Genomic DNA, 72,089 nt, shown 5'->3' with positions numbered 1-72,089 from the left:
TGGGGTTTGGTTCCTGTATACCCCGTGAATACCAAAATTTGTGGATGCTCACATCTCATTAAATACTATACAATGGCATAGTAAAGTGGTGACTGTTACATAAAGTATCAAGGTCTGCTATTTGGAATTTATACTTTAAAAAAAAGATTTCAATATGGAAACTTTAATTTGTGGATAAAGAATCCATTGATACAGAGGGCTGACTGTAGTTTTATTTTATTATTTTTTTCCTTTCCTCTGTTGGATGGTGCTCAGATACAACTCTGTCCCCAATGCAAATAGTCATTGGCCACATGAGTGTGCTGGGAGAACTTCTTCAACACCTCTACCTGTCTACTTGCCTTTGCATCCATGACAAAATGCATTTCATCTGTGACAAGAAAGAGGGGGAAAGACCATGACAAGAAATCAAGTACCACTAGACAGTCACTGTCAGCTTTATGACACTTTGCTCCATAGAGTCATTTGTTCTGCTGGATGGAGATAAAAACTGAGGAAGAGACAAAAAGTTAGAGAAGAAGAAGGATGTGGGGAAAATAACTCCCTCTGGGAGTATGTTGCAAACATATTGTTCTTGTGAAGCCTGTCATATAACTCCTTACAAAAAATCAAATGTTGACCAGTCAATCAGGGATAATATCTTAATAGAGAACTCCTAGACAAGTCTATTCAGAAATATAGAACCTTTTAAAAAAGATTTTTAAAAGTCTTTTAGAGTACAATGATGCATGTCTACTTGCAAGTAAGTTTTTGAACTCAGCTGAGTTCAGTGGGGTTTGTCCATAAGAGGAGGAGGAGGAGGAGGGAGGGAGGGAGAAGAAGGCGAAAGAAGGAGGGATGAAGAAGGGAGAGGAGGGGAGGAAGAAGGGAGGAAGAAAGGACGAGGAGGAGTTGATTATGGACTATCAAGATCTATAATGTGAGATTCAACATCAATAAGAAAAGAAAACAATTTTGGCTCCAGTGGGTGAGAGGTGCTCTGGGAGCAACTCCAAATAGACTGATAAAACATCTGAATGAAACAACCACAGATATGATCACAATAGCACAACTGTGCCACTGCCTGAAACATGCTTCATTATCCATCAAGACCTCACTGATCCCTAGATTCTTGGCCAGACTCTGACACACTGATGGTCCAAAACGCCAAACAGTACTAGCAATTGCGGTGCTTTGCAACATAACATAAGCCTCAAATCCAGAACTTTGCCCCGAATAATTTATAACCTTCATCTGCCCAAACCTAGGCTGCAGATAGCTGCAATGCAGGCAGGAGGTCAGCCAGTAAGGTTTATCATCCTCTCTATGGAATACTGCACCTGTTGAATTTCTGCCAGCCGTACAGCCATTCAAGCCTCAGGGGGAATCCTGCCAGGAATTTTTGAAAATGTGAGCACACAGAAAGGTCTAGCTCTCAATCTGTAGCTACAGAGAAACTGAAAGAAGTGTACCTTCTAGCCAAGAGCACCTGTCTACAATCCAGTTTCTAAAGCTTCTCTTTGGGGTATGTGTTACCTCCAAGGAGTCATCAGTGTTCACCATCCAACAGTCAGTCCAGGTTGCCGCAATCAGGAAACCAGCCGAGAAGAAGGCAAAGAAGCAGCCCAGATACTGAAGGAGGTGCCTCATTTTCCCTGGACTTGGCGGGGGCACACTTCCAAAGTCCAGGTTCCCACACCTGATGGACACAGCCTCTCTCCCTCACCGTGGGAACTTCTGGCTGCCTTGGGCTAATGATCCTCAGAGGGAACAACAGTTTTGTAGCATGAGCATGGACACACACACACATACACACACCAGCTGGAGTGGATGGAAGGAGAGGAGGGCCTAGAAAGATCTTGTGCTAAGCAACCAAGATGTGGCAGCCAATCCCCGGTATGCAGCTAAATCAATTTGCAGAACTTCCAGAACAGTGATACCTTTATTGGACTAACCAAAATTCACAAAAGACATGTTGCAGGTAGGCTTCTCCTCCCTCTGGCTATGTTGGTACTCCAGGAAATACAATTTTAAGTTTCATTAGCAAGACAAAGATTCTATATATGCAGTGCAGGTTTAGAGTCACAAGAAGGAGGAATGAAGATTTAGAAGGAACATTGACAATTTAAGATATGCAGACAACACAATGCTACTAGAAGAAGCCAACAAGGACCTGGAGTAATTACCAAAAAAGGTTAAGGAGGAAAGCGCCAAGGTAGGCTTAATGCTAAACATTAAGAAAACAAAAATAATGACCACAGAAGATCTACAAGAATTCAAGCTAGATAATGAGAAGACTGATAATGAGAAGAAATAGTCAAAGAGCTCCCATACCTTGGATCAAATACTGAGCAAAATGGAGACTGTAGTTAAGAAATTAGAAGACTAAGAATAGGAAGGGAAGCCATGAAAGAACTAGACAAAATCCTAAATGCAAATATATAACACTGAATGCCAAAGTTAGGATTGTGCAAGCCATCATATTCCCCATCACCATGTACAGATATGAGAACTGGAAATGACAAAAGCTGATAGAAAGAAAATCAACTCATTTGAGATGTGGTGCTGGAAAAGAGTGTAGACTGTAGAGGATACCATGAATGGCCAAAAAGACAAACAAATGGGTCCTTGAACAGATCAAACCTGAAATCTCTCTGGAAGCCAAAATGACTAAATTGAGACTGTTGTACTTTGGCCAAATCATGAGAATGCATGAATCATTAGAAAAGACAGTGATGTTAGGAAAGATGGAAGGCATTAGAAAGTGGTAAAGACCCCATACCAGATGGTTAGACTTGATCTGTGAGGCCATGGGTCTGAACCTGCTGGACCTGAGCAGAGAAGTGGAGGACAGGAGAGCTTGGACATGTCTCATCCATTCAAATCTCCATTCAGCCATGAAACCCACTGGGTGACCTTGGACAAGAGTCACACTCTCTCAGCCTCAGAGGATGACAATAGCAACCCCCTCTGAAGAAACTTGCCAAGAAAACCCTGTGATAAGCCTTATGGTCACCATAAGTCAGAAATAACTTGAAAGCACACAGCAGCAACAAAAAATTACTAGCAATTTAAAGGCAAGTCTATGCTTTTAAAACAACAAACATGGACAACACAGCACATTATTAAAAACACTTTCCACAAATCCGTCAGTTCCCACAGGCCTACCACCCACAAAAACAGTCTTTGCTTGTTACTGGATGGACACCATGAAGGAAATTAGTTTAACTTTTCTAGGAAGGGAATCCCAGCGTTTAGGAGCAGTCACCAAAAAGGCCCTGTCTTTCCAGTTCCCACCAGATGTTTGTGTGACAGTACAAAAGCTGGACAGTTCTCCGCTGGGGATATTCTTGCAGTGGTTCCCAAACCTTGATCCTTCAGATGTTTTGGACTTCAGCTCCCAGAATTTCTGACTTGGATGATCTGGTTGGGTTTTGTGGGAGCTGAAGTCCAAAACACCTGAAAAACCAAAGTTTGGGAATCACTACATCTAGCTGGAAATCCTGCACTGAGCAGAGGATTGGATTAGGTGACACATGATATCTTTCCAACTATGTGGCCTTGTCTGCATGGACCAAAAACCCCTCTCCCCTTCTGGTGTCATCATGTTTAGGCAATGCACATCCCAAACCCCGATTCCGGTGCAAACAGTCTGGATGATGCCCAGCACATTCTGCACCAGAAATGAGGAAAACACACTCAACAGGGGTTTTAAAAAAACCTATCAGTTGAACAGGGGTTCTAAAAAACTTACCCCTTTCCATTCCCACAGCATGATGGCTATCTGCATGGGCATCCCACTAGGCTGCCCCACACATTCACCACCTCCACAGGTCATTTGTTATGAGGTCAGAACAAGGTGCCCAGCATGGGACCATTGTTGGACACCTCATTTTGACTGCAGAAGTGAGTGATCCATGATGGCACCAGGGGATTCAGTGGGATGGCCATGCAGACAGCTGTCATGACGCAAAAATAGAGAGTGAGATAACAGGTCTGGTTAGGGCAGCTGTATCCTATTGGAGTATCCTGGCCACTGCAGACAAGGCAGGGGGTTGAGCTTGATGGCCTTTGAGATCTCATCCACCTCTATGATTCTGTGATTCTATAGATTACCACACTACACTCTTATAGTGCTGCTATTCCACTTTTACTGCTCTGTCTGCCTCCTGTTGCATTCTGAAGCTTGTAGTTCAGTGAGGCCTAAGAGCTCTCTGGCTGAGAATTCTAAATGCCTCTTCTTAAACTGCAAATCCCAGAATGCAACAGGAGCAGAGTAGTTAAAGTGGAATAGCAGCACTATAAGAGTGTAGTGCAGTAATCTATCACTGGCTATGGGCAAAGCCCCCCCCCCCCCAAAAAAAAAGATCTGACTTGCATTCTGAGTATTATCCACAAGGTGGCAGTAGCCTCTTCTTCCTACTTTGCTTCTGGAGTCAACATTTCACTTCAATATTCTAGACATGGACATCCTTCTCATAATTGGACTGTCAGTCATACACGGACCCCAAATATGATCTTCTCCACAGACCCCCATGCAGAAAACACTCATGAGCAATGCCCAACTCCTGGGGTGTCATTAGGAGCATTCAGGGCTGTGGATCACAGTGGGTGACACCTTGGAGGGAGTGTCACCTAGTGGGCTGGTGGAAAGGGATTCCCTGTTCCTGGTCTGTGAGCCCAAGCAGGGAAGAGAGTCTCCTACCTCTACTCTCTGTCCAACAGTTCCACCAGATTTGGAAAGGCAAAGGAACAGAAGCCGCAGCCCACTTTCACCAGTGGAGACTGGTGGATCTGGGCTGTTTCCAGGTCTGATGGTTTTTGATAAAGAGAGTCATTTTCATTTCTGTCTTGCCAGCAGCTCCGCCAGATCTAGAAAATGCTGTTGAAAAAAGGAGATATTAAAAATGAACTGCACCAAGTGTCAAACATACTAGGTACATGGCTGACAACTCCCTCAGCCTTTCTTCCTGTTTTGTTCACCACTCTTCTTATCATCTTCATTCAACCTTCTTTGAACTTGCTCCAACTTGCCTATAGCCTTCTTAAAATGAGGCACTTAGAAGTGAACTCAAGACTCCAGATGAGGACTGATCAGTGCAGTATATGGTGGAACCAGACTTAGAAGCTCTTCTTCTATAAGTGTAGATTAAAATAGCCTTGACCTTTGTTGCTGCGGCATCACACTGCTGGCTCATGTTCAACTTCTGATCAACAACAATCCCAAGGTCTTTCTCACATGTACTGCTGCTAAACCAAGCATCCTTCATTCTGTACTTGTGCATTTGGTTTTTTGTGGCCTACATGCATAATTTGGCATTTGTCTCTGTTGAATTTCATTCTATTTGTTTCAGCCCAATTTTCTAGTTCATTGATCTTCATTTTTCTTCTGGGGAAAAGGAGGGGTTTCCTCAGGGGTGCTGCATTCTGTCACCTTCATTCATGTGTGAAGAACAGAGTAAAAAGAGGCACACCATGCACTTGCAAGCTGGCAAATATGGGGTGCATGGGAGCTCAGTTGTTGGTGCACACCTGAAAGGGTATACCTACAGGTGTGTGTGCGTGCGTGCGTGCACAAAATGAAGACACTGGCCCTAAATAAGGATTTTTCCTCTATTTAAATTTTTTTTCAGTCCCCAGATTTCTAGCATTGAAAAGCTTTCATATCTAGAGTGCTCATACCTGCTATGTTCCCTCTGCAAACATTGTTGTTGTGTTGTTGTTGTGTACCTTCAAGTAATTTATGACTGATGGAGACTCTAAGGCACAACTATCATGGGGTTTTCCTGGCAAGATTTGTTCAGAGGGGGTTTGCCTTTGCCTTCCTCTGAGTTTGAGAGAGTGTGACTTGTCCAAGTCACACAGTAGGTATCAATGGCTGAGCAAGGATTGTACACTGCTCCATGGCTGCCTCTGCACTGTAGAAATAATGCAGCTTGACACTTCTTGCAGTGCTGTAGCTCTGTCCAGTGGAGTAATGGGTTTTGTCATTTTACAAGGTCTTTAGCCTTCTCTGCCAAAGAGTGCTCGTGCCTCACCCAACTACAAATCCTAGGATTCTATAGAATGAACCCATGCCAATTAAAGTGGTGTCAAACTTCATTATTTCTACAGTGTAGATGCACCCCTAGTCCATCATTCAAACCACTACACCACACTGGGTCTCCTGAAAACGTTGAGCATATGTACACTACATAGAGTAATAGAATCAAAAAGGTGGAAGGGTCCCCCAGAGGCCTTGGAGTCCAGTGAAGGATCTCCAGCTAGAGCATCCCTAGGAGGGAGCTGTCCATCCTTTTTTGGAAGACATCCTGAGAAGGAGGCCCCACAACATCTTTAGGCAATTGGTCCCATTGCTGAACTGCTCTTATGAAAAATTTCTTCTAACATTCAATCAAAATCTACCCTCCCATAACTGTAAATCAGAAGATGTCTGGGGTGGCAGAGAATAGCCTTGCAAGCAACCACTTCTCTGTGACAGCCCTTCAGGAATTTAGAGTGCAACTATGTCACCCCTCTGTCTTCTCTTCACAGGCCTGGACAAGCCTAACTTCCTCAATTTTTTCTCATAGGTTTCCCCCCCTCCATATCTCTTATCATCCTCACTGCCCTTCTCTGGACCTGCTCCAACTTGTCTATATACTTCTTAAAGTGAAGAGTGCAGAATTGAATGCAGGACTCCACATGAGGCCAGGTCATTGCAGAATAGAATGGGGCTATTACTTCCCTCAACTTGGAAACTATATTATTAATGCAGGCTAAAATAGCATCTGCCTTCTTTGCTGCAGCTTCACACTGCTGGCTCATGATCAATTTATGATCAACAGTAATCCCAAGGTCCTTTTCACATGTAGGTCTGCTGAGCCATGTATCCCCCATCCTATACCTGGGTATTTCGTTTTGTGGGCCTCGATGTAGAATTTTGCATTTAATGAATTTTGTTTCCTTAATTCCTGCCCAATTTTCTAGTTCATCTAGGTTCATGTGAATCCTGTTCCTATCTTCCATTGTTTTAGTCACTTTAGTCTTAGATTTTGTATTATCTGCAAACCTGATCAGGATTCCCTTATTATATATATATATATATATATATATATATATAATGTTGTTGCCTTACCAAACTACAAATCTCAGGATTCCGTAGGATGGTGCCTTGGTCTCAAACTGCATTATTTCTACAGTGTAGATAAACCTCAGCAGGATTGAGAAGAAGAGGACACTAGACCTTAGGGTGCATCCACCTTATAGAAATTATGCATTTTGACATTAGAGCTAGTGTGGAGTAGTGGTTTGAATATTGGACTACGACTTTGGAGACCAAGGTTCGATTCCCCACTCGGCCATGAAACCCCCTGGGTGGCCTTGGGTGAGTCACATGCTCTCAGCCTCAAAAGGAGGCAAAGGTAAACTTCCTCTGAGCAAATCTTGCCAAGAAAACCCCATGACAGATTTGCTTTAGGGTTGCCATAGGTTGGAAATGACTTGAAGGATACAAATAACAATGAGGAAGATGCCAGTGCCACAGATGTTGGTGAAACATCAAGAATAAATTCTTCTAGAACATGGCCACATAGCCTGAAAAACCCACAAAAAACTATAGGGACCAGCACTCTTTGGCAGAGAAAATGAAAGACTTTGCAAAACTACAAACCCCAGGATGCCAAAGGATGGAGCTACAGCACTTAAAATGGTGTCAAAGTACACTAACATTGTAGATACACCCCCAGTGATGGCTACCTGTGCAAACCCTCCCATGTCTACAATGCTGGCCTCCTCAGGTTATGAGCCATCCGTAGCTTTAATGGCCTTCTGGCTTGAACCAAAAATAATAAAGTCTGGCATTTTTGAATCAAAGAGGGCATAATTTTGGGACAGAGGCAATAATGGTAAGCTGCTCTGGGAGCCTTTAGGGCTGAAGGGCAGGGTATAAATACCATAAATAAATAAATAAATAAATAAATAAATAAATAAATAAATTTATCGCCCAGACGTGTCTTCTGTTTTCCAGCTTTACATCCCCTGATGATGGTTGCAATCCCTTCTGACTGAATTGCAGTTCTGCCTCGAAGCGGCTGTTGTGTTTTGTCTGACTCAGAACAATTTTGTTTCAGCCACCCACTCACCTTAAAGCACTGGAATTAAATGCTGAAAACAAAGCTATGTTTGGTTTCTTACTCATGTTTGCAAGTTTGAACACAGCCTTTGTAGAAACTCAAGTTCCTTCAATTCCCCCCCCCCCTGCCATTTCCCCCCAACAAAATTGTTTTTATGGCTTTGGAGCCTGAATCATTTATCTAAAGATAGCAACACGGATGAAAGAACAATGTTATGGGAGAAGAAGCCTCACCGAATATTCCTCCGCCAATTGCATCTCTGCTCCAAACATGAATGGAATAAATTCACAACTAATAAATGATACACATTGGGTTGTTTTTTTTTATCAGAAAGTTGCTTAACTTTTTGGAAGAGCATCTTATGCAGTTTTCCCTCAGTTTCTCCTTTTCCCCACTGTTGATTTATTTTTGACTATTGTGAACTTCCACCTCCATAATTCCCCATCCAGTTGGGGGATTCTGGGTGGTGCAGTCCAGAAAAATAACATTTTCAAGTTCTGATAATTAAATATACAGGCAAAATCACTTAAAAGACCCATCTTTATGACAGGAATCACAATGCTCAGTGGCCAAACACCCAGAAAAAGACAAATCAGTGTGGAAAACATAGTTATTGGGGTCCAAAGCATAAAATATCACTAAGGAAGTATGCTTTTGGATTTTTCCATTCTGATCAGAGTTTGGAAACATTCGTTTTTGTGGGCTGCAACTTCCAAAACCTCCCAGTGATTATGCTGGCTTGGGGACTCTGGATTTTGTGGACTGAAAAAGAAACTTGTTCCATCCCTGCTTGTACTGTTCACTATGGTGCCCTGGCAGGTTCATTTTCCATAATGGATGTTCTAGGCTGAATCTGCACTGCAGAATTAATGCAGTTTGATACCAGACAAACTGTCATGGCTCAGTGCTATGGAATTCAGGGATTTGTACTTTTGTGAGGTCTTTAGACTTCTCTGTCAGAGAGGTCTGGTGCCACAACAAACTACGTATCACAGGATTCCATAGTATTCGGCCATGGCACCTAAAGCAGTGTCAAACTGCATTGATCTTGCAGTGTAGGTGCAGCCCTAGTTGTACTGTTGTAGAACAAAGGGCCCCTGAAATCCCCAGAAACTCCTCCTCTACCTATCTGCCCTGATTCCACCCTGTGAAATCTTGGGAGCTGCTGTTTAGACAGGAGCACTGAGAATTCTCAGCCAGAGAGCAATAGTGCCTCAGTAAACTACCCATTCCAGGATTCCATAGGATGGAACCATGACATTTAAAGTGGAATAATAGTGCTGTAACTGTGTAGTGTGAAAGGGCCACCCCCCTCCTGGTCATTTAAATGAACAGGTAGTGACTTCTGGTCACATAATTTGCTGACTCTCTTCCTAAGATCCCCAGAAACTTCTCATCTGCCCTGTAATTCCTCTTTGACTGCAATGACTCCATCTATGGATTCCTGGGATTTGTTGCTTGATCTTGAGAGGACAGGACAAACAGGTGTGGTTTGAGATCTGATCTGATCTGTTGTTGGATCTGATTTTAGGATGTAATCTAGAGAATCACCCCTTGATCCCCGTAACCTCAGCTATGACTGTAGCATTCTTTTGTGATGCTGAAGTACCTGTTGAGTATATTCCTCCCTCCCTCCCTCCGACCCACTCACTCCTCTCTCTCTCTCTCTCTTTCACACACACAAAACAAAACAGAGAAAACAGCCTAACAGATCATCAGCAGAACATGTAAGCCATACCGGTGATTAATGTTCATTAAAAGATTAGGAAAAAAAATGGGTTGTTTTTAGCCTAGCACCCACAGGCAGGAGAGATGCATTTTAAGTGAAATGAATGATACAATTTTGGGTAAGAGACCTTGTGGAATGCAAAAACAGCTTTGGAGACTGGATACAACTCACAGAACACACTTTCATCCTCACACCTGATAGCAGTAAGGACATTTTGGGATACCATCACTGAAAAACACACCTGACTGCAGGAGTGTGTGTTTGTCTGTGATCCTGGTGGAGAACCTCTCAGAGACAACAACAGAAGCACCACAGCTAAGCTTCGTCTCCTCGGCCTCCTCCTCCTCCTCCTTTTCCGAGGCTCTGCCTCCTCTTTGAGGCTGGCCAATGGCAGACTGGGGCTGGAAACAGCCCTGCCCCCCGCTGTTCTGCCATTGGCCAGCCAGCCTCAAGGGGACGAGCTCCCTTTTTAGCCCCGTACATGGGCGTGCAAGCAGGGCGAGCGTGAGTTTCTGCCCAGCGCAGTCGTGCGGAAGCGGAGTGTGCAGAGGGGGAGCGCACAGAAGCGGAGGAGGAGGCAGAGGAGGAGGAGGGCAGCACAGCCGCACAGAGGAGGAGGAAGTAGAGGAGGAGGAAGTGGTGGCTGGCCGGCCGGCTGTATGATGGCCGCATGAGTGGGCCTGGCCCGGGGGCTGGGCCCAAAGCCATAAATTGGCGGTAACTGGGCCAGAGCCAGGCCGGTACTGCCAAATACAGGACAGACCCACCTGCAGGCGGGATGTGGAATCCCTAGTTGGAAGGCACTTAACCAGCTAAAGTGGAAAAGCAGAGGATGAATATCACTGTGGATGGGGCTGAAAGGATGTTCAGCTGCTGACTTGAACAGAGGTGAAAGAAAAGTCTGTGGCTGCACAATGCATATAATAGGAACATGGAATTTGGGAAGCATGAATCAGGGAAATCTAGGCCTTGTAAAATGTTGTAAGGAGCCCTGGTGGCACAGTGGTTAAATGCCAGTACTGCAGCAACAAGGTTGTGAGGTTGTGAGTTTGATCCCAGGGCTCTAAGGTTTACTCAGTCTTCCATCCTTTTGTAAGTTAGTAAAATGAAGACCCAGCTTGTTGGGAGCAAGATTGTAAACCAGTTAGAGAGTGCTGAGTTCACTGATAAGCTGTATAGACATGTAAATGCTATTGCTATTGCTATAAACATGAAATGGATATGTGGTGCTGGTGGAGATTTCTGTCGATATCATGGACTTCCCTCAAAAAACAGATGAATGAGTCTGACAGCAAATCAAGCCCAAACTCTCCCTAGGACCCAAAATAATTAGATTGAAGCTGTTGTTTTTTTGGACATATGATGAGGCAACATGACCCATTGGAGAAGACGATAATGGTTGGCAAAGTGGAAGGCAGTCAGAAAAGAAGGAGATTGTACTATAGGTGGATTTACTTGATTGAGGAAGATATAGCTGCCCTGTGTTTGCAAGACCTGAGCAGGACAGTAGATGACTAACTCTCTTGGAGGTCTCTCCAGAAGATCAACATAAGTGAAAGTCAACCTGACAGCAAATATCAACAACTGTGTCTTTAACAAAGTGAGGTCTTGGAAAAGAAGGGTTGGGGGGTCAGGAACAAAACCTGAAATGGGATGATCCTTTGCAAGATCCCAAAGGGCAGCCGCTGGTGATGTCATGTGTGGGACATGAAGCATCACCCACAATTGCTCTAAGCATGTCAGTCAAATAATAAACATCACATCCAACACAAATGAAAAACCAAATTCTCTGGTTAGAAATGGACTTGTCCTGTTGATTAGTTTGTTGTTGTTGCGTGCCTTCAAGTTGTTTTTGACTTATAGTGACCGTATCATGGGATATTCTTGGCATGTTTCTTCAGATGGTGTTTGCTGTTGCCATTCTCTGAGGCTGGGAAAGTGTGGGTTTACATTGCTGAGCCAGGATTTGAACTCTGGTCTCCATGTGCCCTAGTCCAATGCTCAAACCATGATACCATGCTGGTTCTTATTGATTAGTAGTACCAGCCAAAGTAGAACCATTAAAACCTCTGCTAGATAGTGAGTCAACACAGAGATAAATTCCACTGATTCAGTGGTTTTGCTCTAGTTGGGGCTATAGATGGGATTCATGCCAAAATGTCTTTCAAGTCACTACTCTCACCTTAGGACTCCTCCCTTTTGACTCTAGGACTGGGGAAGAGGGACCAGGTGCAGAGTTCTGGTAATCCTGGGGACAAGGCTGAATTGTACAGGAGCAAAAGTGTCTGGGCCATTGAATAGGCATTGCAGCTGCAGTTGCTGTATGACTCTTCAGGGAGTGTACCTGGTTGGGCCAGTTGTTTTCACATTCACCCTGTTTTCAAGTGTATGTCTTAAATCTATGAAAAGCATGAAGTGGTACAGAATGTGTGACTATGTAGGGATATGCGTGTAAGTTTCTACACTGAAGACAAGGGAAGGATAGAAGAAACAATAATTGTCATACCAAATGGCGGAGAGCTTCCCTTCACTGATCTTTAAACAGAGGTTGGATGGCTATTGTGGATTTTCTAGTCTGGCATGGGGTTGGACTAGAATGGGTGACACCTGGCTTGGCAACAATACATGCAAAAGGGTTCTAGGAATCTTAGTAGACCACAAGCTGAACATGAGACAACAATGTGATGCAGCATCTTAAAAAGCCAATATAATCCTAGGCCCCATCAATCAAAGTACAGCATCAAGATTGAGGGAAGTAATAGAACCAATCTATTCTGTTTTGGTCAGGCCTCATTTAGAGTCTTGTGCCACATAGCCCGAAAAACCCACAAAAAACTATAGTCTTGTGTCCGATTCTGGGCACCACAATTCAAGAACATTGTTGACAAGCCGGAGGATGTCCAGAGGAGGGTGACCAAAATGATGAAAGGTCTGGAAACCTCCAAGCCCTATGAGGAGTGATTTAGGTAGCTGGGCATGTTTATTCTGGAGAAGAGAAAGCTAAGGGGTGATAGCCTTGTGATATTTGAAGGTATGTCATACTGAAGATGGAGCAAGTTTGTCTTCTGCAGCTCTGAGAATAGGACCCAGAACAATGGATGCAAGCTACAGGAAAAAGATTCCACCTCAACATTAGGAAGAACTTCCTGACAGTAAAAGCTGTTCCACAGTGGAAGGCACTGCCTCAGAGATCGATGGAGGCTCCTCCTTTGGGAGTTTTAAACAGAGGCTGGATGGCCATCTGTCCCAGGAACTGCTTGGATTGTCTTAATGCATGGCTGAATGGGGTTGGAGTGGATAGCTCTTGGGGTCTCTTTCAACTCCAGGATTCTTTGATTCTACTGTGGATTTTCTGCTCTGATAGAGTTAGGCTGGATAGCCCCTGGTGTTCCTTCTAAAGTTATGAATCTTTATGATTCTAAGCAAAAGGCCATGGCTACTGATCTTAAAGAGTGGGTAGGACCATATAGGTCCTATGTACCTATATGTTTTGTAAGAATTCCCAGAAGGGAGACTGCCTGAGATGCTCCAAAGAGTTTCCTCTGATACCCAAGAAATTGTGGCAGAAGAGTAGAAAAAAACTTTGCAGCGATAAGAAGAGATGACAGTTTCCAGGCTCTAGACCCACATGTCATGTTTTGTTGATGTGTTTTATCATCTTCTCACACTTGCTTAGAAGGAGGGCGGGCACTCATTGGCCCAACTTATCTCATATTTACTGTTCCTTCTCTCCAGACTTTGTTGTTGGACTGGGAAGATGCTGGTTTGGGGGAGACCCCCGACATGACTTTACAGCCACCCAAACATGTCTTGTTAGGATGAGATCAGTGTTTTGGAAAGGCTGTCTGGGTGAGATTAGTTGGAGTGGCCGCCTCACACAGTAATTTGTGGGTTGGATTTAAGAGAAGGGGGGTATTGAGAAAGAGAGAGGCAGCTAAAGAGATAGAAAGGGAAGTGTGCATCTTGTTCCAGGAGAACTGCAGACTATCCTGATGTGTCATCAATAGCAGAAGTGGGGAAAGTGTGTCCCTCCAGATGTGGACTGCATGTCCCAGTATTCCATGCCATTACCTATATTGACTATAATAACAGAGTTGGGAAAGACCCCAAGGGCCATCCACTCCAACCCCCTTCTGCCATGCAAAAATACACAATCAAAGCACTCCCTACAGATGGACATCCAACCTGTGCTTTAAAACCTCAAAAAAAAAGGAGACTCCACCATTCTTCCAGGCAACATCATCCACTGGCAAACAGCTCTTACTCTCAAGAAGTTCTTCCTAAAGTTGAGGTGGAATGTCTTTTCCTGTAATTTGAATCCATTGATCTGTGTCCTAGTCTCTGGAGCAGCAGAAAACAAGTTTTCTCTATCCTCAATAAGGCATCCCTTCAAATATTTAAACAGAGCTACCCTGTTCCCTCTTAACTTTCTCTTTTCCAGGTTAAACAGCACCAGCTCCCTCAGCTACTCCTCATAGGGCTTGGTAAGCAGGGTAAGGACCGGCAGCCACCACTCTTTTATGCATAGCCATGCAGCAGCAACCAAATTGCTGCTCCTTTTTGCGCCATTGTGATATTGGCAGTCTCATTGGGTCTGTGTCACCTCCTCTCCCCCTATTCCCAGAAATCCTGAGTCCCTAAACTTCAGTAGAAGGAACACAACTCCAAAACTATGAAAAAGTAAAAAATAAAATGAAATAATTGAAAGTCATGCTGGGCAGGACATAGGGAAGGGAGGCAGGGTTAAGGGGGAGTTAGGAAGACAGCATAATGGTGGCAGCAGTCCCAGATATGCAATTGCAAGGCATGCAGTAATACTTCCTCTGAAACCAGTATGTGCATAGAATCAAAGAGTTGGAAGAGACCACAAGGTAGGACCATCCAGTCAAACCTCCTGCCATGCAGGAACTCTCAATCAAAAGAACTTCGACAGATGGCCATCCAGCCTCAGTTTAAAGACATCCAAAGAAGGAGAGTCCACTACTCCCTGAGGGAATGGGTTCCATTGTCAAAGAGCTCTTACTGTCAGGAATTTCTTCATAATGTTGAGCTGGAATCTCTTTTCCTGTAGCTTGCATCCATTGTTCCGTGTTGTAGAATCTGGAACAGCAGAAAACAAGCTTGCTCCATCCTCAATGTGACACCCCTTCAAATACTTAAACAGGGCTATCATATCACCTCTTAACTGTCTCTTCTCCAGGATTCCTCTTTTTTTAAAAACAACAACAACAACAACAACAACAACACCTAATGTAATTGCTGTGAGAATGGGGTTTGTGTACTAATATCCTAGATTTTAAAAAGCAATATTTTCAAAGAAGAGAGACAGCATGGTGTAGTGGTTTGACTATTGGACTACGACTCTGGATATCAGAGTTCAATTCCCGGATCAGCCATGAAACCCACTGGTCACCTTGGGCAAGTTGCACACCCTCAGCCTCAGGGGAAGGCAAAGGCAAACCTCATTTGAACAAATCTTGCCAAGAGAACCCCATGATAGGGTTGTCATAAGTCAGAAACAACATAATGGCAAACAACAACATTTTGATGAAGGGGAAACTGAGCAAATGAAGAGGGAGACATTATTGCATGGCATTTGATACTATAGATCACGGCATCCTCTTGGACCGCCTGAAGGGGTTAGGTATCGGGGGCACTGCTTTGCAGTGGTTCCGGTCCTTCCTCTCGGGCAGGTCTCAGAGGGTGCTGCTCGGGGACTGTTGCTCCAGTAAGAGGTACCTCACTTGTGGGGTTCCTCAGGGGGCTATTTTGTCCCCGATGTTATTTAACATCTATATGAAGCCGCTGGGTGAGATAATACGGAGTTATGGTGCTGGGTGTTATCAGTACGCTGATGACACCCAAATCTATTTCTCCGTATCTCGTTCGTCGGCCTCAAATTCCGATGGCATCTCTTCTCTCAATGAATGTCTTCAGGCGGTAATGGGCTGGATGAGGAAAAACAGATTGAAATTGAATCCAGACAAGACGGAGGTGCTCATGGTAGCGGCCCCGAAACCAAGAATTGGGTTGCAACCTCCAGTCCTGGATGGGGTCACACTCTCCTCCAGCGACTGTGTTTGCAGTCTGGGGGTGCTCCTTGACTCGTCGCTCCTGATGACAAATCAGGTAAATGCGACGGTCAGGAGTGCCTGTTATCAGCTTCGGCTGATACGCCAGCTGCGCCCTTTTCTGGAAGTAAGGGATCTCGAGACGGTTGTGCACGCGCTGGTAACCTCACGCCTTGACTTCTGTAATGCACTCTACATGGGGCTACCCCTGTGCTTGACTCGGAAATTACAGCTGGTTCAAAACATGGCAGCCAGGCTTGTGTCAGGTACATCTAGGAGGGACCACATTACTCCGGTTTTGAGTCCCTCCACTGGCTGCCTATCAGCTTCCGGGCCCAGTACAAGGTGTTGGTTATCACCTTTAAAGCCCTAAATGGCTTGGGTCCAAGCTATCTTAGGGACCGCCTCCTCCCGTACAATCCTCCCCGCGCTCTCCGGTCCTCTGGGAGGAACTTACTGCAGCCTCTAAAATCTAGGCTTGCGGCGACCTCCCAGAGGGCGTTCTCTGCTGTCGCCCCCAAACTCTGGAACGACCTGCCGGATAAGATCCGTCAGATAACATCATTAGACAGCTTTAAAAAAGCGGTCAAGACGGATCTCTTCCGGCAGGCCTTTCCAGATTAACCATCCCGGCCCAGGTTCCCAGGTTCCCTGATTCCCTCATTCCTCCCGTGGCCCCATCTTAGTGATGGTTGAGGATCAGCAGAGGGATATCAGGGTTTTTAGTTTTAATTGCTGTTTTTATGCTTGATATTGTGTTTTTAATATGTTATACTATTTAATACTGTCTTAAGGGGGGGAGGGATAAAGGGTTTTGAATTGTCATATTTTATATTTTACTGTTGTTAACCGCCCGGATTGGTTTGCCAGAGGGCGGTATACAAATTATTATTATTATTATTATTATTATTATTATTGTTTATTGCCTTAGTCCTCACTCCTCACATGGCAAAGAAGGGGTGAGGCCTCTACCTGCATCAACCTTTCTTTAAGACCACCTCTAACACTACCTTAAGAAAAATTGTCAGAGAAAGAAAAAGATTTTAATTGTGACTTCCTGCATGGCCAAAGGTAGTTGAACTGGGTGACTATTGAGGGCTCTTCCAAATTTAGGATTCTATGCTGCTATGAATATACAGGCTTGTGACTGATGGATAAAGAAAAGACTGATTCACTCACCTCAAATATGTGGGGAGTCGAAGTTCAGCACTCCACCTTGAGAGTATGCAAAAGAGCTGAAAAGGGAAGGGAATTTGTTACATGGGTGGTTTTTGGACCCTCCCTTCCTAGAGATTTCTTGGGAAGTCGAGTTTTATCCTCCTACATCAAATGGAGCCGTTGACCTTTCATAACAGATGTTTTCCCACATTTCTCAAGCAAGGCTGCCTTTGGAATGAATTCTCCCATCTTCTTACTTTTCTGGAGAAATGGCAAGGAAGTTTTACATTATGAATGCACATGTTTAAACAAATGTATAGAGGGCAGGATGCTGTTGTTGTCATCCTATGCATGAGGAAGCCCTTCAGTGGAAATGTTTGGGCATTTTGGGCCAATGTAGAATGCTTGCTTTCAGTTCAAGGTTGAGGAAGTGGAGTTGTGCCAGTGATGGCATTGTGCATGAATGTGCCTTGTGAACACATGTGCCTTGCGAAGGGACATACATGGTGAGTGCACATTTTGGACTGCACATTCAGCTGCACATTTGAAGTTTGGGTTCAGCCGTGGAACATTATCATTCAATGTCATATCTCAGCCAGACACCTCACACAAACACAGTAATGTGGGATCTTATTGTTTCTTCTGGTATGTTCTGCAACTGGTAAGGAGCGAACCTGTGGATAATTGATGTACTCAGGCCGGGATGTCTTCAGAGCTTGGAAAGTTTCTTTTAAGAAGATTAAAGATCATTGCATCCTGAAGCCACTTGTACTTGAGCAGTGATACAGTAATGACCCAGAACCCAGACTGAACTGACCATGATACTCCATGGCAGCCTGGGTATCCTGGCCCCAGAGGTGCCCCAAACCTCCAGATGTTACCTATCCCTCAATTCCTGTGCTGTGCTGGTTGTCTGCACACACATTCTGCTGAGTTGTCCTGCATGTCCAGCACTGCTACAGTTCACTCATTTCTGAGAGCAGAACAAGATGCTCAGCAATCAGGATAACCAGACATCCTTCTTTTTCAGGACATGCCCTACATTTCAACCTTCTGTCCACTAGGATTTCCAAAATGTCATTCATTCTGAGCATGGCTAAGAAGCCCATTGAGTAGCACCATGTTTACTGTTTCATTTCAAGAAATGCATCTACTTCGCAGCTTGTCCTCACTGGAAATAGGGGGGAGAGGAAGTTCCATTTTCCTAGGAGCATCAACAGACAGGACTCACACCCAGAGCTTGGGATGTATTTGTTTCTCAGTGGGGGAAAAGACAGCAATGGGTTGCTTGAGGATACAGTGTTGGGCAACATGATATTTGAAGATACAGTGCAAATGTTGAAAGGGGTTTCCCCCTTAATTTAAGCACAATACACAAGTGAAAGGTATAATTGAAATGAAGATTCAGTCAAGGATTTGTTGCAACTAAAGTACAATTTTAAACATTTGTCATGCTCAGAATTCTATAAGTCTATTGCAAGCCAACAAGGTACCATCACAATCATCACCATCAGTTCGTAACACATACACAGGTTATGCTGAATAACAGCCTTTCCTATTTTGTGACTTTCTTTTGGAAATAGGAAGGGGGAAAGTTCTTGCTATTGTACAAACTATTTAAATTCTGAATTGCCATTTGTTCCTGAGTTGCTTGAAAATGCTGTTTTCTATTATCAGCTGTTTTCTGATTTTATCATGAAATATTTCAAGTGTGGTTTTTTTCCCTGGAAAAGCAGCAGCAGAATGAAACCAGCATTCTACATAGACAGTGTTGGGTAATTTGAGATGCCGCAAGCAATATTCCAAATTTGATGGAATCTCAGTTCCTGGGAAAGATGTGTCTGGTGAATATCTGCATTTCCTATGGCTGCTAAAGGTAGTTGCAGGTTCATAAAACCATTTGGGATGTACACTCTGATATGACATGCAATGGATTTTGGAAGATGAAACCTTTTGTCTATAACTAGGAAAGGAAAGCTTACAAATGGGAAATTAACAGTGTGCATATGTAAACACGTGATTTTTTTAAAAAAAAAAATCATGCATAATTTCCATGTGCATTTGCAAAATGCAAATCATATCTACAGAATGATCAAATGTTTTTCATATCACTCTTCATCCCTTGAGTGTGAAATATAAAACTGTCAAAATTCTTGTTCGCATTTTTATTTTGGAATGCATCCTGCTCCTTTCCTTGGTCTTTCACCAACTGGAGAGGCATGCAGCTGGCATGATAGGTGGAATGGTAGATCGTTGCTAGACTTTGTTGTTGTTAGCTGTCTCATGGCAGACATGTGGATGAAGCATCTCCAAGACCCTCTGTCCTCCACTGCTCTGCTTAGGCCCTGCAAATAGAGACCCATATCTTCCCTGATTACATCTATCCATCTGGTGTGCATTCTTCCTTCCTTTCTGCTACCTTCTGCTTTTCCTAGCATTATTGTCTTTTCTAGTGAGTCATGCCTTCTCATGATGTGGCCATAGTATGCCAGCCTCAATTTGACCATCTTAGGGCCCAAACAGACAGGCTAAAATAAAGCTGGTTGGGTCACTTTGGAGGTATGCTGTTTAAATGACACTTGCATCTTAAAAGGCCAGAAGCTGCGCCAAAGCTGTGCTCCAGTCCTTAGGACTGGAGTATGGCTTTGGCGTGGCTTTCAGACTCTTAGGACGCATGTATCATTTAAACAGCATACTTCCAAACTGACCCAAAGCAGCTTTATTTTGGCCTGTCTGTTTGGGCCCTTAGCTTCCTGGGAAATTTCAGCCATGATCTGTTCAAGGACTCATTTGCTTGTCTTTTGGCCATCCCCAGTATCCTCAGCATTCTTCTCCAGGACTACATTTCTAATTACTTGATTTTCTTTTTATTCACTTTCTTCACTGTCCAGGTCTTACAGCTGTTCATTGTGATAGGGAATACAATGGGTTGGGCGGTTCTAACTTTAGTATTTTAGTCCTCACTGAGCCATGAAGGTGACCTTGGTCCAGTATCTCTGCCTCTCTCCATCTCTTTTAGCCTGACCTACCTTGCAAGATTGTTTTGAGAATAAAGCTGGTAGAAAGATAGTCATGCACTTCAGCTCACTGAGAGAAAGGAGCTTATTGTATGGACAGAAAACCCGACTGCACCCCAATGGGTCCTAGGCATGCTTCAGAGGCTGCTTTGATAAGTCGGAAAGCTCCTGGCTTTGAAAAGTGGCCTCCGAAACATGTCTGGGACCAGGAATGCAGCCAGGATGCACTTGCCCAGTGGAATCGGTGGTGAATTACATGTGATAATTCCTGCCTGCATCCTGCAACCTGGCTGCATCCCATTGGGGTGCAGTCAGGCTTTTTGTCCATGTGATAAATTCCAAAGGCAGGGTGCAAATGTAACTAATTTAAAATAGAGATGGATGGATTCATCCGTTTAACTTTTCTCCCATGTCTGATCTTGGTAAAGTCTTTCTGGCCTGATGAGGAATAAATGTATTAATTTATCAAGATCGCAGTGACTGTAGAAAGCATTTGACAGTGTTCAGACAGTGTTGTTGTGATATCAAAATGACCCACCAGCCTTTGGCATTCAGATGAACTCATATCCTTTGGGCTTGTTGTCGTTTCATGCTTGTTATGATTTTTGCGGCATTTAAATAGGAAATCTCATAAATTGTTGTCTGTTAAGTATTAATGTTATTTTTGCAAAAATAATTTGGCCTGAAAAGTGGCATGTGTATGGACAACTCAGTTACTTTTAACACTCTGCTTCCAAACTCTGGTTAAAGCCCAGTGAGCCCTGATGGTAACAGTGTGGGTATGTCACATTATGAGAAGCCATGACTCATTGCAAAAGACAATAATGCTGGGAAAGTTGGAGGGAAGAAGAAGTTGGAGGAAAGCAGAAAGAGAAGCAGAAAGCAGAAAGAGAGGAAGACCACAAACCAGATGGATAGACTGAATCAGAGAAGTTCATGGGTCTGAGTTTGATACTGTCTTCCTTCATGGCAGGGGGGTTGGACTGGGTGGCCCTTGGGGTCTCTTCCAGCTCTAAGATTCCATGATTCTAAGACCTGGAAATTAGGAAATGCAAAGTATTGGGTGATAAGAAAACAATTTCAGATACATCTCTGTTTTGAGCCCAGAGGGAAAAAGAAGTCAAGCATATGAGAGAAGTTGACCCTTTTCTATTTATGGAGCCTCTCTTGTTTATTGTTTATTGTGGAACAGAAAGCTGATGTTTTCCTTCTTCTGGGCCCCCGCTGTGGTTGAGCCAGTCTTGATGGCTAATCACCACTTAAGCTCCCATGTTTTGCAAACGGTTCAGAGAAGCCCGGGTGAAATCTCCCAAGTCATCAAAATGAAGCAAGTCCAGGTCAAAACAATCAGCTCCTCACCATTCAGCAGATGAGTTGTTTTTCGGCTGCTGTGGTTTGTTTGTCTTGGCACAGCAGAACAATTGGGGTGGACACGGTCTGAGAATTACCTGGCGGAGGATTAAACGGAGGGATGCAAACACCGCATGTGGGTCTCAGGAGGTGATGAAAAACAAATCAGGTGTTATTTTTCCAATGCATAAAGTGTTTATGCATTTTGAGAAATCTGAGGCTGACACTGGTTCTGAAAGAATTGTATTAGTTGCCACTACATTTCTAGTTTGAATTCAAGGCACTCGTAGAACCATAGATTCTTAGAACTGGACCACAGGGTCTAGTCCAACTCTCTTCTATGCAGAAATACAAAACTAAAGAACTCCTGAAAGTTGCTCATTCAACCTCTTTTTAAAGACCTCCAAAGATAGACCTCCAACACCTTCTTCCACCATTGAACAGTTCTACCTTCAAGAAGCTCTTCCTAGTGTTGAGGTGTAGTTTGAATGCATTCCTGTAGTTTGAATGCATGGTTCTGTGTCCTACTCTGTGGAGTAGCAGAAAACAAGCTTACTCCATCCTCAATAGGGCATCCCTACAACTATTTAAACATGGCTGTCATGTCACCCCTTAAGCTTCTCTTCTCCTGGCTAAACATTCCCAGCTCCCTAAGCCACTTCTCAAAGGGCTTGGTGGTTTCCAGACCTTTCTCCATTTTGGTCCCCCTCCTCTGGACATGCTCCAGCACCCTTCTTGAATTGTGCTGCCCACAGCTGGACACAGTATTCCAGGTGAGGTCTGACCAAAGCAGAATAGAGTGGTTACAGTGGAACCTCGCCCTACATGGGGGATCCATTCCAGACCCTCCCCACATAAGGCAAATTCCACCTATGCTCAAGCCCCATTCAAGTGAATGGGGCTTGTGTGTGTGGCAGTGTGGCAGCGTGGCAGTGCAGCGTTGTGCGTACACTACAGGCGTGTGCCACATTCATTCCAATGGGATGCACCACCCCTTATGCCCCGCTTGCTCCTGTGTGGCTTGAGCGCATATGCTCAAAGCCGCGTATAGTGCGCCCGTGTATAACACAGGTGCCCTGTACTTCCATCTGGCAGTATACTCCTATTGATGCAGCCTAGAATTTCTGATGCAAATGAGAATCTCTACCATTCAGAACTTGTTCTACACAAAATTCACATGTGGATGATTTGCAGACAAAAGAGCATTGTCTTCACAGAAAATGATATTTCTGCACAGAAATATTATTTCCCATACTTTAAAAAGCCATCTTCTATACAGAAAATGCTGTACTCAGGGAGTTGCTCTGCACAAAATTCACACATGGGTGATTTGCATAAAAAACAGGATTTTATGTGCAGGAAATAATTGCTGAAAATCTAAATGATTTTTTATGTACCTGGCTAAGAAACTTGGTTACTGAGTGCAAAGGTGCATAACACGACACCAAAGAGAGTATCCCAGTATCCATTAGTGCACAATGCCCATTGGGATAGATTTAGATGTGCATCAAAACTAATGTGATGCATGTCAGGACTGACACACATCAGTCCCATTGTGCATTAGGCACCAATGCACATCAGAAACTTTGCTATCTGTGCTGTGTAGTAATGTAAAAGCAGTCCTGCCGGATGCAGATGTTTTGCAACTTTGCAACTCTGATTTCCACAGACATACATTTATGTGTCTTCAAGTCCCTGTCACCCCTAGTGACCTCATGAATTTCATAACTACTCCCCTGATTTTAAGCTGCCACAGATCTTATGCCAGCAGGAAGGTGAGATATAAATAAAATAAAATATGGATTGTGAGTAGTTTACAAGAAACAGTGGGAGGGAGGCGTTGTCATTGTTGTGTGCTTTTAAGTCATTTCTGATTTATGGGACCCCAAAATGAACCTGTCATGGGGTTTTCTTGGCAAGATTTGTTCAGAGGTTTGCCATTGCCTACCACTGAGGGTGAGAGAGTGTGACTTGCCCAAAGTCATCCACTGGATTTCATGGCTGAGCTGAGAATCCAACCCAAGTCTCCATGATCGTAGTCCAACACTTAAACCACTACACCACACTGACTCTCAGGAGAACAACTTTAGAATAACTAGAAAAAAAATCATGGATTTAGTTTGGAATAACTAAAAATAATGGACAAGAGCCAGTGTGGTATAGTAGTTTAAGTGTTGGACTGAGGCTATGTCAAAGTACAGAGCACTCTAGGTAGAAAATGTCAGAGATGTGGTTATGGCCTGGAACTGGGACAAAGAAGATTACCAGACCAGTGCTTACTGTGGGGTAACCACTGGTAAACCACTGCTGAAACACTGAGGAAGCATGTGTGTGTGAAAGTCTGGCATGCTTCCTAAACGTCAGGGGATTGTCGAATGCAAAGTTTCTGGTCAGAGGAAATTCCCTCTCCCCGAATGATTCAGTGATGTTGGAGGGGAGCTGACGATTCTCTGATGTTGACGAAGCATGCCAGGCTTTAACACACGCATGCTTCCTCAACGTTTTAGAGGTGGGTTTTTGTGGGTTTTTCAGGCTATGTGGCCATGTTCTAGCAGAGTTTCTTTCTGACGTTTCGCCAGCATCTGTGGCTGGCATCTGAAGATGCCAGGCACAGATGCTGGCAAAACGTCAGAAAGAAAGTCTGCTAGAACATGGCCACATAGCCCGAAAAAACCACAAAAAACTATGGATGCTGGCCATGAAAGCCTTTGACTTTACGTTTTAGAGGTGATTTACCAGTGCTTACCCCACAGTAAGCATTGGTCTGATAATCTTCAAAGGTGACAAGGTGTCACTCCAAGAGCACAAGTGGTTCAGTCCCAGTGCAAGGGACAAAGGTCAGATTTGACTAAAGAACTGACACATAGATGCCCATTACAAACAAAATCTAACATTTCCACCTCTTACTGGGGGCAAATTGTTTGGAGGAAAGTCTCTTGGCTGAGGCTAAGGATAAGAAGAAGGCCTTACCATCTTTTATTTAAAAGATTTTATTTTATTTGTGTGAGTTCAGGTGGCAGACATGATGATTCAACATTTGGAGAGTCCTGAGTCAATGGGGAAGCTGATGACAGAGGGGCAGGGGGTGAAACCAGCAGGCTTGAATTCTGCAGAGTCACAAAGGAGTGGGAAGGACTCAAAACCCTAGGAGGGGAGCTTTATATAGGAGAGTGAGGTGAATGCTCAGTGTGATGATGGTTGTAAACAGGAGTCTGGCGAAGCTCTTTGATAGTCAATTGTACATATCAGAACCAAGATTAAAATCCTCTTTGTGAGTATTCAGCAGTCCAGTGGTTATTTATCTGGCTGGACGCTTCTGCATGGGAAGATTTTTCCTTTGCAGCCTGCGCAGAGCTTCACAGAAGAGACCTTCCAGTGGTGTTCCTGTTCCATGTGAACGTCTTCTGCCTGTTGCATGTTGAATCCTGATTTTACATGCCCCAACAGGCTGCTGCCACACTATAGAAATAATGCGATTTGACCTCACTTTAATGGTCATAGCTCCATCCTATGGAATCTTGGGATTTGCAGTTTGGTGGGGCACCACAGATCTTTGACAGGGAAGGTTAAATATCTCACACAACTATGGTCCCCAAATCCCATAGCATTAGGCCATGGCAATGAAAATGCTGGCACTATTTCTGCAGTGTAGATGTACTCCAGGACAATGCTCCCTTTGAACAAATACTGCCAAGAAAACTCCATGATAGGGTGACCTTAGAATCACCATAAGACAAAATTACTTGAAGGCATGTGTTGTGTGCTTTCAAGTTGCTTCTGACTTATGGTGACCCTAAGGCAAATCTATCATGGGGTTTTCTTGGCAAGATTTGTTCAGATCAGGTTTGCCATTGCTTTCCCCTGAAGCTGAGAGCATGTGACATTCCCAAGGTCGTCCATTGTGTTTCATGGCTGAGCAGGGAATCAAACCCTGGTCTCCAGAGTTGTAGTCCAACACTCAAGCCACTACACCATGCTGGCTCTGACCTAAAGGCACACAACCACAAGAAATTAATAAATAGGAATAAAATAACAGAAACGGGACATGCAGACTCCAAACATGGCACAGCATTTTACAGATTTAAAATGCTAAACCCAACTGAGAAGTTTCTGAGAAACCAAAAAATAATAATGTTTTTTTGCCTAATGTCTGAAACGTGAACATGGGCAGCTTTCATTAAAGAGTTCCTTCTATGTTTCCGGGTGAAGAAATAAAATCCTACTTTGGAACATGAGATCACCCCTGAAACAACATCACAATGAGCAATGGGTTTTTCTGGATATGTGGCAAAGAGTAAAGAGGAAGTTTCATCAGTTATCTTTGAAAATGATGTCTAGCATGAAAGTACTATTGAAATCAGTGGTTGGGCCATTTGATGCTGCTTCTCACCTGCTTTTGCTGTGCCCTGACACAAGAACAGGGTGGATCCCTAAATGGATGTGTCATAAAGCGAGAGAAAACATTATGCGTGCACTTAGGCACAGGAACACAACATGCCGTGATTGACATTACTATAAGCCCACACTGAAGCACCACTTCACACAGGTTAGGAAGCACACTGGCCATAGAAGTTTCCCTCCACTTTTTGCGAAAGCAAATCCTTGGAGTATAGGTTGAGAGGCAACCATCAAACCAATTTAATTTGTGGCTTTCGTGAGCTACAAATTTTCAGTGTGAGTGCATCAGGTGGGCCTGCAAAGTCGAATGAAACCACCAGGGGGTGCTGTTGGGAGTCTGGTTTAAATAGCACTGCAGAGGTGCTCAGGAGGCCAGTTCTTCAGGTCTGCTTCTCTATCCAGCAACAACCTGCTCTGAAATCTCTTGGATTACAAAAGAGGAGAAAAGAGGAGGAGAAGAGTATTTTCCCGGGTTCAGCAAAGCTCAACGCTCAAAGGTCCAGCAAGGCTCCAAGCCATCCTTTGGCAAAAAACCTTTCCCAGAATCTCCTAGGAGTTGTTGTTCGGTGTCACTATGGCCAGTGGAGGTCTGCAGATGCTGGGTTTCATCCTGGCATTCATCGGCTGGATTGCCGTCGTGGTCAGCACAGCCATGCCCCAGTGGAAGATCTCCTCCTATGCTGGGGACAACATCGTCACAGCCCAGGCCATCTATGAGGGGCTCTGGATGTCCTGCGTCATGCAGAGCACGGGGCAGATGCAATGCAAAGTCTATGACTCCCTCCTCAAGTTGCCAGGTAAGTCGAGACCCAAATTTCCTCTGTTGCCACCAGGAGAACCTCAAAGTCTTGGCAGAAACTCTGACTCTCTTGTGGGTGAACCTCCATACCAGAGTGATGGATGTCACATCAATGTTAAGCCATGTAAGGGGAGCCCTGCCACTGATTTGAAAGGGGAATTGATGCCCCTGTATCATACCATAGTGGTCTGAGTCTTGGGTTCCAACTCTGGAAACCAAGGTTGAATTTCCAGTTTGGCCATGAAACTCACTGGGTGTCCTTGGGCAAGTCACAGGCTCTCAGCCTCAGGGGAAGGCAATGGCAAACCTCCTCTGAACAACTCTTGTCAAGAAAACCCATGACAGTGTTAATGTCACCATAAGTTGGAAATGATTTGAAGGTACACAACAACAATATGTCTGTCTGTCTGTCTGTCTGTCTGTCTATTTTAAATGGTGCCTTTCACCCCAGGCTGGAACCCCAGGCAGCTTCCGTAACAACAAATGAAAAAAGTATTGAAAAGGTTTATTTAAAAACACCATATTGAAGAATTATGATTAAAAATCATACAGAAGTTTAAAACAGATAAAACATACATCTGTATCAAGAACTTATCTGCTTAAGCATTAAAAGTTTGCTCCAATAAAAATGTTTTTACTTGCTGTCGAAAGAAAAGCAGGGAGGGAGCCAGCCTGGCCTCCCATGGAAGAAGGGTAACCAGATGTCCCTCTTTTCCCAGACATGTCCTCCATTTCAACCTTCTCTCCAGGAGGAATTCTAAAATGTCTTCCATTCTGGCTAAGAAGCATGAATTTACATTTATATGTGTGTGTAGCTACTATTGGGTCATGCCGTTTATTTTTCTGGACTGTCCTACGTTTTGTGGTGCCTTGCCGTCCTGGGTGGTTAGGACATCTGGCCACCCTGTGCAGAAGGGAGTGCCATATTTATTTATTTACTTTATTTATAAGTATGCCTGTAGGCTTCCAGGAGAAATAATCCACTTGGTTTGGCTGGAGAAAGAACAGTTGGAGAAGTCAAGGATTGCAGAAACAAGCCCAGGACTACTTCCCCCTGATTTAGCACTTCTGAATATCTCAAATGCTGTGTAAAATTGTGTTGACACAAAATATCCTTTTGAGTCCATTGGTATTCCTACATTACAACTGTGTGGGTCTGAGTTTACCAGATAGTGACTTACTCAAGGTTTATGGACCCTGAAATCCAACTCTATCGATGACATCTGCTGCAGAAGATTCTTGGTCCCTATCTTACATTTACATTTCTTACATTTTCTTATGGGATTTTCTTAAATCCCATAAATGAATAAATTACGGTGACATGTAGGAGGATGCTATTCACATGAAGAAAGCAAATCCCTCCCATAGACTCCAAGTCGTAGTTCAAGTTACGCTACAAGATCCTACATGATCTTTATTTGTGTCTCACAGGGGTGGAGTTGCTAATTATGGTGGTATCTTTTTCATGTCACTTTGCTTCTTGGGTAGCAGGCATGTGAATTTCACAGAACTTGCACACATACATAGATTTCCTGATGAAGAATTCTGTGCATTTCCAAAGCATATTATTTTATTGTGGACTCACCCCGTTTCCTCCCTCTGCCATGTTCACCCACCCAGACCTGGAAAGACCCAGGCATCTGGATGGATGGGTGGGTGAGCCAGTGGATTGTCTTGTCCTCCCTTCCTGTTTTTTTTCTTCCCCTGTACCTGTTTTAACTTTGTTGGTGAGACACTTTGAATCCTTGTAATGGGTGGGTGGGTGGGAGAATGCAAGGCAACTAACATAGTCTCCAACATTTCGCAGATGAAAACTGGGACCAGGCAACATCAAAGGGTGCTCCAGATGACAAAAGTTACTTATGAGGAAGGACACACAAGCTAGGAGAGGCTGCAGCAGTTTGCTTTTGCCTGAACCAACAGGGAAGGACAACATAGAAGGACACCCTCTTCTCTCCTCTCTCCCTGCTGAGTTCATAGAATCAAAGAATGATAGAGTTAGAAGGGACCCCAAGGGCCATACAGTCCAACCCATTTCTGCCATGCACGAAGTCACCCTGTGAAGGATGCCCATCCAATTTCTCTTTAAAGCCCCCTCCTCAAAGAAGGAGACTCCACCACCATCCAATGTAGCTTCATCCACTGTCGAGCAGTTGTTACTATCAGGAGGTTCTTCCTAAAGTTTAGGTGGAATCACTTTTCCTGTAGCTTGAATCCATTGGTTAGGGGTCTAATCTCTGGAGCGGCAGAAAATAAGCTTGCTCCATCCCAAATATGGCATCCTTTCAAATAATTAAACATGGTTATCATGCCAGCTCTTAACGTTCTCTTACCCAGACCAAATCATAGAATCATAGAGTTGGAAGAGACCTCAAGGGCCAACCCTCTGCCATGCAGGAACTCTCAATCAAAGCATCCCTGAAAGATGGCCATCCAGCCTCTGTTTAAAGACCTCTAAGGAAGGAGACTCCACCACTCTCTGAGGGAATGGGTTCCATTGTCGAAGAGCTCTTACTGTCAGGAATTTCTTCGTAATGTTGAGCTGGAATCTCTTTTCCTGGAGCTTGCATACATCGTTCCCTTTTGTAGACTCTGGAGCAGCAGAAAACAAGCTTGCCCCATCCTCAGTGTGACACCCCTTCAAATACTTAAACCGAGCCATCATGTCACCTCTTAACTGTCTCTTCTCCAGGCTAAACATACCCGGCTCCCTAAGTCTTTCCTCATAAGACAGGGTTTCCAGACCCTTCACCATTTTGGTGACTCTCCTTTGGATACGCTCCAATTTGTCCACATCCTTTTTGAATTGTGGTGCCCAGAACTGGACACAGTATTACAGGTGAGGCCTGAATAGAGTGGCACTATTACTTCCCTTGATCTGGACAATATTGATGCAGTCTAAAATAGCATTGGCCTTTTTAGCTGCTGCATCACACTGTTGACTCATGTTAACTTTTAGCCTACTAGGACTTTTAGATCTCTTTCACACGTAGTCTCCTTAAGCCAGATGTTGGCTGTTTTGTACTTTGCACTTTACCATTTTTTGTACTTTGAACTCAGTCTGTAGCAGTTGAAGTGAGCTGAGGAGCAAGGGATAAGGTGGGAGAAGGCGAGAGAAACTGGGACGTGTTAAAAAGCAGGGACTGTTTCTGCCAGAGTGGGACAGTTGGAGAGAAAGAAAGAAAGAAATCAAGAGCTTACAAAGCAACCTATTACAATCTGAGGCTGTTAAATGTTAAGATCAGATAGCCTTGGGAACATTTCACCAGAGGAAAGAGGGAGACCATGGAGTCATCCAATTTGCACAATTAGCAGAAGTCAGAGTTTGGAATTTGGCAAGGTTTTCCTGACCATGTTTTCATGCTGTTCCTAGAAAGAATGAAATGGTTGGCTGGATTTCTTGTTTACACCAAGGAAGAAGAGAGGGATTTATAGGCTCTGTCTCTGGGCTGCTACAGCCTAGACTAATTTGAACACAGATGAAAAGGGGGGGGGGGTTGTTTGTGTGCCTATGTGTTGAAGAGGTATTCTCTGTGGTTTTCCTATCATTTTCACATTTCTCTGAAACCACACTTCCTCTTGCGTTCCACATGAAGGAAATCATGTCTGGAAATGGGATTAGTTGCACATAGTGACCCAGAATAGACAGTCATGGTTGAAAGCCTCCCTGATGCTATTGTGTGTGATGGATGTGCATTTTTTCTACCTCATCTCTCCTTTCTTGGGATTTGTAGTTTTCTGTGGCACCAGAGTTCTCTGACAGAGAAGGCTACATATTTCACAAAAGTCACAAAAGGCAGCTTGACATGTTCATTTCATCTGGGAAAGGCATGAACTAAACTCCTTATGGGGAAAGCAGGTAATTGTGAGGGATGCATTGACACTGTAGAAATACAGTCACCCCTTTGAACTCACAGGGGATCCATTCTGGACCTGCCCCCCGCAAGTTCAAAATCTTGTGCATATTCAAGCCCATAGGCTTGAATGGGACGCATGCATGCTGGGCACGTGCCATGGGCGCGTGTCCCATTGAGATTAATAGTGGTCGCCCCTCCTCGAATTTCCAAGTCTGTGCATTTCAAGTCTGTGGACTTGGAGGGGTGACTGCAATGCAGTTTGACCCCACTTTAAGTGTTGCAGCTCCATCCTATGGAATCCTAGGGTTTGTAGTTTTATAGGGTCATTAGCCTTCTCTGCCAAAGGGTGGTGTTGCCTTATCAAACTACAAATCCCAGGACTCCATAGGATGGATCTACAATACTTAAAATGGGGTCAAAGTACGTTACTTCTACAGTGTAGATGCTTTCCCCAGAAACTTCTGCCATCATAAATATGAGAGTTGTACCTGAATGATCTTTTGGCATACAAACAGAATAAGTGAACCCCAGACATGGTTGTTTTTGACTTAATAAGAGTAAAATTATAATAACATTGCTGTAGTATTTATTTGATCATTACTGGGCAACTTTACATATTGGGGGTTCATTTATGCTATTTGTTTGCACATTACACCCTAGTGAGGTGTTTTGGTTGGAAAGATTTGTTACACCATGAGTTAGACAATTATAAAATCCATGTTGATTTTGGTTTTCCAGGATGGCACTCTGCATCTGCTCAGAGGCTGCATCTTATGGTTGTTGTTCTATCTCAGCGTTAAGGACAGCATTTTGGAACTGGGAAGAAAGTCTCTAAAGGCTGAGCCCTATTACAAGTGGAGTCCTACTGCTTAGCTATTCCGAGGGCGTCAGAAAGTGTATCTTACGGCTTTCTCGTCTGTAGCTGGTGCCATAATCTGATTAAGGACCTTGTCTCATTCAGCAAATCCCTTACAATTTCCTGCTGGGCTCTGCCTGAACCAGTAAACCAGGATGCTAAACGGTTGACAAATGTACTGTGGCATGAGCAGGTTGAAAATGTCAACCCAGCATGTGTCTGCTGCAGAAAAGGCCAAAACTATGTTGTTACCCAAAGCTGGAAAAGGGATTGAAAATTAAACTGCCAACATCCTACTTAGCAGGGGCAAACCTATTTGTTTTCGTTCTTTGTAGCACTTGAATTGTGTGGATTTTGATAACTTTTTGGTTTTTAAGGAAAGGGCTTTTTATTTCATCTGGTTACAGGGATTATAGAAAGCCAACATGGTATAGTGGTTTTAGCATTGGATGATGACTCTGGAGACCAGGGTCTGAATCCTCACTCAGCCATGGAAACCCATTGGGTGACCTTGGGCAAATCCCACTCTCTCAGCCTCAGGGGATGGCAAAGGCAAACCCCCTCTGAAGAAACTTGACTAGAAAACCTCATGTCAAGAAACATGACAAGAGAACATCTTAGGGTTGCCATAAGTCGGAAATGACTTGAAGGCATACAACAACAACATAAAATTCTCCTAGTCCAACAGGTCAACTGGTTGCCGGACCATTTGTGGGCATAATTCAGAATGATAAACTATTAAACCCAATGTGGCTAGAGCTAAGTTACGGGATAACTCCCCAGAGAAAGATAAAGACCTTGTAAAAATGCCAATCCCAGGAATCTATAGGATGGAGCTATAACACTTAAAGTGGTGTCAAACTGCATTAATTCTACCATGCATATGCACCCTTGGCAGTTGTTCATTTCTAGGGTTGCTAACCGCAGAACTCTTCTCCAGCACCACATTACTTTAATTAATAATTACTGTCAAGTCAACTTCAACTTATAGTGACCCTAGGAATCGGAGACCTCCAAGGGTGCATCTACACTGTAGAAATAATGCAGTTTGTCACCAGTTTAAGTGCTGTAGCTCCATCCTGTGGAATCATTGGATTTGTAGTTTTACAAGGTCTTTAGCCTTCTCTGCCAAAGAGTGCTGGTGCCTCACCAAACTACAGTTCCCAGAATTCTGTAGGATGGAGCCATGGCAGTAAAAGTGGTGCCAAACTGCATTAATTCTACAGTGTAGATGCACCTTTCAGTCTTTCAGACTCAAGGCAGCTGTGGTTTCTTTGATTCAATCCAACCATCTGTAATGTGGTCTTCCTCTTTTCCTACTGACTTCTCTCTTGTCTTTTCTATCATGTCTTCTCATTATTGTATATTGATTTAAAGTGCTTTTTAAAGTGTATGTTCTTAATTTTTGAAATAATATTAAAAGCTTATTTCTATTTTAATATTGACCTTTCAAAAAAAAAATAACTACATTGCACTCATTTTAGTCTGTAAGCCACCATGAATCCTAGTTTTGGAGAAAAGGCAAGGCATTCACAAAGTTAGTAATGTAAGCCCTGGTGGCGCAGTGGTTAAATGCCTGTACTGCAGCCACTCACTCAAAACCATAAGGTTGCGAGTTCAAGACCAGCTAAAAGGGCTCAAGCTTGACCCAGGCTTGCATCCTTCCGAGGAGGTCACTAAAATGAGTACCCAGAGTGTTGGGGCAAATTAGCTTACAGTTGTAAACTGCTTAGACACTGCTTAGGTGGTATGAAACGGTATATAAATGAAACTTCTTTTGCTTGTGTTTTTTTTTAAATCAACATAATTTATCAAACTTATCCAGTTTTCTCATATTGCTCCTATATAAATCTATAGTGCAACTAAAACTGAAATATTACATGTAATTCTGGTCACTGTTGCACAAAAGAAGAGACATTGGAGAGACAGTATGGTGCAGTGGTTTCAGCGTTGGACTAGAAATCTGAGAGACCAAGATTCAAAACTCTGCTTGGCCATGGAAATGCACTGGGTGACCTTGGGCAAGTCACACTCTCTCACCCTCAGAGGAAGGCAATGGCAAATACTCTCTGAACACATCTTGCCAACAAAACCCCATGATAGCTTCTCAGTAGCTTGGAATCAACTTGAAAGCAGAGTCAGCATGGTGCAATGGTCTGAGTGTTCAACTGGAACACCAAGAGACTTGGGTTCAAATCCCTGCTCAGCCATGAAAACCTACTGGATTTCTTTGGGTAAGTCACACTCTCTCAGCCTTAGAGGAAAACAATGACTTAATTTACTCCTTAGGGTTGCCATACAAAAAAAATTGTAGCCAGACAACAACAACAACAGCTAGGAAAGGTACGGAAAAATATGACCAATTATGATATTATTATATGTATATTTGTATCCTACTTTACCCCCAGATTTGGACTCAAAGTGGCTAACAATTTAAAGAACAATGCAATTAAAAACATACAAAAAATGAGCATGAAAATAGAATTAAACTATTGACAGTATTAAAACAAATCACCCTCACTATAAAATAATAAAATACTATTAAAAAGATACAAAGCTCCAAAATATAGTTCAGTTAACCAGTTTTATCAAGGAACCAGATAAACTCCTTTTGGAGGTAATGTTAATACATTTGTGGCTCTTCAAGTCAGAAAAAAAAGGAGAGGCTGATGAGACATAATGGAGGTGTATAAAATTATGCATATTCTGAAGGAAGTGGATAGGAAGAAACTTTTCCCATGTTGGAAGAAAGGTGTGGCATAAATTGAATTAAAATGAGTTCAGTTTCCCCTTTCCCATAAACTTAGAAACCAAGTGGAGTTGCATCCACTGACGTGGAATGGTGGGAGATTCAGGATTGATAGCAGCAAGTTGTTGACAAGATGGAAAGTGTTCAGAGAAGGGAAACTAAAATGGTGGAAGGTCTGGAAACCACCAAGCCCTGTGAGAAGCATCCTAGGGAGCTGAGTATGTTTAGCCTGGAGTAAAGCCATGTTTAAATATTTGAAGGGGTCTCATATTGCAGATGGAACAAACTTGCTTTCTGCTGCTCCAGAGACTAAGACACGGAACAGTGGATTCAAGAGACAGGAAAAGAGATTCCACCTAAACCATCTTTTCTCCAGGCTAAACATATCCAGCTCCCCAAGTCGCTCCTCAAAAGGCATGGCTTCCAGACCCTTCACCACTTTGGTCACCATCCTCTGAACATGTTCCAGCTTTTCAACACCCTTCTTGAATTGTGGTGCTCAGAACTGGACACAATATTCCAATAACTTTTCCAAGATCTTGCCCTGCTGTACCTGAGCAGAGGTAGATTCTTCTATTTCAATAACATCCCATGGCTCTGAAAAGAAAACTTACTCTGAGCCAGAGCCCTTCTTAAATTCAGCTCCAGCCATGCCAGCTGGAGGCTCCCACATTGGCAGGAACAACAAATCCACTCTGGATAGCTAGCCAAGGTTCAATAGACCTCTTTGGGAGCGGGTAGAGCTCATCACTTTGGCTCACTTTTTTAAACATCAGACTAGAACCCAGAGCAGTATAGCCTCCTGGCCTTCAAAGGGCTTTTTGAGCCATTTCTCCTGGCATCAGACATTACAGAAAGTCTTAACAATACGATGCAGGGAATAGCTGCTTTGCCAAGTCACCCTCGCTGTGTCTGGGTGTTGCCACTCGTGCATCGAGATTCATTCCCAGGGAGAACCTGGCCCCTTGCTGGGGCCTCACCCTGCCTGCTAATGCCTCCACACCCTGGCTGGTCCGGTTTGCCATGCAGAGTCGGCATCCTGGCTCGAGATGGTTCCTTGTCATGTCCCTAATTTTTTTACCTTCAGGGAAATGAGAAAGAGGCCTCTGGAACCTTTTGTTAGCCAACAGTGCTGAATCTTCTCTGGATTTTAATCTGATTTTGAATGGAGTTGTCCAAGGTGCTGCATTGTACCTGCTCTAAATTACCCTTAAGCCATGGCTAGTGTCGGTCATTCATAGTCCAAGGTCAATAAGCTGAGGGTATCATAGATTCATAGAGTTGAACACTCTTTCTTCATGCCACTTCCAAAATTTTTCTCCTACTTGCAACCTCCTTGGCCATATTTTCATTTTGCTTCTGACATCTAGGGTGGGGGGGGGGAATAATAATAATAATAATAATAATAATAATTCAAAAGTAATGGAGGCTGGGGAAGAAACTTGTTTCTCAAGGAAATCCTGATAAAGAGAATCCTGGACTGATGAAAATCTTTACTGTTCAGAAGATATCCTGGGGAGGGGGGCACATCTTGCATTTTCTGCACAAAATTCCACATTTTCTTTGCAAAAGACAGTGTTTTCTGTGCAAAAATATTTCTGCACAGAAAAAAAATATTTTGTGCATAGAAAATGCTATTCCTGTGCAGAAAATGTTGCTCAGTTGCCTCCTTCAAGAACAAAATTAATTAAGGATTATATCACTAGTCCTGTAGTTTGCATCCGTTGCTCCCTGTCTTAGCCTCTGGAGCAGCAGAAAACTAATTGGCTCCATCCTTATTATGACATCCCTTCAAATATTTAAACAGAGCTATCATATCACCTCTTAACCTTCTCTTCTCCAGGCTAAACATACCCAGTTGCTTAAGTCATTTCTCATAGGGCTTCATAGTTTCCAGACCTTTTACCATTTTGGTCACGCTCCCCTGGATATGTTTCATTTTGTCATCAACTTGCTGTCATTGATCCTGGATCTCTCACCATTCTACTTCAGTGGATGTGACTCTGCTGGATTCTGTTTGTGTTGTTTTCAGTGGATTTAACCTGTTCAGACTGATTTCAGCTGTAGGCTCCCCTGAGGTCTTTTAATACAAGGTGAGATAGCACTATTTTAATAATTAAGTAAGAGGAAATAAATCAGTGAATAGTCAGGACTTATTTCTTGGTGTCACAGGAGTTTTCTTTCAAGTCTTGGAGATGGCAAGGGTGTCTTGTAATGTGTGTTGCTTCTAGCCCACAAACTTTTCTGAACTCCAACAGTTTGGAGTTCAGATGGCTTCAGTTTGCCCCCATGCTGGGCCATTTCCCCTACATTCATGCTTAGTTTTGCTGTAGCTGCTGCCATGCCAGAGAGAGAGAAAAACAATGCTTCCCTTAAATGTGTTCCTTGGATAGCTCCTTTAACATTTGGACTGAAAGCCAGAGTGGGTTCACTGACCTCCTTGACATGGAAACCACCAGGTGGGCAACAAAGTTATTACTTCTGCTGTGTAGAATTCATCCAAACATGATAATGTTTTACTTACCTTAATTTGGGATGCTGCAAAAAAATTGGTCCAGATCTTTGAACGATCTTCTTCAGGTATCCTTGAAACAGGCTTAGCACATTGGGTTGAGGGACATTTATGATCATGGCAATGGTACCACAATTGTGAAAGTGAACAGGAAACAGCTACAGAGCCACAAGTTACAACATTGTAACAGGAGGCCAGCTGATATCTCTCAACAAAAAGTCCTTACATACTTATAGCATTTTCAAGCATTCTAGGAATTTGACTATCCCATTTCCTGCATGGCAGGGGGTTGGACTGGATGGCCCTTGAGGTCTCGTCCAACTTTACGATTCTATGATTCTAAGCTGATGTGCTCCAAATGTTGGAGGTCCCCTTGCCTAGAAAAGATGGAAGTTTTTTTCTAAAATATCTGAAGAGCATGTAGTTGGGTCACACTAAACTAGCTGCAACTAGCTTGTAAGTCAGTGTTCATTATTTCCCCATTTTGCAAATGGGAAGGCAAAGAGAAGACCAGAGGGTTGGAGAAGACCACCGGGTGAATTCATGGCAGCAGTGTGGGACTTCTTGATTCATGGTCAGCTACAGTGCAAGGGCTTGAGTTTTTGATGGCTGCATTCTCCAATTGATTTGGAATGTTAGGAGGAAAGTCCATTTGTTTTCTAAAGGTGCTTTCCTAGTGTGCAGATATGTCCTGCAGTGCTAAGAATGGACAGTCAGAAGCTTGGCTCAAAACTTAGAGACTGGGAAAGAAAAAGGAGGCAAACCACATCTTCCTTCTTGTAACTAGTTTAATGGAGAAACACACAAGCCACAATTCTCATGCTATCTTGAGCATGCATCAGTTTCCCCACTGAAATGCTTGGACATTTTTGTTTGATGCAGAATGGATGGCTCAATTCAAGCATACTGAAGCAGAGTTGCACATCTTGTTCCATGGCATATGTACATGCATTGCACATGTACATGAGCACGGGTTTAGATTTTGTGCATGTTTGGCGTTTTGGCACTGTTGCCATTCAATACAAAAGTGGAGTGGCACCAACAATGCACAGTTCAGCATGCAGAGATTTCTCCTACACAATCCTAATATAGGATCTCAGTCAGAGTTGCCTTGCACATGGGGCAAGACAGAGAATATGTAAAGAGTGTACACAATTTTTCTCATTCTTAACAAAGTGAGACACTCCATTAGAAAAAGTTGACAATTTTTCTGTCCACTGCCAGTCAGCTTGCAATTATTGCAGTCATAAATGCAAATCCACCCACCCACCATCCCACATCCTACAATCTTTCCATCTGCAATGGTATATACATGTCCAGCCTTCCGAGCTGCTGAGAATTAAAAAGTGGCTAAAGAAGGGAATAGTTTTTCCACTTATTCCATGATCTTGGATATATGCAACAGGATTCCACAAAGCCAGGCTTTGCCCCTATAACTGTGGGTAATGAGTAGCGATGTATTTATTTATTTATTTATTTATTTATTTATTTATTTGTATCCCACTCTTTTCCCAGGGCTGGGACTCAGAGTGGCTTCACAGCATTAAAACAGTACAATTAAAAACATAAAAAATATAATAATAATAATAATAATAAGTACATTAAAAAGGAATTAAATTATTACTGTATTAAAATAGATAGTTATTTATTAAAAGAATAAAGCATATTTTAAAAAGATAAAACTAGATAAAACTGTATTTTGAAATGGTCCAACATCCCAGCCTGTCCTTATAGCAATTCCTTAAATGCCTTTGTGAACAGGTAGGTCTTCACTTGCCAGCAGAAGGCCATCAAGGAGGGAGCCATTCTGATCTATTCCCTGGGAGATCAGTGAGTTCCAAAGACTAGGGGCAGCCACCGAGAAGGCCCTCTTCTCTTATGTCCCCATCAGCCATGTTTGTGAAGGTGTTGGGGGGGAGAGAAGGGCTTCTCCAGAGGATCTCAGAGTCCAGGCTGGTTCATACCAGGAGAAACGGTCTGCCAAATAGTGTGGGTATAATTCCTTACTAATTTTGTTTTCAGTAAAGCAACTGGTATTTTTAGCAATTTTCTTCACACTCCAAGAGAGTCCCCCAAAACTGCAGTTTTTAAAACCTATTTGCAGTTCAGGCCTTCAGATGTGGGCTTTTGTGCCTAAAATAGAATGTTTTGTACAGTTCTGTGCATAAATATTATTTTCTGTGCAGACAATGCTGTTTTCTGCACAGAAAAATGCTGTAGCTGGGGACTTATTTGGTGCAAAATTTGCATTGTGTTTTTTGTGGACAGGAAACATATTTTCTACTGGAAAATATGAGAGATGGTATTGTTTCTTTTTAAGCAGAGCAACTAATATGCTAGACAGAATCCCCCTCCCCCTGGTGTCACTTGCTTATTTCACTTTGTCTCAAATCCAAAAAGGAGTTTTAAAAAATGGATTCCTGAAGATATTGTTTTAAGATTATTTGGGTGTAGGATCTACAGCTTCCTTATCAAGAATCTTTGGGTTGGGAGAGTCTCTGCAATCTGGCATTGCAAAGCTGAGGGCTTCCATATAATGTAAAAAGCATTGATGTTCATTAAAATTTGCTATCATAGTGCATTTTTGATATTCAAATACAATGGGATCATTACAGTATCCTCCCACAAATAAAACTAGGGCTGGGACAATGACCATAGTCTTGTAGATACAGTAGACTTGCCATCCACGGATTCCAGCACTTTAAGGCAAGAAGACTCACTCTAAGTGGGTCAAATATTTAGCCCACTTAGGAATTCTTAAACCCCAATATGTTGATGAAAACTATGCACTGGATCATGACCAATGGTAATGAAAACTGTGGTGGTGGTGGGATTTGGAGGATGAAGGAATGGAGATGGTTACTCAAGTCAATACCAAGTTAACAGGGAGAACAACCAAGTCACATGTTCTAAAACACATCAAGAAATGTTCCAAACTGCTACTCATAGTAGTGATCTGTGGATTGGTGTCAGTGTGTGGACTACTGGCTATGAGTCAAAGGTGAGTATCCAGAAAACGATGGCCCTAGTGTCAGCATGAGTCAAATTCAGTAGTCTCCCACCATTCTATCGATGGGGAGACCAGACGATGGCTGGCCTGCTCAGCACAAGAATGGGGTTTTACCCACTTACCCCAGATTTTAAAAACTCACTTTGTGACAATTGCTGGGTACTTCATTCTGACCTCAGAGTGAAGCAATTTGTGGTGGCAGCAGATGGGCCGGGCAGCTCAATGGGATGTGCATGTGGTCAGCCATCTGGCATTAGAGGTAGGATACTCCAGGCTGCCCTACACTAGTACAGACAGGGCCAGTGTTGTAGTCAGTGGCCACAAATATGGTGTGGGTTCCTGGTACATTGTAAGGAAACCTTGCCAATACCCCATATTAAGAAACACTATCCTAAACCACAGAAGCCATGATCCTTCTTCCCAGTCTTCCCTTGCCCATCTTGCCAAATGAGGACTGATACTTGGTGTTAACAAGGGGCATGGATAAAGCCAATCTGGACTGCCTGAAGTTGTTCAAGGAGACACACACTCCACAGATGCAGACATTCAATTAATCTAAATTTGGAGATGCACAAAGCCTCATGGGAGTTGGAGTGATACCAATAAACTGACGCTGGTTCTCACTAAGGAAACTGGATTGTCAGACTGGTCTACATTTCATGGGTAGAGGTTGTCAGGCCAACTCATTTCCTCTGGGCTTCTCACCACTTTGTGAGTACACACAGTGCTCGTTGGCGGGAGGATTTTGGTTAACCAAAGACCAATCTGACAACCAAATGAAGGGGTAGTGATTGTTGGTTGAGTCTGAATGCATCCATTGGCAATATCAAACAAGCGGTCCTATGACTGATTCAGGGAACAGAAGCAAAACTGCAAACCAGATAAATTCTACATTTGCCTACCTGCGAGTGGATGGTGAATGTTGATACCCCACGCTTCTACAGAAGCAAACAGCATCTGCCTCTTGTATGCTTCATCTTATGTTTGGCTTCTTTAAGCAATAAATGGCATGTCTTGATTAGTGATGTAAATAATTTTTTAAAAATTAATCAATCAATCAATTAATTAGTATCTCATCGTTTCCCCAGCATGGGACTACAGGCAGCTCACAATAACTTAAAACGAAGTAGCTGTTTATTTTATCCAGATTTTTTTTTAAAAAAAACCTAAATTATTCAGACTTTCTGAAGAAAATTTAGATGCGACAGGATTTTTCACAATTTGGGGTGTTTATGTGCAAGTTTCATCTGTGTTAATCATCTCTAAACACTGTTTTAAAAAATTGTACTGAAAGCTTGACTTTCTCAACAGAAAGTGTGATGGAATTTGTGCAGAAAACATTATTTGATACACAGGAAATTTGCCACCTGTTCAGGAAAATAACATTTTCAGCACATGAATAAATTTATTTCACAGAGAAGCATATTTTTTGCACAAAAAGGCCCTGCCTTCCTTTTCGATAAAGTATTTATTTCAAAAAGATTGGAACTTTTTGAATGGTCTTCAAAAACTGCACAGCGAAGGGGGGTGGTTTGTTTAAATTATTCATTCTCACTCACAAAAGCATAATAACCAAAGATTTACATTAGTAGCCCTCATCTGATAAATATTAATTAAATTTTAAATATACAAGGAGGAAGAGGAAGATGTTTTAACTGCCTTTGCAGCCAATTTAATTTTATCTTTCAATATGGATGTTCATTTAATTGCTTTTAAACTTTTGCAGTAGCCACTGTTTCAACTGTATTTGATTTTAACTTATATTCTGAGCTCTGTTGGGTCTGGAAGGAAAGAAGGAAGGAAGGAGTTTGATGCCACTTTAACTGTCATGGCTCCATCCTGTGAAATCCTGGGATTTGCAGTTTGGTGAGGCATTCAACCTGGTCTGTCAGAGAGCTCTGGTGCCTTACCACTATAAATCTCAGAATTCCACAAGATGAAGCCAAGACAGTTAAAGTGTCATTTTATTTCTCCAGTGTAGATACACCCTGTAGAGGTCATGCAGTCTGGCTCCACTTTGTGCTGTAGCTCCATCCTGTGGAATTCTGGGATTTGTAGTATGGTGAGGCACCATTGCACTCCAATGACACTGCACTGACATATCTAGGGGCACTTTTCTGAGGATGAAAAGAATACTCAGATAGGTTTGCAAAATGATGGGGAGGGGGATCTGTTTCTTGAGTGTTGAGAAACCCTGATGGAAAGAATCCTGGGCTGATAAAAATATTCACAATTTATTACTTAATCCACACAAAATTCACATACAGTTGTTTTGCACAGAACAGCATAGAATCATAGAGTTGGAAGGGTTCCCCAGAAGCCATTAAATCTAACCTCCTGCTTGATGCAGGAAGTCCAGCACAACTTGTTTTGAAGAAGGCCCTTGTGGTCTCTTCCAACTCTATGATTCTATGATTACCCAGCACTCAAAGGAATCAGCTAGAGGAGCTGGCTGGAAGATAGGGCTGCATCCACACTGCAGAAATAATGCAGTTTGACATCACTTCAATTGCCCTGGCTCCATGATATGAGATCCTGGGATTTGTAGTTTGGTGGGGCATCAGTCAAAAAAAGCTAAATATCTCCCATGCTGTGGAATCCAAGGATTCCACAGCATGGAGCCAGAGCAGTTAAAGTGGTGTCAAACTCTTCTAATTCCCAGTTAGGATGAAAAGAGTTCCCAGGATTGATATTTGTGGGGGTTTTGGGCTATGTGGCCATGTTCTAGAAGAGTTTATTCCTGACGTTTCACCAGAATCTGTGGCAGGCATCTTCTGATGCCTGCCACAGATGCTGGCAAAACATCAGGAATAAACTCTTCTAGAACATGGCCACATAGTCTGAAAAACCCACAAAAATCTATGGATGCCAGCTATGAAAACCTTTGACTTCACATTTGGAAATCTCTACAGGGAGAAACTGTTCCAAAAGTCCCCAAGATCCTTTGAAATATCCGAGAAGTATCTGCAGTACCCTCTGGAAGGGAGAATCCCAATTAATCCTTTGCCATCCCACTTTTTCACCTCCTTTTAAAATGCCCCAGCTACTGTCTCCTTCTTCCACTTTCCCCTTTAGTCCTAAGTGTACTTAAATGGGTGCAAATTCAGGTCAAAGTGCAATAATCTCTTGTTACGCTAAAATCACAGCATCATTCCCATTAGTTAATGTTACTTTTGAATTCTTGCCTTTCCCAGTCAGTTCAGGCAAAGGCAAACTGCTGCAGCCTTGCCTAGCTTGTGCATCCTTCCTCATGAATGATGTTTGCCATCATGACTATGCTCTGATGTTGCTTGGCCACACATGTTGCACTAAACAATTGTGAAATGTTGAAGGGAATGCTTCTGTGGAAAATCCAGGTTTCTGCTCGCTTTGCAGTGATTGATAGTGAAACAGAAAGCAGCATTCAGAGACAATATTCTCCTAACACACCATCCCAGTACATTTTTGTCATTAGTAGGCTGACCGTATGTATTGCTTTAAATGGGACAGTACGATTTTTGCTCATGTTTCCAGATTGTCCTCTCATGTTAATATAAAAGTCAATTTTGTCCCATTTTCAAGAAAAATGCCCTGTTATCTTGCGAAAATGATTTACAGATCCCTGTTTGAAATTGTGATTGTCAAATATATATATATATATATATATATATATATATATATATATATAGTGTCGTGGAGTGAAATTTGCTCTGTACGATTGCTTCCTTGGAGAAATATTCATGGTACAATTGTTGTGAAATCCACGATTGCCATGAAATCCACAATGATTCAAAATAATTGTTAGCTCAATAGGTTCATGTAATAAAACTTTTGTTAGTGTCTTCCTTTTTCATGAGTATGGAAGATTACATAGCCCCGTCACGTTTTTGTCTCAAGGAAATACACTCAACCTAGCCATTAGGCAGTGGGAAATCTCCAGGTTGGGTAGAGATAATATATATCTTTCATGAATTGCTCCTGATGCTGCTTGCAAGTCTCAGTCTCTGTACCTGGTGAAACCTTTCTCTTTGTCCTTCTTCCATGCCAGTTTTAGCAGCTTTTGTGATGTGTTCACTGAGGGCTGTGCAAGTCTCTGCTTGCCTTCTGGGAAACACCTCTTCATGGAATGTCAGGTCTTTGTATGGTTCAGCAACCAGATCCCAGGGCTGCATTGCTCTCTCCATCCAAAACACCTCATGTTCCAGTCTTCTGGCATATCTTCCCCAAGGCTTAGCCAATAACAGTATGTGGTGCCTGGCTGCTACTGTGTGCCATGCTTAGCTTTTGAGCTGGTTCTTTGGATTTCTGGTACTACAAATGAAACACCACTATCTGCCAGGGGGACAGTTTTCCATCTTGCAGTGGAAAATAGAAGCAAAAAAACCTTTATTGTGGCATTTTTAGAGTCTGGCAGTGATGCATTACAGGCAACAAAGGCTCTGTCTGAATGGGTCAAATAGCCTCCACCTGTTCCATTGGCAGGGAAACCATATGATGCACAGTCCAAAACCTGGTTCTGGTTTGAGCAGACTGAACCATGTCCAGCTGAGTCAGCATCAGAACCCCAGTTTCACCCTCCTCCTCTCCTTCTTTTTGTGTACCTTCAAGTCACTTCCAACTTATAGCGAGCCTATCATGGGGTTTTCTTTTCAGGATTTGTTCAGAGGAGATTTAGCCATTGCCTTCTCCTGAGGCCGAGAGAGTGTGGTTTGTCCAAGGTCACTGAGTGGGCTTTATGGCTGAGTGGGGAACTGAACCTTAGTCTCCAGAGTCAAAGTCCAGCACTCAAACCTTTATGCTACAGTGTCTCTCTCCGCTTACTCTGAATTACAACAATCACCCAGTTGCACTGGATCTTGTAACAAGATCCTGGGCTCTCCATTCTGATGCCAGGCAGAATGGCAGAGGATTAATTGGTACTGTCTCTGGCAAATCAAGATAGTTGGAGGGTATGCAATTATCTGTAGCTCATTACTGTATAATAAGGGCATAACAAAGTATTATATTCAAAAATTAACATTGAGAATTGCGGATGCTGCTATAGTTTTGGCATAACAAGTAATTTTGTGTAGTTACCCTTTTAACATTAACATTTAAAGTCATTCTTAGGCATTTTCTGAGCAGGATTTTACATGTTTAATGGTATCCTTTTATTAACCCCAAGTGGTATATGTAAGATATGGAAAGGAAAGAGAAGTAGAACATGCCACCTTTCCTTTCTCTCCCCCTCCCCCTCTTTCTTCCTTGCTTTCTTTCTGCAGTATTAAGAAATTTATTTTTTAAGTTTTGCAAGAAGTTATCTTCTAGGTTACTTTTGACAGATTCAGTGGTTGTCTGGCCTGAGAGCTGTGTGTGACACTTCACTTAGCAACCTGTAATGACCAGGGCAGCAGAAGATCAGCAAAAATAGCTTAGACAAGACCCCATGATTGGGTTGCTGTCATGTCACCATAAATTGGAAACAACTGGAAGGCACACAGTCACAACAACAAACAAAAACAAGTGAATTCTTCCCTGTTTGTATTAACTGCATAGCCAATATTTAAATAGATCTTCCATAGAAACCAAAGGCTGCATCTGCACTGCAAAATTAATGCAGCTTGACACTGTTTTAACTGCTAAGGTTCAGTGCTATGAAATTCATAAGATATTTAGCCTTCCCTATCACAGACCAATCACAGAGTTGTGATGCCACAACATACTACAAATTACCAGATTCCATAGCATTGAGCCATGACAGTTAAAGCAGTGTCAAACTGTATTAATTCTGCAGTGCAACTGCAGGCAGTCTACTTATTCAGCTGCATCAGAGAAAGTAGACCAAGTCTTTGAAAGTTTATGCTACAGCTTCTTTCGCTCAGTTCTGGTAGAGCTCTCTGACAGAGAAGGATAAATATCTCCCAAAACTACAAATTTCAGAATTCCACAGCAGTGAGCAGTGTAAATTGTGAAATGTTAAAACAGTACACTATACTGATTTATTTCACTTGCCAGAATCTCACAACTAGCATGGGATTTTTGGACACTGTATTCTTTTACAAAGGAACTGATCATTGTAGTCCAATAAAATAAAGTTCTCCACTCCGTGAATGCCTATTAACTTCTCCATCTGGAGAATAATCCAAGATATTTTAGGTTTTCTTGGCCTTCATCAGAACTTTAGATCATGCTTGGAAAATGCATAAGCGTGCTCCATAGTTGGGGTGTGTGTCCATGGGTTGTTTTGTTCCTATTTTATTTGCAAAAGCTACACCCTCTGAACCATCTTCAAAAGCCACCTCACATCCAGAGATCTTTAATTACAAACAGTGATCTTTAGTAGAAGAATTTGTCCTCCATTAAAGGGAGGAGAAGAGGGAGGGAACCAGAAGAAAGCAGGAAAAACTTCTGCTGCAGAAAATGATCTTTTTTGGGACATCCATTTTGAGAGCAACAAGTATGGGCCAAGATAAGGAACAAATTGCAGAAGGAAGGAGTGGAATGTACCAGAGCTAATAGTCATATCCTGTACTGTCAAAAACCCCTCATTTCAAAACAGGCGTGGAGAAAACTAATTCGTATTTTTGGTGGAAATTTGTGGGTGCCTTCATGTTGTTTCCATCTTATAGTGAGCTTAAGACGAACCCATCACAAGGTTTTCTTGGCCAGATTTGTTTAGAGGGAGGTTACCATTGCCTTCCTCAAAGGCTGAATGAGTATGACTTGCCTTAGATCACCTGGTGGATTGCAAGTACCAAGCAGGAGGAGAAATCCTACCTAACACTCAAATTATTTTGCCATACTGGTTCTGGTCTTAATAACAAGATTTCTTAAGAAAGCGTTTGCCCCATGGCCTTCCCCTGAGGATGAGAGAATGTGACATATCCAAGGACACTCAGTGGGTTTCCATGGCCAAGCGGGGATTTGAACCCTGGTCTTTTAAGAGAGTGCTTAACTTTATCCTTGATGACTTTTTACCATCCAGTTTCTTTTCCTTTAGCAGGAAAAAAAAAGATGCATATACCATTTTTCTCCACAGAGGTAAAGCATCTGGGGTCCATTTATTTATTTATTTATTTATTTATTTATTTATTTATAAATGAATAAATAAATAAAATGGCAAATTCTCCTAAAAGGAAGAGATTTGAATACTCTTTCTTCATGCCACTTCCCAAGTTTTTCTCCTACTTGCAACCTCCCAGGTCATCCTTTCATTTTGTTTCTGACTTCTGGGGTAAGGATGGAAATTATCAAAAATAGTGTAGAAATGATGGGAGGAAACTTGATTCTCAAGTGTTTGGGAAATCCTGATGAAGAGAATCCAGGACTGATGAAAATCTTCACCATTCAGAACATATCCTGCATTTTTTTAATGCAGAAAACTCCATATTTTCTGTTAAAAAGACAGTGTTTTCTGTGCAGAAAATATTTATGCTCACATAATAGCATCTTCATTTTTATACCACTTCATACTGCACTAGCAATCTCTAAGCAGTTTAAAACTATAAGCTAATGGCCCCCAATAATCTGGGTACTCATTTTGGCAACCTCAGAAAGATGCCAGGCTGAGTTGACCCTGAGCCCCTGGCTGGGATTGAACTCACAATCTTGTGTATTTGGCATTTAACTACTGCGCCACACAAAATGTGCCTAGAAAATGCTGTTTCCTAAGCAGAAAATTTTGTTCAATTTGTTGGCTCCTTCAAGAATGAAATTAATTAAAGATTACATTCCTAGTCAGATGTAAGTGCAATTATAGCATCATAGTGTAAGAAGAGACCCCAAGGTCCATCTAATCCAACCCTCAACAGTTGGCCAAAGAAAAACCTCCAAAGAAGAAGACTCCACCACCTTTCAAGGCAGCATCTTCGACTGTTGAACAGCTCTTACTGTCAGGAAATTCTTCCTAATGTTTATGTGGAACCTCTTTTCCTATAACTTGAACCCATTGTTCCATGTCGTAGTCTCTGGAGCAACAGAAAGCAAACTTGCTCCATCCTCAATATGACATCCTTTCAAATATTTAAACATGGCTATCATGTCACCCCTTAACCTTGTCTTCTCCAGGCTGAACATACTAGCAGCATCTTCCACTGTCAAACAATTCTTACCATCAGGAAGTTCTTCCTAATGTTTAGGTGGAATCTCTTTTTCCTGTAGTCTGAATCCATTGCATTCAAGTTAAAATCACTTGCACATAACATCTAATTTGCTGGCATGCGGCCGTGTTCATTTCCACCATGGGCTTCCCACATTATCTGGCTAGGCCATGAGTCACCATGAATCTTCCTTTCTGTCCCAGTGAGCATCAGTTTCACCTCCACCACATTCTTGGTTTCACTTGTCGTTCAGAGCTCAGAGAACTACCTGGAGTCTTAAGGAGTAGAAACACATGAATTTCCAGGTGCAAAAACATCTGAGAGTCTCATGAGGCATATCTCACACTTTAAGAATAGCAATTGATGAGATTTGGGGGCTGAATCCTATTGGTTAGTCCCAATGAGAGTATACTCATTGAATCAGCTGTTGCATAGTGATTCAACATGGTAAGTAATCCCATTGATTTAATGGGTCTGCTCTGGCTAGGATTATGAAAAGGATCCAGATCATCTTCTTTTTCTCTTTTAAATACATTCTTGATTAGAATTCACCAATGTTTGCAAATTTTCTTCATATTTGGGATGGGAGAAAACGTGATTTTTTTTTCATTTAAAAAAAAATTGTATAAGAGAAACAACAAGGTTTTGAGCTTTGAGTCTTTAGTCCTTAAAAGACTGGATTGGAATCTCTGGTGTATTCAGCCATTTCAGTGATGAAAAATAAGACTTCCCCTAAATATAAAAAACATTATTTTCAAAAGCAATTAACCAGTCTATAGAATGTAAACCATTTTAAAAAATTAAAAAGATGGGATATAAAAAAAGCAGTATTGTAGATCATAAGACCCATTGTAATTTCTTAACAAACTGGTAGAATAGGCAAAAATTCTCTTGATGGCCGAAGAGGACGGTGGGATCCATCCTACCCTTCCTAGGGAGGGAGTTTCGAAGCCTGGGAGCAGCCACCAGGAAGCCCTGTCTCCCTTCTTCCACCAAATAAGTCTGGAAAGGAAAGCAAACTGATAGAAGGGCTTCATATTGGGAGATACAGTCCTTCAGATATGTTGGACTAGGCAAGCTTTACAGGACTTGGCCAGAACTTTGAATTATGCCCAGAAATGGACCAGCAACCAGTGGAGCTATTGCCACAAGGGAGTTATACACTCCAGTTTACCATGTGATTGCAACTCTTTGCGCCTGTACAATGAGCATACAACCACAAGGGCACCACATATGCAACTGAATGTATCCATCCCACATAGGACCAAAGTGTCCAACCACCCTTTTAGGTAGACTCTACAGACATAGGACTTAATCACACTGTCTAGAAAAGTGGGATTTTAACAGAATAAAAGTGTCTTTGGCCAGTACTTATCAAATGGTGTCATGTCTGTCATGCTGCTGCTTTGCATTCCATCCATAACTGCAATGCACCTTTTCATTAACAGGGAAAACTCGTCAATAGGCTCTCAGTCTTGCTGCTATTCCATGGCCGCCTTCATGTGATAAATCCATTTGCTGCAGTTCTGCTTCTCAGGCAGCCCCATGATGTTAGTGGGCATGATTCTGTTCCATTCCTCCTTTCCCTTGAAGTGATCATGGTGGCCAACACTCTCTCGAAGCTGGCTGCTGTGTGCACATTCACACAGCAGCCAGCTTTGGGAAGCGGTTAGTGGCTGCAATCATTCCTCCAAGAAGGAGAAATTTGACAGTGTGTAAAATAGATCATGTGGCCATGGATTCCCAACGCGCTATTATAGGAGAAAGTGTGATAAGAAATGATGCCAAACCAGCATGGTTCCATTCTTAAACTAGCACAATTGTGACAGAAGAGCAGGCTGCTTTGATAAAGCCCATTGCCATGTTAGTTTGGAATATCAGTCAGCAAAGGGATCTTGTTGCATCCATGACACTGAGCGAAAGATATTGTAGCATAATTGTGGACTTGGTCTCCTTACTCAGATGTATGGAGTGAACTGATGCCCAGGAAGGACCTTTATAAACAGAGTGTATGAATAGTCATAAAAACCATAGAATCATAGAGTTGGAAAAGACCACAAGGGTCATCTAGTCCAACCCACCTGCCATGCAGGAACTCTCAATCAAAGCATCCCTGACAGATGGCCATCCAGCCTCTGTTTAAAGACCTCTAAGGAAGGAGACTCCACTACACTCCGAGGGAGTGTGTTCCACTGTCGAACAGCCCTTACTGTCTGGAAGTTCCTCCTAATGTTGAGGTGGAATCTCTTTTTCTGTAGCTTGTATCCATTGTTCCAGATCCTGTTCTCTGGAGCAGCAGAAAACAAGCTTGCTCTCTCTTCAATATGACATCCTTTCAAATATTTAAACAGGGCTATCATATCACCTCTTAACCTTCTCTATATCATGGTTACAACAATTCTTTGCTGTTGGATTTGCCATTAATTCTGCAGGGCCTCTGGCAAAGCATAACAATTATATGGGAGATATATTTTTACACAGCTGTCTGGGATGCATGAGCTCTAGAGACCCACTGTCTTTCAGCCATACTACTGACTTGCAACATGTGTGGCCTCAGGGTAGCGTGAGGTTCCTCTCTGGCCATCTGGCCAGTTGGTGATCCTTGTTTACTCAACCCGGAGGTGGCAGGCGTGTTACAGGAAGTCATCCGTTGGGTCCAAGATTGGTGCACACCAATGACTTGAGCGTGTGATAAATACTGGGTTTGGCTTCAAGTCATCTTAAAAATATGTTTTGCTGACAATTAGCTTTTTTTTTTTTTTTTTTTTGGTTCTGCAACCCATTTCCTGTGTAGGATATTTTTTTTCTTCCCCCCCCAAAAAAACATTTTAATACGTTGCTTCAAAAGTGGGCGTTCTGGTTTGTTCTGAGTTTAGGTTTTCATGTTTTGTTTTGTTTTACAACAGGCATCAAAGGTAACTACAAAAGATAAGAAAACCTGCTGGCACTTGGCAGGATTTTTGGGGAGAGAAAGAGGGAAGGAATTTATGAAAAATGGGTGAGGCTTCCAGCCATGTTCATTTTCAGACTGGACTTGAGATAAATTGGTCCAGAGCAGGTATGGTCAATAGGGAGGGCACCCAAGGGCCACTTTTCTGACCCTGGAACCCTTCAGGGGCCACATAGACTGCCAAAAATACCCCCAAATGAGCAAAAAGCCAAACTAAGGCGCGTTACAGACTGCCTGAAAACGGCGGTCTGCCAGCGCTGTCATTTGCGACGGCGAGGAGCCCCAGCGGCCAAACCGTGAGGCTCCTCGGCGCTGCAAAAAAGAAGCCCCCAAATGGTGCTTCTTCTTGCGGCGCACTAATGACGCTGCAAGGCCCCAATGACACACTTGTGATGTAATTAGCGCCGTGCAACATGTGGATGTTAAGTGTCCGCTACATCAAGATGGCGTCACCCGTGTAGAACGGGCGCCGCCATTTTGTACGTGCCGCGCACATACTAGGGTTAGGGGCATCTGGAATGGACGCCCCTTCCTAACCCTAGTACATGCTCAACGCGTACTTTACACCCGTTTGTAACGGGCCTTTGCCAGGCTTACATTCTGCTTCTGATGTGATATTTGTTTGATATTAAAAAGGCCCCTAAACTATTTTAAAAGATGAATCACAGACTTTGGAGGTTTTCAGTAGTGGCAATTCAAGCTTTTTAGAGGGACAGAGAGTTCATCTACACAGGACAAACAAAACAGTCTCACCCCAACCCTGATTTGAGTGTGGACTGTTTTCTCAATGTAAGGCCAGTTCTGCACCAAATATGTATCATACCAGTCTTAAATGAGTTTAAAATAACTTACCTTTTGCTCTGGATTTTGCAGGAAAACCTGGAGCACTTCATAGTGATATTGGGTGGCTGTCTACACACACGTCCCCGCTGTCATTTGCTGTCTCCACCAATACACTCTGTCTGAGGTCACAACAAGGTGCCCAGCCATGTGAGCAATGCTCGCCACCTCGTTTCTGACCCCAGAAAACGCCACAACCCATTTCTGCCCAAAGGTACATCCCCCCCTTAGGGTGTCACCTGGTACAGTCCACAATCCCTGCACCCTGAAGTGACTCCCCTGGTGTAGACAAGTCCAGAGAAAGAGTGGTCCAGAGCAATGGTTTATAGGCTGCCCTTACAGCTAGTTCTCCATGGGGAGACTCCCTAGAGGTAAGAAGAACCCTTAAGTCAATGCCAAGGTACACGATCTCCATTGTCTTCTGAGCTTTGATGTCCAATGTGGAAAGTACAACACAGACCAGAAAGAAATCTAAATTGTAGTTGAGTGCCTTCAAATCAGGTTCTTCTCATGATAGCTCTTCTTCTCTGGCCAGCTGTGACCCCACCACTGTGGCAGATGTGTCTCCTCTATTCTGTCAGCTTGCCCTGAGCTGATGTTGCAGGTTATATATCACTCTTCCTCCCTTGCACAGTAATGTAGGTGCATTAGAGAGAGAGAGAGAGAGAGACCTTTCAGTGGTACAGTGGAGGAATCAGGGGTGTATTCCTCCACTGGCAGGGAGATGACTAGATAACCCTTGGTCGCTTCCACCTTTATGGCTGAGAGCCTGCATCCAGGAGAGATAGAGTGAAATGTTGAGCTCATGGAATTGTGTGGTGGTTGTTGAACACTGTCTCTTTAATGAAATTTGATGATGAGCAACTGACTGCACCAAATGCTGGAAACCATGCCCTATGAGGAGTGACTTAGGGAGATGGATGTATTTAGCCTGGGGAAGAGAAGGTTAAGAAGGGATATAATAGCCATGTTTAAATATCTGAAAGGGAGAATAGAGTGAGCTTGTTTTCTGCTGCTCCAGTGACTAGGACACAGAGCAGAGGATGCAAACCAAAAGAAAAGGAGATTCCACTTCAACAGATTCCTGGTGGAAAGAGCTGTTTGCCAGTGGAAGATGGTGCTTCAGAGGGTGGTGGATTCTCCTTCTTTGGAGGTTTTTAAGCCAAGGCTGGGTGGCTATCTGCCACAGGGAGGGCTCTAATTGTGTTTTCCTGCATGGCAGAAAGGAATTGGATTGGAGCTATCCTGTCCAATTCTTGGGGTCTCTTCCAATTCTATGAACCTATGATTCTGGATCCAGTGCACAATACACATCTGTACACAGTACAGCACAATATACAGGTGGACACATGCACTATGGCACCTTGTGTGCAAACAGACTTCCACAACAGTGTACTGGATATATCCATGGAACATCAAACAAAATTGTCCAGCTGTTTTCTTGGGGAAACCTATGGTTGGATATTTAGTCTTCTCTGTCAGAGAGATCTGGTGTGACAAAAAACTACAAATTTCAGAATTCCATAGGATAGAGCCATGGAAGTTAAGGCAGTGTCACACTGCATTAATTCTGCAGCATGGTGGACATAGCCAGATTCTATGATTTTCTGATGCTTCCCACAACTCTTCACTAATCACAGAATGAATGTTGAAGGAAGCAAAGAGTAATTGCAACTATCTTCTTCTTGCTGCAAGAAAGCCTTTACAAATGATCCAGTTTTCGAAGACTATTCACAATTCGAGAGATATTCTGTGAAAAATTCACATGTGGTTGTTTTGTGCAGGAAAAAAAGCATTTTCTGTGCAGAAAATAATATTTCTGCATAGAATGTTTAAAAATCTATTTTAAACTTATTATTGCTATTAAATATGCTTTTAACTCATTTAATTATTCTATTATTTTAAACTTTGTAACTTGTTTTGTGCTTTTTGTAAGCTGCCCTGAGAGCTTTAATATAGAATGGGGTATAAATATTTTAAATAATAATAATAATAATAATGCAGCTACTCCTGAAACTCTCTGAATCCTGGCCCCAGTCTTCAGAAGTTAACAATTTAAAGCCAGCACCCAAAGCAAAACTCTTTTACTAGATGAATCACCATGGCTGATCTAAACATGCCTGGACAGCTTCTTTGCTGGCAGAACACGAGAGAGCAAACAACAATATCTGGTTCTGAGAAAGGGTGTGTACCTTTAAGGGATGAGGATGCCAGGAGATCTGCTTTGCTTTTTGTTTTGAACTGCCTGGATGTTCTCTCCTGATGCTGCTGAAACCTAAATATGTTAGCTCAGTAATATTCCCAGTGGACAGAGTGGGACTCTGGAGCTGGAAACTTGTTGATGTCTGTACAGGCCATAATAAATCAGCCTCCCTCTGTTCCCTTGCTGGGCAACCTGGGTGATCCAAAGCTTGGTTCTAGTGCAATCTGACCAGAGAAGAGCCAGCTCATTCAACACCAGAATTAGGTTTTACATCTCTTACCACTTGTTTTCAAAAGTCCCCAGTTCCTCCAGATCTTTCTGGGAGATCCAGAGCCCTCCATTCTGATGCTAGGTGACTGTCTACACATGCATTCTGCTGAGCGGCTGCTGTTGCTGTTAGTCTCTTGGTCTGAGGATAGAACAAGATGCCCAGCCATGAGACTGTTGCTGGGTGCCTGTTCTAACTTCAGAGCAAAGCTACCCACAACGGCGGCACACATATCAGGCAACTCAGCAGGAGATGCATGTAGTTAGATGCCCAATGTCAAAATGGAGGACTTTGCAACAGGTTAGAGTCAGGACAATTCCAGGGCTAGGATACTCTGGGCTGATCCATGCCAGTGTAGACAGGGTCTTCAGCATGCAAAAGCTTACCTACATAAGCAGCTGGATAGATAGCAATAGCACTTTACATTTCTATACTGCTTCATAGTGAACTAAGCACTCTCTAAGTGGTTTACAATGTGTTAGCCAATTTTCCCCAACAAATTAGGTACTCATTTTACTGACTTACGAAAGGATGGAAGGCTGAGTCAACCTGGATCCCTATAGGTTTGAAGGAGGAAATTCTGTAAAGACGATGGTTCAGTTACAGGATAGATTTGAACCCCAATTATTCTTGAATGTCCACAGCTTTGCAAACCAATGTTATAGCTTTGGTCTGGCCCCTTACGGCTATTTAGATTCATCTGAGTCCTCATGTTGTTGTTGTTGTTTTTTAAAGACAATTTTAACTCTGTAATGCAATGTATTATTTTACAATGTGTTTGATGTTTATATTTTATGCTTTATATGCATTACTTTTTGTAAAGGTGTACGGCTATACTGTACTAAATAAACTTATTTACTTACCTATAGGTTAGAACTCACAATTTTGTGGCTGCAGCATTGGCATTTAACCATTGTTCCACCAGGGCTCCCTTTTTGCACACTTTTGTGTAATGCAGAATCTGCACATTTAGTTCAGGTTGTAGAGGCAGTTTGTGCATGCAGGTGCATTGTACGTGCAGAGTTATTCATCTATTCATTTATATTCCATTTCTGTACCAATATAGTGGCTGACAGTATAGGCTGAAGGTCTATCTAAATGAAAGAGCTGTTTGACAGTGGAAGATGTCTCTTTCTTTGGAGGTTTTTAAACAGAGGCTGGATCGCCATCTGTTGGGAGTGCTTTGACTGTGTATTCCTGCATGACAGGGGTTTGGGCTATATGTCGTTTAGGGTCTCTTCCAACTCTATGATTCTATGAAAATGTCTTTACCTGCCAACAAAAAGAAAGCAAAGAGAGGCCAGCTAAGGGTGTCCTGAGAGAGATTCCACCAAGAGAGCCCTCTCTTCTGTCCTCGCCAGAGAGGCCTGGGAGGGTGGTGGGGCAGAGAGAAAGCATCATCCAAAGATAGTAAACTCATGCAATCTCTTATAGAGAGGAACAGTCCTTCAGTCTGTCTGCATAGGGCTTTACTGGTCATAATCATCAGAAGCACACTGAGAGGGCTTTCAAATCATTTCTGACTTATGGCAACTCTAAGGTGAACCTATCATGAGGGGTTTTTTTTTTGGCAAGATTTCTTCAGAGGAGGTCGTCCATTGCCTTCCCCTGAGGCTGACAGAGTGTGACTTGCCCAAGTAGGTTTAATGGCCAAGTTGGGAACTGAACCCTAGAAACAAGAAATCTCAAAATGAGATTATCAACACAAAAACAATTTAAAACATACAATTAACAATATACTATTAAAAAAAAACCCAAACCATTAAGGTGTTTAAAGACTCAGAGGTGAAAAAACAAACATAAAGGGGTTTCAGGAGGATTCTCTTCACCAACATTTGCTGAGACTCAAGAAGTTTCTTTTTCATCTCCCTGCAAAGTCTCCAAATATTGGAGCTCCAGGCTCAGTGCAGTTGCCCAACCTTGTTGTACACTATGGACAAAGACTCTGGTTATTACAGTGAAAGTCTTACAGACGTCTCTTCTGATGCAATTTTTGGATGAAGGAGATAAGGAGCAGATTCAGAGCCTGAGTTAGATTAGATAAGGCAGGACAATGGCATTGCAATGGAGGAGGTGAACAGAACATTCTTGCCCAATGCAGGAACAGCACAAGGCAATCGGCATTACTCAGACCACAGGAATGTCCATGAGCTGAGACAAATTGGTGGTCTCCACCTCATTCCATGTACTCCTCAGGTTGATTCAGCATTCTCCTAGCATCATAAGAGTTGGATGGGACTGCAAGTGCCATCCAATCCTCTTCTATACTGAAATATGACACATGAAAGATGCCCATCCAACCCAATGATCTCCAGAAATGGCAAGTCCACCACCCTCTGTGGCAGTCCATTCTTAAATACATCTTAGGGTATATCCACACTGCCAAATTATAGCAGCTTTACACCACTTTAACTGCCATGGCTCTGTCCTATGGAATCCTGGTCAGGTCTTCAGCCTGGTCTGTCAGAGCTGTGATGCCTGTCAAAGAGCTGTGGATTCCCATGATTCTGTGGTGTCAAATTGCTTTAATTCTGCAGTGCGGACACATCCTTAGAATCAGGACGTTCTTCCTAAAGTTTAGGAGGAATCTCTTTTTTTGCAATTTGAATCTATTAGTTGATGTTCTAGTCTATGGAGCTTCTCAAGGCAGAAGGAGCATACGTAAGGTGCTCTGATCTCAGGGGCACATCCTGAGACCTGACCTCTCTTCTCTGATCCTCAGAAGAAGAGGAGAATCTCAAGGAAAGAGTGCTATCTTGAAAGGGGGAGGAATGGGAGGAGGCGTTGCAAGGTGAGAATGTTGCTTTGTGAACATGTGTGTATGTTTTCTTCATGTGTTAAATGTGGTGGTTTTTTGGTTTTGTTTTGCTTTTTTACTTGAATACCATACATGCCATTGATGTAACTGCCTGGGATTGTGGTGGAGTCTGGAGGTTTTTAAGCAGAGGTCGGTTGGCCATCTGTCACACAGAGGGCTTGGATGGTGTCTGCACTTGGATGGTGCAGAAAGGAGTTGGAATGGATGGGCCTTGGAGTCTCTACCAACTCTGTGGCTCTATGATTCTATGAATATTTCAGGCAGAACAACACCACACAATGACATCACAAGGGGCTATCCTGAGATCTCATGTTTTGGCCCTGAGGTCTCAAGGCCTGGGATAGTCCTGACCTGGTTACCCTAATCACACTCCACATTTGGGTGGCAGGTTCTAATTCTGATGGTCATGACCTATAAAGCTTTAAACAGAATGTACCCAGACTATCTGAAAGATGGTATTTCCCCATACAAACTTGCCAGTCCTAAGATCTACAAAGAAGAGCTTTCCCTTGGTCCCACCACCATCACAAACTCTCTTGGTGAGGATACAAGAGAAAGAGCCTTCTCAGTGGTTGCTCCTAGCCTCTGGAACTCCTTTCCACAGGAGCCTAGACTGGTGCCCTGTGTGTTTTCTTTTTGCCAGTGGGAAAAGACATTTCTGTTTCAGTAGGCTGTTAATATGTAATCATGCCATGGAGGCTTTTTTTAAAGGGGGAGGGTTTTTGTTTTTTTACATTCTTGCATGCTTTTAAATAATTTTCTATTGTTTTAATTGTAGCTTTTAAAATTGTTTTTAAAACTGCACTGTTGATTTTAATTGATTTCCTTCTCTGAAACAATTTGGGTCCCACTCTAGGAGAAAGGTGGCAAGGAAAACAAACAAACAAATAAATAAAAAATGGTATCACAGTGATCTAGAAAGGGAGTTGCATTGTAACAGATACTCATCCCCAGACATTTATGCCAAAGGAGCAGCTCTTAAAACAGGTCTTACATGGATGAGTGGTGTATATTTTGGGATGTGTAATCCATCCCTACTCCTTAGACAATGGAGGAGTAGTTAGGCTGTCCAATCATATTAACAGCCAAACTTTTTATATACCTACACACTGAGTTCAACAAGGTTTCCTCCCAACTAGGTCAGTGTGGGAGTTTGGCTGCGGGTGAGGTCCTCCCACATTTATAGCACTATGATTCCACTTCAATTGAAGTGGCACCAACCTACCGAATCCTAGGATAAGCTGTTCATGAAGGGACATGTAGAATGACAAGCCAGAAAGTTCCAGTTTCTCATCAAATTACAAACTGCAAGCTCTGAAATCCCTTGAGAGATAACAATAAGGTACTCACCAGCAGTGGCGTACCTAGTATATTTGACACCCTGTGCAGATCATTTTTAATACCTCCTCCTCTCTCCAACAACCTTTTCCAGGTCTGTCAGAGCTGCTGGCCAGACAAGAAAGGGAGAAGACGTGCTTTCCTGCCTGGCCAGCAGAGTAACCAGACCTGGAAGACAGCCCCTTCTCCATGGTGTCACCCAGTGTAGTCCACACCTCCTGTGTTCTCTTAGTGGTGCCTCTACTCAACAGATAGGTGATGCTTGTGTGAATGGGACCAGAGCCCAAGCTGCCCTGGTGGCACAGTGGTTGAATGCCGATACTGCAGGTACTCACTCACAAGCCAGAAGGTTGTGTGAGTTCAATCCCAGCCAAGGGCTCCAGGGTTGACTTAGCCTAGCATCCTTCTGAGGTTGCTAAAATGAGTAACCAGCTTGTTGGGGGCAATTAGCTTTCACATTGTATACTTCTTAGGGCAGAGGTAGGCAACCTGCGGCCCGCGGGCCGGATGCGGCCCGGCAAGGCCTTGGGACCGGCCACTGCCCGGTCCTGCCACCGATTGCCGCCGGAGCCTTTGGCCTCTTGTGTGAGGGCGTGGGGCCTTTGGCCTATCAGGAGGAGGCAGGCAAGGGGGGCAAGCGGCGGGTAAGGGGGGCAATTGTCTATAGAAGCCTCAGAAACATGCATTTATATTAACATTTTTTAAAAAATCAGCAATTTTTTTCGCGTGCCCTCCATTTTTTAAAGTGTCCTCCATTTGAAAATTTTGTCCTACATTTGTCCCAGCTTATTTATTTATTTAATTTTTTAAAATTTATTTAATTATTTATTTTTTGGCTTCGGTCCCCCAGTTGTCTGAGGGACAGCAACCCAGCCCCCGACTCAAAAAAGTTGCCTACCCCTGCCTTAGGGAGTGCTTAAGCGCATTGTTAAGTGGTATAGAAATGTACTTCCTATTGCCATTGCTATTGACCCATAGGATTATTTCTCAAAAGGAGAATTCTATGTAGCATGTCTCTATTTGGGGCCAAAAAATGAGGGGTGATTGTCATACAATTCTATGATTCCCTCCTTATGTGGACCACATGTAGCATGTTGGGGCTTTAAAAACATTTTTGAGTGCCACATATGGCCCACATAAGGATGGAAAGTCAATTCAAAAAATGGTCAAAATCCCTGTTTTTCACATGTGGGGGAATAATGGACTGACAAGAATCTTTGCAGTTTGGAACTTCTTATTTGCAAAATTTGCTTACATGGCTGTTTATGCCTTTTCTGGTCAGGAAGAACCTTCTTCCATGGAGAAAACAATATTTCAGCATATAAACACTGTATTCTGTGGAGAAAATAATATTTTTTTCATAGAATAGAATGTTTTCTCACAGAAACACCTGCTTTTTTTACAAAGAACAAACACATTGAAATTTTGTGCAGAACAAGTCCCTAATTGTGAATAGGCTTCAAAAATTGCATGGTTTTCAAAGAATTTCTTGCGGCAGGGAGAAAATGGCTAAGATTCTTCATTGCTTCCTTTGAGAAGAAAATCAGTGAAGAATTTCATCCCTAGAGCCACAGGCTGCATTCCCCTCATCACTGAATTGCAAAGCTATAGAAAAATCTTTCCATGCAAGGTCTGTGATTTGGTCGAGCCCAGACTTTGAATCCAGAAGGACCCAAGTCCAATGGACATAGAATCATAGAATTATAAAATCATAGAGTTGGAAGAGACCATGCAGGAAATCACAATCAAAGCATCCCCGACAGATGGCCATCCAGCCTCTGCTTAAAGACCTCCAAAGAAGGAGACCCTACTACCCTCCAAGGAATTGTGTTCCACTGTCGAACAGCCCTTACTGTTAGGAAGTTCCTCCTAATGTTGAGGTGGAATCTCTTTTCCTGCAGTTTGCATCCATTGTTCCGGGTCCTGTTCTCTGGAGCAGCAGAAAACAAGCTTGCTCCCTCCTGAATATGACACCCCTTCAAATATTTAAACAGGGCTATCATATCACCTCTTAACCTTCTTTTCTCCAGGCTAAACATCCCCAGCTCTCTAAGTCGTTCCTCATAGGGCATGGTTTCCAGACCCTTCACCATTTTAGTCACTCTCCTTTGGACACACTCGTTTCTCCACATCCTTTTTAAATTGTGGTGCCCAGAACTGGGTGCAATATTCCAGGTGGGGCCTGACCAGAGTAGAATATAGTGGCACTATTACTTCCCTTCATCTAGACACTATACTTTTATTGATGCAGCCTAAAATTGCATTGGCCTTTTTAGCTGCCGCATCACACTGTTGATTCATATTCAATTTGTGGTCTACTTGGACTCCTAGATCCCTTTCTGAAAGGCATGTTTCAGGGGTGCTTCAGTTGTGTCTTCCTGCATGGGAAGGGGTTGGACTACATTGCCCTTGTGGTCCCTTCCAACTCTCAGATTCAGTGATTCTATGACTCAGTCTAGCTGGACAAACATCTGGTAGAAGATGAGAAATGGTTTTGTGTTTTTTTCTGTCTGAAAACCTCAAGATCCTAAAACTCCTGAGATACAGAACCAACAATACTGGGTAGGTTGGCGAAGGTTCTGACTTAGGGTCAAGCTAAATGTTAAAAAGAGTGTGTGTTCTCAAGGATAAACCTGTTTTTTCTTGACAACGCAATTTCCTCAAAGATGCACACCTGAGCAATGAGATCTGAAAATTAATCCCACATTTATCTGAAATGTAAGGTACAGAAGTGACAGAAATCATATGCAATAACAAACTGACATCTTCCTCCACCTTAGGGAGCATCTTTTCTACAAATACGTTCAATGTAACATCTAGTTTGAACTGGTTTGAACCTTGTGTGTTCTTTTGTAGGCAGCTTGCAGGCAACACGTGCCTTGATGGTGGCCAGCATCCTTCTGGGCCTCATTGCCTCTTTCATTGCCATGATTGGAATGAAATGCATGAAGTGCATGGAGGATGATGAAGTGAAGAAGATGCGGATGGCTCTCCTTGGAGGCATCATCTTCCTTGTCTCAGGTGAGGAACATCATTCTTGTCTCAGGTTATAACCCCTCCCGAACCCCCATAGCTACACTCCTGATTTTGCCAAAATTCCTTTTTCATCTGTCCTGGGTACAATGGGAGATGATTGGATGTGGTGACAAATTTGACATCAGCAGAACTTCTGTTCACTTCAGAGCAGCCTAAACAATGAATTCCCCACCCTGTAGATGCTCCACTTGACACCCATGTCTATTTCCGCCCATGAGATCATGATCCAGTGGCATCTCTTGGGTTGGTGTCACCCCGGTGTTGTATCTCATAGCTGTCATCTATAGAGTTGGAGCTGCCAGGTCAATAGTTTCTCTGGAGTATAAATGGGTCTCTATGGAAAGGCTCTGATCTACTTGCCAAATACAGCAGGTGAACCAAAGCTCCCTAAGGGACTGCCCATGTCCTGGCTTGTTCGAGTCTACCGGCTTCATTTGCAAGTCACCAAAGGGTCCAGGTATCATTTGGCGATGGAAGAGGTCTCCAGGAATTTGCCATGGTGTGCTGACAGCATCCCTTCCAGCCTGACAGCATCCCTTCCCACTCCTTTGGGTGGGTAGATTGGGTCCTCCTCAGGACCATCAGTCTCTGGGAGTCCTAGTCTACCCATAGAGAGGTGTAATGGTACATTCCACACCAGAAGGCAGACACTTCCCTCTGAGGTGTCACCCAGTGTCTATATCTTCCACACCCCTTAGAAATTCCCATTCTATGATCCAACTTAGACCACAACCTGAAATGAGATCTGTATACCTCTCCTTTGAAGTCTCCCTTGTTGACTCACTTGTCTGTGCCTCTCTCTCCTCACCTACAGGATTTGCTGCCTTGGTAGCCACATCTTGGTATGGGCATCAAGTTGCTCAGGACTTCTTCAACCCATACACCCCTGTCAACACCAGGTAAAATGGGGCTTCTGTGTGACAGTACTGTACCGAAGGGTTTACACCAATCTCCCATTTGTCTCCAGAAATCATGAGATAGAAAGTTGCCCACCCTGACCGCTAGGATTGAAAAGAATATTCACAGCAATTTGTTTGCAGATGGAAAAGTAGGCATCTGAGCAGTTGGGAAACCCAGTGGAAAAGAATAACAGAGCTGGGAGCTTTTTGCTTTGTTTTATCCCCATTATAAAAATATCCTGAACTGTTTCAGAAGAATTATTCTGCAGAGACATACACATGAGTTTTTTTGCTCACAAAAACCCAGTTTTCTGCACACAAAAACAGGATGCTTTGCTGGTAAACCCCCACACACATTTATTTCTCCACATAATGGCTGGAGTTCATGACCACAATTACAAATGCATAACCTAGAGTTACTTGTTTGTAACTGATAGCATGTGTAGGGGTAAAATCAGAAAAGCCAAAGTGCAGAATGAGCTCAGGCTTGCTAGAGAGGTTAAGAACAATAAAAAGGGCTTTTGGGGGTACGCTCATAGGAAAAGGAAGAAGAAGGAAATCTTGGGACCACACTGCATGGAGAAGATGGTGATATTCTAACGGAGAATACAGAAAAGGCAGAACTACTCAACACCTTCTTTGCTTCATTCTTCTCACAAAAGGAAAAGGGTGATCAACCTGAAGAAAATGGAGCAGAGGATACAACTGGGGAAATGCAGCACAGAATAAGTAAAGAAGTAGTACAGGGATACCTCGTTAATCTAAAGAAATTTAAGTCTCTGGAACCAGATGAACTACACCCAAGCATATTAAATGAACTGGCAAATGTAATCTCAGAGCCATTGGCAATAATCTCTGAGAACTCCTGGAGAACAGGAGAGTCCCAGCAGACTGGAAGAGGGCAAACGTCCCCATCTTCAAAAGGGGGGGGGGAGGGAGAGGATCCCAACAATTATCTCTGAAGATGCCAGCCACAGATTCTGGCGAAACGTCAGGAAGAAACTCTTCTAGAAGATGGCCACATAGCCCGAAAAACCCACAAAAAACCATGGATGCCAGCCATGAAAGCCTTCGACTTGACAATTATCACTCAGTCTGATCCTAGATTCTAGATTCTAGAGCAGATAATTAAACAGAGAGTCTGTGAATATCTAGAAGGGAATGCTATAATCACAAAAAAATCAACATGGGTTTCTGAGAAACAAGTCATGCCAAACTAACCTGATCTCTTTTTTGATAAAATTATCACCTTGGTAGATGAAAGTAATGCTGTGGATATATCATATCTTGATTTTGGACCTTCAGCAATGTCCCCCATGATATTCCTTCAAACAAGCTAGTAAATTGGGGGCTAGGCAATACAACTGTTAAGTGGATTTGCAATTGGTTGACCGGCCGGACGCAAAGCAATGGCTCATCTTCATCTTGGAGTGAAGTGACCAGTGGGGTCCCACAGAGTTCTGACCTGGGCCCAGTGATATTCAACACCTTTTTCAGTGACTAAAATGAGAGAATAGGGGGCATGCTTATCAAATTTGTAGATGTCACCAAATTAAGAGGATCAACTAATATCCTAGAAAAAAGGATCAAAATTCAAAATGACCTTAATAGATTAGAAAGCTGGGCCAAAACTAGCAAAATGAATTTCAGCACGAAGAAATGTAAGGTTCTGCACTTAGGCAGAAAAAAAATGAAATGCATTGATGGGGGACACCTGGCTTAACAAGCCTACATGAGAAAGGGATCTAGGAATCCGAATAGACCACAAGTTGTACATGAGTCAATAGTGTGATGTGGTGGCTAAAAAGACCAACACGATTCTAGGCTGCATACATCAAAGGAATCAAGGGAAGTAATAATCAATTAATGTCTGAAAACATGAGCTGCCTTTCAATAACTAATAATAGAAATAATAGAAAATGAGATATCATTGTGCAAAAAGATATTGAGATCTTTGCAACTAACTGTGAAAGAAGTTGTAGCATAAACTTTTGTAGATTTGGTCCACTTCCTCAGATGCATGGAGTGATCTGGTTCCCAGGAAGGACCTTCGTGAACAGACCATATGAATAGCCAGAGAAATGCAAAAACTTGTGGATATGGTGATATTTACAAAGGTCCTTCTTGGGCACCAGTTCAAGTATCTGAGGAAGTGGACCAAATCTACAAAAGGTCCTTCCTGGGCACTAGTTCACTCCAAGTATCTGCGGAAGTGGACCAAGTCTACAAAAAGTCCTTCTGAGCACCAGTTCACTCCATTCATTGGAGGAAGTGGACCAAGTCTATGAAAGTTTATGCTAAAACTTCTTTTGCTCAGTTAGTCTCAAAGGTGCTGCTAGATGCCCTTGCATACAGGAACTGCATATATGATTAATCATTGCATAGCATTATCAGTGATTATGAAGGCTTCCTGTTGCCCTGCATGCTCACTTGTTATTGCTTTTTCCTTCTCCTAGGTTTGAATTTGGACAAGCTCTCTTCATCGGTTGGGCAGCTGCTTCCCTGGTTATCTTGGGTGGGGCCTTCCTTTGTTGTTCATGTCCCCGAAGAGAAACCTCCTACCCCCCAACTCGGCCCTACCCCAAAAGCGCCCCCACTGCTGGGAAGGATTACGTATAATGCAGAAATAATGCTGGAGAACCTTCCTTGGCCTTGGAGAATACAAAGGGACACTGTTTAACCACTGTTTTCCCAAGAGCAAAGCCTCAGGCTTTGACACACTGCCTTATCCTCTGTAAAACCAACACGTATCTGTACATAGATATATATGCATAACCCTTTCTATTCTTGGATGGGCAGTATTTCCCTGCCCTCTAATCTGATGGAAAATCCCAGACCCAAATTGTAGATATTCACAGCAAAATGGCAAGAAATCACCATACTTGATGGGAATGTATTTCTCTTCCTTTGGAGCAGAAAGGATACACCATCCAAAATTAGTTTTCTATGTTTTTTTAAAAAAAATCTTAGTGGTTCTTATTGTATTTTGGCAACCGTGTGTGTGTGTGTGTGTGTGTGTGTGTGTGTGTGTGTGTGATCTGCTCCACTCCTGTCCATGTCATCTGAGCCCTTTCCATATATTTCTATATCAAGGCAACAGAAGATACTCATGTAGAACACAGGAGGCCAAATGTTCAAAAATCATGGAGAGTGGTCTGACTGATGAAATCTTTTTGAATGTGAGGATATGCTAGAGTTTCAGATTGTTCCACTCCTCACTCTTTTGGGCGTAGAAATCAGGAATAATTGAGAATGGTGATTATGCAACATCACCTCGTTGGCAAATTGCAGCATTGCAAAACCAAATGCACAATGTGCAGCTCTGCTTCCATAGCCCTCAACTGAATATGGGGGTTGTACTGTGGCCGTAGGGGAATTTACACATGTGTAAGACAACAGCAGGATTCTGGCCTAAGGCTAGGGGATTCTGGGAGCTGTAGCCCAAAAAGTAATGTTCCCAGGCTCTGGTCTCAGTCCCCAAATGGGCAAAGGGAGCTTAAACTGAGACTCCATTTGTAGAATCAAACAGGACGGGGAAACTATGGCTGTATGGCTGCACCTTCATTGCAGAAATAATGCAGTTTGACATCAGCTTGACGGCCATGATACAATGCTATGGAATTCTGGGATTTGTAAGATACTTAGCCTTTAGAGAGCTCTGGTGCCACCACAAAACACAAACACATTAACACAAACACAGTTAATGTGGTGTCAAACTGCATTCATTCTGCAGTGTGACAGGAGCCTATGTTGTTTGCCACACACTGTAGCTCAAAACGCTCTTTGCACAGCATGCAAATGGCTCTGTAAAAATCACAAAGAGCAACATCATTATGTGCATAGGATAATCTTTATTTGCACTGTCATTGAGGTTTGGAAAGATGATGATTTTTAAAAACCCTCTGTGTGCCAAAATGGAGGCTAGCAACTTCAGTTCCGCAAGGTCTGTGCCCCATATGACCCAGTTGTCTAAGCAGCGCCTTAGCTCCCCTTGGACTTAGGGGCAGCTGCCTGTCCATACACTCTGCCCCTGCCCTGACAGACAAGATGGAAGGATTTAATGGACTGGGAAGGCCCTCCTGACTGTATTCCTGTCACTAGGCTCCTGGAAACTAAGGTTGCATCTGCATTGCACAATTAATGCAGTTTGACACCGCTTTAACTGCCATGCTGTGGATTTCTGGGATTCATGGTTTTCTGAGATACTTGGCCTTCTCTGGAAGAGAGCATTGCCCCTCCCCCCCAAAAAACCCTACCAATCCAAGGATTCAATAGGATGGCACCATGACAGTTAAAGTGGTGCCAAACTGCATTGTGTCATCAGCCTCAGCTGTCACCAAACAAGCCACAAAGAGTCCATTCAGTCATGGACATCTCCATTTTGGTACATTGGGTGGCTGGGATCCATGCCAATGGGACTTTCTCCTGAGTAGATATACTCAGGATCAGGCTGTATGTCACTTCTCTTTGAGGGCAAATTCTCTGTTGTGAATCACTTGCAATTTGGCCCAAATGTACACCTGGTCATCTGTAATAATTAATTAAACCTTAATTTGCCCACAAAGGAGAGGGAGGGATGACTTTTCTATGAGGAAAACCTGTATAAAGTGTTAACAGTTTTCAATAAATGTAACCTTTTTTAAAGAATCTGTGTCTCTTTCTTCTTCTTTGCATATTCCTTTTACTTCATTATTGATGAGGAAATGAAGAAAAAGAATCTTTGCTGAGAAATTGTTTCTCTTAGCTATTTCCCTTGTATCGCAATGAAGTACGACTGACCTGTGCTAGAAATATTTGAAATTTTTCTCCCGTTCTGAGAATACCAGAACTCTGGGTGGTCAAAGGATGAGAAAAATCAGGAAAGACAAAAGGAAGTAATTCTTCACTTCAAGAAGGATGTGGACAAGCTGGAGCATGTCCAGAGGAGGGAAAGCAAAATGGTGAAAGGTCTGGAAACCACCAAGCCCTATGAAAAGCAGCTTAGAGAGTTGGGTATGTTTATCCTGAAGAAGGGAAGGTTAAGGAGTGACAGGATAGCTATGTTTAAATACTTGATGGACTGTCATAATGAGGATGAAGTGCACTGTTTTCTGCAAAAGCAAGGGAAGACCCCATCTGATTTTGGATGCTGTTGTGTGCCTTCAGGTCATTTCCAACTTATGATGACTCTAAGGAGAACCTATCACAGGGTTTTCTTGGGAAGGTTTGTTCAGAGGAGATTTGCCATGTTCATCATCTCAGGCTGAGAGAGAATGGGACTTGTCCAAGGGCTCTCAGTGGGCTTCCAAGGCTGAGCTAAGATGCAGTCCCTGCTCTCCACAGTCTGACAGCTCTTTCATACTACAGAAATAAAGCAGTTTGACACCACTTTAACTATCATGGCTCTATCTTGTGGATTCTTGGGATTCGTAGTCTGGTGAGATATTCAGCCTGGTCTCTCAGAGAGCTCGAATGCCTCCCCAAACTGAAAATCCAAGGATTTTGTAAGATAGTTATGGCAGTTAAAGTAATGTCAGACTTCTTCAATTTTGCAGTGGGGATACACACATAATTCAACAAGGAAACCATTACACTATGCTGGCTCTCCATTTGGAAGCTAGGTGGGGTTAAACTTGGATGAGAGACCACCAAAGTGCATGCCAGGGAGCTCCAGGTAGGGTTAGGAAACACTCGTTCCTGAAACCTTATAGAACTAATGCTGTCACTCAAAGTTCATTGGGTAAATGGACCATCAGTGGTCAGATGGAGTAGAAGACCACTGTACACACTCAGACTTGTCTGATTCCACAAGCTAAGCAGAGTCAGATCTTGCTGATGTGGGAACTTTGAGGGTATATTGTATTAGAAATGACCAAGTAGGCCTAGAAAAGACTCCTCCTGCCTGAAACACTGGTAGACTCATGGAATCATAGAGTTAGAAAAGACTCCCAAGGATCATCCAATCCAACCTCCTTCTGCCATGCAGAGCTATACCATCAAAGTATTCCCTGTGGCTGATGGCGATCCAGCCTCTGCTTAAAAAATTCCAAAGAAGGAAACTCCACCACACTCCCAGGCAGCAGCATCTTCAACTGTCAAACTTTGGTCCTCCAGATGTTTTGGACTTCAGCTTCTAAAACTCCTGAATATTGATCAGATTGGTTGGGGCTTCTGAGAGTTGGAAGACTAAAGTTTTGGAATCACTGTTCTAATGTTTAGGTGGAATCTGTTTTTGTGTCAGTTGACAGTGATGGGCAAGATGAATGGTCTGTCTCAACAGAAGGCAACTTCCTACAGTCTGAATGCTGAAGACTGCAGAAAAAAACAGCCTCTCCAAGGATGGAATAAATCTTTGGTTAGCCTTTGATTAATCACTGCCTTCCAAAATATGAAAAAGTTATTTCTGAGAATTTCCCACACTGTGCTTGTTGTTTTTATCGAGAACGAAAAGAGTAAAAAGGGGATTTGAGTGGAGAATTATGGGAACTATACTGTATTATTATTTTTATTTATTTATTGCTCCTCTCTCTCTCTCTCTTTCTCTCTCTCTCTCTCTCTCTCTCTCTCTCTCCATATATTGTTCCATTCTGTGGCCTCTGCCTTCATATGCTCAGCCTACGTGTTTTCCAGATGCTGTGAAAGACACACACACAAATATTTGGAAACCAAAATTGTTGCCAGCACCAAGCATGGGGGCCATAATGTACAATCTTGATAACGCTTGATGTTTAGGGAGGAATTCTTGGCCCTGTTTTTTGCTTTAACAACAACATTTGTGGCACCATGTTTTCCACATCCCATTTTCTGATTCAAAGAACTGCCTGAAGAACCTCTCCAAAGCCTCTGGAGAAGAGCCAAATGTAGCTAATTAGGGATAATGAGGTGAAAAACCTCCAAGAAGTAGCACTGGACTGAGCTGGACAAAGTTAGAGAAATCTGGCTTCTATGAGTTAGGCAAGAGTCCCAGAGCATGAAAAGTCACGTTTTAAGTATTATTTGTTATGAAAGTCAGTAAGAAATATCCTTCCCACCCACCATCCCTGCCATATGTCCACATTTCTTCAACTCAGCTTTTCTTTTGGAAACAGATTTAAAACTATTTTATTTATATTCACCTTTCTCCCAGTATGAGACCCAAGGTGCCATTCTTCTAGTTGTTAACTGCCTTCAAATCACTCTCAGCTAATGGCAACCCTATGAATGAGACATTTCCAAGACCCCTTGGCCTCATCCACTCTGCTCAGGACCTGCAAGCCAAGGGCTGTGTCCTCCCTGACTGAGTTTAACTCTTTCTGCTGCCTTCTACCTTTCTTAACACCATTGTCTTTTCTAATGATCTGTGCCTTCTCATAAAGTGAGAGTTCAGGCTTAATCTGTTCTAGGACCGATTTGTTTGTCTTCTTGGTCATCCATGGTATACTGAGCACTCTTCTCCCCCACCACATTGGAGGTTTTTCACTGCATTATCCCTAATTAGCTACATTTCAAATGAATTTATTTTCTTTCTGTTGACTTCCTTCACTGTCCAGCTCTCACATCTATGCATGGTGATGGGGAATGCTTCACTTTCGTGTTCAGAGTTAAGTCTTTACACTTTATGATCTTGGTATTTGACTATTTCAAATTTCCTTGCTATCTAGGATGAATTCTTGTAGGTCTTCCACCTCCATTAATTTTGGGGGTTTTGTGTTCAAAATTAATCCTACTTTGACACTTTCCTCCTTGACGTTCTTCAGTAATTGCATCAGGTCTTTGTTGGTTTCTGCTAGGTTTTTTTTTTTTTTTTTGGGGGGGGGGGGGAATGGGGATCTGCCAGTTGGTTTCTTTGTGGCATTTATGTATCTTAGGTTTAAAATTTCCTTTTTCTAATCCTCACACCTCCTGCTTCTGAGTCTAAGTCTACTCTGAATACAATATTTTCTGCATATAGGTTGAATAAATCAGGTGATAGAATGCAGCCTTGTCTGATCCCTATGCTGATTGGGAACCATTCTGTTTCTCTGTATTCAGTTCTCATGGTAGCCCCTTGTCCTGAACCCCACTAGCCCTTCTGGGATTTCTTGATCCATACTGTATATGGTAGGAGTCTCTGCTGTGGAATTTTGAGCATGACTTTGCTTGTGTGGGAAATTAGTGCAATGGTCCTGAAGTTGCTGCAATCTTTTGTGTCTCCTTTTTTGTGTATAGAAATGTATATTGATCACTTCCACTCTGTGGGTGACTACTTTGTTTCCCATATATATCTGTAGATTAGTTTGGACTGAGCTTGATTCTGCCTCTGTAGATTGTAGTAGTTCTATTGGTATGTTATCTGTTCCTGGTTATTTATTCTTCCCTATTAATCTGAGTGCGATTTTTAGACCACTTTCATCTTTGTAAGTTTCTCCTTCCCATTTATTTTTTAACTTTTCACATATTTTATATAGCTCTTCTCTGAAAGATCTTGAAACCACCAAGTCCTATGAGGAGCAGCTTAGGGAGCTGGGTGTGTTTAGCTGGCAGAAGAAAATGTTAAAAACAGAAATAGCTATGTTTAAATATTGGAAGGGGTGTCATGCTTAAGATACAGCAAGGGTGCTTTCTGCTGTTCCAGAGATTATGACATGGTGAAATTGAAATAGTAGTGTTCCAGCACCTGGTGTCACCTGGTGTGGGAGGGGGGGCAGGCAGGCTGTGGGGTTTCAGGTGGGGGCATGGCTTTCTGGGGCAGCTTGCCCCTTTTCCACAGCTGGTGCCCCTGCCTTCCTTCCTCTCCCTCCCCAAAACAGCTGCTGGCTGGACTTCTGTAGAAGCACCAGCTGGTTATTCAGGGTCTCTGCCCTGCTTCCATGTTCCTCTGCCATCATGTGTGCATGGTGATGGAAAGGATCTTGCTAAGGAACAGTTGGGAGGGCCACACATGACCCTCTCCTTTGCTACCATGGCTCCACTCTCCTTATGACAAGAAAAATGCCATGGCAGTGAGTCAGGAGGGCCACACTCAGCCCTCTCCTTCACTGTCATGGCATTATTCTCATCATCAGGAGAGCTGCACTACAGCAGCAGAGTCAGGAGGGATGCTGTGGAAGCACCCGCTGGAGCAGTCCTCCCTCCAAGCTGTGGAAGGGCCCAACCAGGTGTCACCCCCCTTCTGGGGTGTCACCCAGTGCAGGCCGCACCACCGCACCCCCCTAATGACACCACTGCACTGAAACATAAGGAAGAACTTCCTGAGGGTAAGAGCTGTTTAACAGCAGAATAGGCTACCTTAGAGGATGGTGGACTCTTTTTCTTGGGAGGTTTTTACCAGAGGCTAGATCTGTCACAAGGAGTGCTTGCATTGTGTCTTCCTGTACAACTGAAGGGTGTTGGACTGGATGGTCCCTGGGGATCCCTTCTAACTTTAAGATTCTATGATTCTAGATCTCTCCCCCCCCCCCCCAATTCTACCATATTCATCCTGAGATGGGAATATCAAAACTGTATGTAATATTCCAGTTGTACCTTAGAATTCTGTAAGAGCACTGTAATACTGGTGCTCTTTCCCCCCATCCATTTTCTTATGATTCCAGCAGGGATTTTCACATGCAAATCAAATAACTGGATCATAGAAGTTGGGTTATTCCCCTGACTAGGATTTTACCATATTGATACACGTGCAGAGTTTCAGGATGTGAATACAAAATCCGCTCCCAAAAATTCCCAGCAGAGCCATTTTGGTCACTAGTATGCTGATCCATCATATACATGTGGTGTGTCACATCAGGATGTAGCCATAGTTTTAGAGCAATAAATGTACTTGTTTACAGTTAGCTCATCATCTCTTCTTCATTCCAGAAGGCAAGAGTGAAAGACAAGGCATTCAGCTTGGGAAATAATTGATTTCTTTCTAACTGATCATAACAGTCACGTAGCTGTAATTAAGCGCCAGCTTACCCATAATGCATAGCTGAGCATCCTTTTTGATAGCTGTCCAGCTACATTCAGTACACATTTTCTATGTGGTTTAATAGTTTATGTTTCAATGGCTTTTTAAAACAGCAGCAGTTTAATTGCATCTTCAACATTTGTATACTGTGAATTTTTAGCTGACTTTATGACTTTAAAGTGTGTAAACTGCCTT

General features: G+C 42.9%; 2 protein-coding genes across 2 annotated transcripts in view; one reads left to right on the top strand and one right to left on the bottom strand.

Moving 5' to 3' along the window:
- Window positions 1-1,629, bottom strand: part of CLDN16 (claudin 16) — a 12,522-nt gene extending 10,893 nt beyond the window's left edge. Inside the window, exon 1 of the mRNA XM_089507529.1 lies at window positions 1,516-1,629. Within this exon, the coding sequence (XP_089363655.1) occupies window positions 1,516-1,629 (114 nt within the window). The remainder of the gene's footprint in view (window positions 1-1,515) is intronic.
- Window positions 1,630-26,193: 24,564 nt separating this feature from the next.
- CLDN1 (claudin 1) lies at window positions 26,194-66,655 on the top strand. The gene is made up of 4 exons (XM_089508680.1): window positions 26,194-26,613; window positions 60,930-61,094; window positions 61,924-62,008; window positions 64,465-66,655. The coding sequence occupies exons 1-4, from the start codon at window positions 26,391-26,393 to the stop codon at window positions 64,625-64,627; spliced, it is 636 nt and encodes a 211-aa protein (XP_089364806.1). The 5' UTR covers window positions 26,194-26,390; the 3' UTR covers window positions 64,628-66,655.
- The last annotated feature ends 5,434 nt before the right edge of the window (window positions 66,656-72,089 follow it).

The sequence above is a fragment of the Sceloporus occidentalis genome, unplaced genomic scaffold, assembly GCF_023333645.1.
Source record: "Sceloporus occidentalis isolate IW3139 unplaced genomic scaffold, rSceOcc1.0.p SCAF_2, whole genome shotgun sequence".
NCBI lineage: Eukaryota > Metazoa > Chordata > Lepidosauria > Squamata > Phrynosomatidae > Sceloporus > Sceloporus occidentalis.
This window is presented reverse-complemented; position numbering and strand designations above follow the sequence as displayed.

Bases quoted from the DNA above. Each gene is read 5' to 3' on its own strand.
- CLDN1 (XM_089508680.1), top strand. From the start codon at position 26,391: ATGGCCAGTGGAGGTCTGCAGATGCTGGGTTTCATCCTGGCATTCATC. The intron at 26,614-60,929 runs GTAAGTCGAGAC...GTTCTTTTGTAG, and splicing joins CTCCCTCCTCAAGTTGCCAG to GCAGCTTGCAGGCAACACGT. The intron at 61,095-61,923 runs GTGAGGAACATC...CCTCACCTACAG, and splicing joins CATCATCTTCCTTGTCTCAG to GATTTGCTGCCTTGGTAGCC.